General features: G+C 47.6%; 3 protein-coding genes across 4 annotated transcripts; all 3 read left to right on the top strand.

Annotated features, from left to right (window-relative positions):
- Positions 1-13244: 13244 nt before the first annotated feature.
- LOC120681515 lies at positions 13245-19149 on the top strand. 2 transcript variants are annotated; one of them, XM_039963030.1, is made up of 10 exons: positions 13254-13789; positions 14227-15350; positions 15444-15775; positions 16978-17207; positions 17280-17483; positions 17584-17676; positions 17742-17849; positions 17936-18242; positions 18637-18706; positions 18813-19149. In XM_039963030.1, exons 1-9 carry the CDS (start codon positions 13352-13354, stop codon positions 18657-18659), a joined length of 2859 nt encoding a protein of 952 aa, XP_039818964.1. In that variant the 5' UTR covers positions 13254-13351; the 3' UTR covers positions 18660-18706; positions 18813-19149. The 2 variants fall into 2 exon arrangements, with proteins under 2 accessions (XP_039818962.1, XP_039818964.1); XM_039963028.1 differs by having other exon boundaries at positions 13245-13789; positions 14227-15775.
- Positions 19150-22831: 3682 nt separating this feature from the next.
- Positions 22832-48480, top strand: LOC120680454 (protein FORGETTER 1-like). Its single transcript, XM_039961949.1, has 32 exons — positions 22832-23461; positions 24010-24075; positions 24205-24378; positions 24459-24589; positions 24705-24781; positions 25120-25301; positions 25408-25485; positions 26560-26692; positions 27160-27220; positions 27421-27502; positions 28028-28156; positions 28363-28506; positions 28626-28728; positions 29079-29207; positions 30660-30730; positions 31499-31668; positions 31742-31835; positions 32591-32688; positions 32785-32920; positions 33014-33120; positions 33760-33855; positions 33932-34019; positions 34104-34221; positions 34722-34833; positions 34901-35024; positions 35100-35177; positions 45199-45317; positions 46015-46068; positions 46209-46311; positions 46838-46966; positions 47797-47911; positions 48022-48480. Exons 1-32 carry the CDS (start codon positions 22886-22888, stop codon positions 48051-48053), a joined length of 3909 nt encoding a protein of 1302 aa, XP_039817883.1. The 5' UTR covers positions 22832-22885; the 3' UTR covers positions 48054-48480.
- A 4535-nt stretch (positions 48481-53015) lies between these two features.
- LOC120682338 (probable protein phosphatase 2C 44) lies at positions 53016-57014 on the top strand. The gene is made up of 5 exons (XM_039964182.1): positions 53016-53431; positions 55150-55401; positions 55508-55790; positions 55880-56034; positions 56322-57014. Exons 1-5 carry the CDS (start codon positions 53309-53311, stop codon positions 56460-56462), a joined length of 954 nt encoding a protein of 317 aa, XP_039820116.1. The 5' UTR covers positions 53016-53308; the 3' UTR covers positions 56463-57014.
- Positions 57015-65308: the final 8294 nt, after the last annotated feature.

Genomic DNA, 65308 nt, shown 5'->3' with positions numbered 1-65308 from the left:
GCGTCGCGCGTGGGGGTTGGTTTCTCCTCTCCTCTCCCCTGTCGTCTGCATCGCACCGACGGTTTCTCCGTGGCTACGTGCTGTACCGGCCACCAGTCAGTCCGCGAGGTGCGAGGTTCCAACGGAGACGGTGCGCCCACAACGGCATGGTTGACAGAGCTCGCCGGAGAAACGTCGCCGCCCACGATGCCGGCGAACTCGAGAACGCACACACAACTCACGCGAACTGGAACTGGATGAACACGAGGACACGGTCTCGTTGTGCTGCAATGCGGCAACGTTTTTCTGACACTTCATTCAACTTAAATAGGCGATTACAAAGGCCATGAGGCCGACTCTCTCGCGGCACGAACGAACTGCGCCATCCCACAGCCCTGAGACGTGCCCCGGTCTTCTCGCCATGGCGCCGTGTGCGCATGCCATCCCAAGCGCGGTCACCGTGATCCGAAGGACGCGCTCCCGTGCGGACGCAGCGCATGTCAGAGCTCCACTACGCGCGCGACCCGGACACCCAGATCACGCCCGGCAAACTAGCTAACTAACCAGTTAACTAACAGAAACAAGGTTTATTTCACAATTCTCCTCCTAAGCCTTGTTTCTCTACTGAACTTGAAGAAGGCCAATCTTCTCGCAGAGCTGCTGGAACTTCACCCTTGGCAAAGGCTTCGTCAGAATATCACTTCACCCTTGGCAAAGGCTTCGTCAGAATATCGCCAAGTTGTTCATCAGTCCGTATGAACTCCACTCCAATCTGCCCTGCCTGCACATACTCCCGGATGAGGTGAAACCTCGTGTCAATGTGTTTGCTCCGGTCATGATGCACGGGATTCTTGATCAATGAAATGGTGGATTTGTTATCCACCCGTAGCACTGGCCTCCCTACTGCTTCTCCTGTGACCTCAGCTAGGAGCCGTGCCAACCAAACAGTTTGACAGGCGGCTGTAGCAGCAGCAATATACTCAGCTTCACAGCTTGACAGAGCTACTACTTTTTGCTTCGTCGACTGCCAACAAATAGGACTGCTGCCAAGGAAAAAGACCAGTCCAGAAGTGCTCTTCCTGCTGTCCAAATCTCCAGCTAGATCACTGTCGCTGAAACCCCTGATCACAGCACATCCATCATTCTTCTTTGGGTAGAATATGCCCCAATCACATGTCCCTGCAATATACCTCAGTATATGTTTGACTGCAGCATAGTGATCTTCATGGGGCTCCTCCATAAACCTGCTCACATACCCAACAGAGAATGCTAAATCTGGCCGGGCATGTACAAGGTACCTCAGGCTGCCCACCAAGCTTCTGTAATCAGTGGAATTCACACTTGGAGCGCTGCTGTCCTTGCTCAGCTTCAATTTGGGATCCATTGGAACCAAACAAGGATTACAGTCCAGCATGCCTCCCTTCTCCAGATTCTTCCTAGCATAATTCCCCTGAGACAATGTAATCCCACTTTGCTCCTGCTTTACTTCAATTCCCAGATAATAAGACAACAAGCCAAGGTCACTCATCTTGAACACCTGTGCCATCTGGGCCTTGAACTCCTTGATGCAGCTACTGACAGTGCCTGTGATGATCAAATCATCCACATACACCCCCACAACCAGCCTCTCTGCACCTTCTCCCCGACATAGATGGCATGTTCAGAGGGACATCTTGTGAACCCCAACTCCTTCAGCTTCTCATCCAATTCCTGATTCCAAGCACGTGGAGCCTGGTGTAAATCATAGTCACAAAGTTCCTGGGTCGACCGGGTCGAGGAACGGGGTCGAGGGTCGAGGGTCGTCACTTTATAAAATTGTGGTACGAAGGGGGTATATCTCTATGGAACGATAAATTATTATGTGGAACGCGACCCTGATTCATCTGGGTCGATATCTTCGGGTCGATGCATCTTTAAAAGGACAAAAAGTCAAAAACTATATATATGTGCTGCTAATGAAGAAACTAATCTGCACAAGCATATAAGAAATGTATAAAAAGAGTACATTTAGACCATAGTACACGTACTCGGCTCATTATCTAACAAAAACCACACCAATCAATTGTCCTTAACCTTCTTATCCCAATTAAATCTGTTAGTAATGGGGCTATGACCCCTCTCAAACCGGGACGCGATCCAACCTTGAATGGGACACTGACCCTCTTCGACCTCGACCCTTGAATCGGAACGGCGTTCCCGGGTCGTGGGACGAGGCATCGCCCCCGAATCCTGTGATATAAAGCTTTGTGCAGTTTGAGTACCTTGTGTTCTTGCCCTTTCTGAGCAAAGCCTGGCGCTTGCTCCACGAACACTTCCTCCTGCAGATCACCGTTCAAGAACACCGTCTTGACGTCCATGTGGTGAACCTCCCCGCCCTCATGAGCAGCAAGGGCCAGGAGCAGCCGCACCGCCTCCATGCGCGCCACTGGTGCAAAGACTTCATCATAGTCGATGCCGTGGCGCTGTGCATATCCCTTGATGACGAGCCGCGCTTTGTGCCTCACCACCGCGCCGTGCTCGTCCCTCTTCACTTTGAACACCCACTTGAGCCCAATGGCGCGCCGGCCTTGAGGCAGCTCAGTGAGTGTCCATGTGCGGTTCTCTTCAATTGACCGCAGCTCCTCCTCCATCGCCCTGCGCTAGCACGCCTCCTTCTGCGCCTCAGCCAAGGACGCGGGCTCCTCCGCACTCACCGCCAACAGCCTGCCATCGCCAAGATCATGAACAGCAAAGCCCGGCGGTGATCCCGGCCCCACGAAGTCGTCCACAGCATGGAACCGTAGCGGCGCGTCCTCGTCGTGGTCGACGTCTAGCTCGTCGCCTTGAAGCTGCGAAGGCGTCACGAACTGAACTCCGGCCGGTGTCGCAGCCGGCGTGCTCGGACCAGCAGGTGTCGCGGCGGGAGGAGTCGATGTCGCGCAGGGGACGGTCGGTGTAGGCGTGCCCGAGCCACCCTGCCAAGTCGATGTCGCGGCAGAAGGCGTTCCTGGCGTCCCGTCCCCCTCACTTGGCGCCTCTAGATCAGCAGGCACGTACCCGGTGGAGAACTCGACGGTGAAGGTGTCGTCGACGTTCTCAGCCGCCGCGCCTGCTTCCTCGCCATGGGACCAATCCCACTGTGCCTCCTCGTTGAAGATCACGTCCCTGGTGATGTGGACGCGACGCGTAGCAGGATCGTAGGCCCTGTACGCCTTGGTACCCTGCTCGTAGCCGATGAAGATCGTCTTGCGCCCACGATCCTCCAGCTTCTTGAGGTGCGGAGCCGTGTTCCGCACATAGACGATGCACCCGAAGGTCTTCAGGTGGTGCACCGCCGGCTTCTTCCCGTACCAAGCCTCGAATGGAGTCATGCCCTCCACACTCTTCGTCGGGCACCGGTTCAGGACGTACACAGCGGTGTTCACCGCCTCGCCCCAAAACCAACCAGGCAAGCCTTTCGCCTTGAGCATTCTCCTTGCCGCTGCCACCACCGTGCCATTTCGGCGCTCCACAACTCTGTTTTGCTGAGGGCTGTAGGGGGCAGTGAGCTGCCGTCGAACCCCCTCAGCCGCACAGTGCTCAGCAAACTCAATCGAGGTGAATTCACCACCTCGATCAGTTCTGAGAGCTCCCAGCTTCAGCCCGGACTCTCCTTCCGCCCGCGCCTAGAACTCCTTGATCGCCGCCGCCGCTTGGTCCTTCGATGGCAGCACCGTCAGCCACATGATGCGGCTGCGGTCATCTACCAATAGAAGGAAGTACTTGCCGCCGTTGGGCGTCTCTGGCGTGATGGGTCCGCACAAGTCACCATGGACCAGCTCCAGAGCTTGCTGCGCCCGGTACTCCGCCTGCTCCGGGAACGAGGCGCACTTCTGCTTGCCGGCGAGACACGCCTCGCAGAGGCGGTCGTCGTGTTCGATCGCCGGCAGTCCCCGCATGAGCTCCTCCCGCGCCATCTTCCGCAGCGCAGCCATGTTCATGTGAGCCCGACATGTGGTTCGTGGCCCCCGTGTCGAGGTGCGCCAGGACCTTGTGCTCCAGGAGGTGGACGGCGGCCTGCAGTCCGGCTCCGGCTCCTCCGGATCCGGATCCCGCATCAGCAGCGATGGGGACCCCTCGCCTTGCCGCAATGACGAGGTCGGCGCTGCTGGTTGCCGCTGTAGGTGTACTCCGCGCCGGGGAGGTGCTCTGCCCTCCTCCCAGGGCGCCCGCAGGCGGTGGTGCGGTCGGCCGCCCATCCGGCGGCGCTTCCTCGATGGAGCAGAGGAGCGTTGACTTCACAAGCAGCAGGGAGGCTTCCTCTTCTTCCAGCGCGACATGGGCCTGCTCCTTCTTGGGCCGGGAAGGGCACTCACGGGCCCAGTGGCCGGTCTTCCCACAACGCCGGCACTCATCCTTACCGATGGGCTTGTTCGCCGGCCTGCCTGAGGAAGACGACCCAGCGCCGCCGTGCCCTCTGCCGCGCCCCCGTCTGGCTCCGCGACGCCCGGAGCTCCCGCTCGCGCCGCCGCTGCCGTGGTCCTCGGCCTCACGCTGCCTCCGAGGCGCGTTCCACTTCTCCTCCGTGAGGTATAGCTTGCCGTCGTGGTGCAGGGTCGACGGCGGCTCCTCGAACGCCTCCTCCGCTGCCTTGAGTCGCCCGGTCAGCTCCGCCACCGTGAGCGTGGACGTGTCGAGGAGTGTACGGATCGCGACCGCTATCTGCTTGAAGTGCGGCGGCACGCTTCGCAGCATCTTCTCCACGATCTTGCCTTGATCCACCACCTCGCCGAGGGTAGCGAGGGTCGCCACTATGCCGGTCAGCCGCAGCGCGTAGTCCTCCACCGTCTCGCTGTCTTTGTACGTGGCGAGCTCGAACTCGCGCAGCAGCTGCTGCGCAGTGTTCTTCCTGACCCGATCATCACCGACGCGCATCGTCTTGATGGCGTCCCACGCCGCCTTCGCCGTGTCCTTGTCGGAGATCTCCGTCGCCAGCTCCGGTAGCACCACCGTGCACATAGCGTCGAGGGCCATCATGTCGTCGTCCGGATCGACGTTGCCGCCCTCGATCGCCTGCTAGAGGTGCCGGGCCTTGAGCTTCACCTTCATGAGCTGTGCCCAGTCGGAGTAGTTCGTCTTGGTGAGGGTGGGGTAGCTAGTCCCGCCGCCCACCTCGCGAACAATCCACTGGAGCACGACATCGCCGTTCTTGGCTCCGCTCGCCCTCGGGCTGTCGTCCTTGCCTCCCTTCTTGCCGCCACCCTTCGTCGACGCCGGCGGAGTGCTCGACATCGCCCACTCGATCGCGCGGTGACGATTCCAACGACGATACCTCGCCGCGATCAATCCCCGGCCCGCAACCGGCTCTGATGCCACTTGACAGAGCTCGCCGGAGAAACGTCGCCGCCCGTGACGCCAGCGAACTCGAGAATGCACACACACAACTCACGCGAACGGGATGAACACGAGGACACGGTCTCGTTGTGCTGCAATGAGGCAGTATTTTTCTGACACTTGATTCAACTTAAATAGACGATTACAAAAGGCCATGAGGCCGACTCTCTCGCGGCACGTTTGTGAACGAACTGCGCCATCCCACAGCCCTGGGGCGTGCCCCGGTCTTCTCGCCACTCCGCCGTGTGCGCATGCCATCCCAAGCGCGGTCACCGTGATCCGAAGGACGCGCTCCCGTGCGGACGCAGCGCACGTCAGAGCTCCACTACGCGCGCGACCCGGACACCCAGATCACGCCCGGCAAACTAGCTAACTAACCAGTTAACTAACAGAAACAAGGTTTATTTCACAATGGCTCCACAGGATACACGGTGCCTGGGCCCTACCGCCAGAGTTGTTTTTGCTCCTCTGCCAAGGCGCCTGTAGCAATTTAGTCTCTAATTATAGTCTAATTAGACTCATTAGATTCGTCTCGCAATTTAAAAATAAACTATGCAATTCATTTTTCATTTCATCTAGATTTAATACTTTATACATGTAAGATTCTCTTTCGATAGGATAGATTTGGAATTTGGAATTTTGTAATTAAAGAAGGGCTCAGCTCGAGTGCGCCTCCTCGTCCCCGACGACCTGGTAATCGTCACCGTCTCCTGCAGGCTGCACATGGATCATCTCCTCCGTCCACGGAACCTAATGAATCCTGCGAACGCAAAGATCACGCGAGGTAGATATTTATAACCTTTTCACGTTTTTACCACGAATCTAACCAACCTGCAAAAGGAACTCAATAGTCGCTGTCGTGGAAACAATCTGAAAAACGTTGTACTGCAATTCAGCTAAGAAAGGGCGCAACGGCTGAGTGAGCGTGTCAAGCGAGCGTGGATGCGAACATCAGCAACTGTAGGAACAGTTGCCCTAAAAAAACAACTGTAGGAACAATCTTCAGGACGCGCCCCACCATTTGAAGAAGAGCCAGTGAAACAAAACACTCCTTTTTTTTTTTGCCTTCCATGCTCTTAAAGGTTTCCACTGCGAGGCTTGATTCGTAGCTGTTCCAAACAGTTCTTGTCTGCTGGATTTGAACGCACTTCTGCATAACCTCTATCAAGTTGGCCGACCCCGGTTGAGCTCTCCTGAGGTATCTCCCAGTCATGAGATGAATTTGAGCTTGCAAGTGGAAGTGGCCAACTAGCCTCTTGGAGAGTACATGTGGGTCTGTGGAAACTGATCAGCTTGCTGTGTACCATGATTCAAAGCAGGTTGCGTAGTTGCATCAACAGCATCCCATTCATTTGAGCCACCAGGGGGGAATTGGTATCGAGCAGGAGAACTAGGGTCAGACTCTGCTAAATTTCTTTCAATCTCTGGATCTTCAGATAGATTTTGATTCGGGGAAGCATCTTCTCAATAGGATCAATGTCAACTAGGTCGTGTGTTCTCTTTACCAAGCACTTACTACACCTGAGATGAGGCAATTCATTTGAAGAATTTCATAAAATCTTACTTTTCTTTTTCTTTTTTGATTTCCGCTACTCCATCTGGCGCTTACTTGCACCTTGTCTGCATGAACCAAATTATCGGGAATCTCACCAGCCTGCTGCTCGTCCATAGCTTATCCAGAGTGTTTGTCCGCTCCTGATCGATGATACTAGGGACAACCACATTTCCAACTTTCTGCTTGCTGCCCACTGTAACTTCGCCATCGGCAAACCTTGTCTGTATGAACTGAAGACTTTGAAGGCATTCCTTGTGCTTCCTCAGGCACCTTTCTTGCAGGATAAGAATAAGGGCCAGCTACAAACATATATCTCTTCTGGGCCTGGAAATAGTCTCATTGAGTGGCTCAGGCCGTGTTTAGATCCAAAATCCCAAAATCTAATTTTTTTTAAATTACCTACATGATGTACTAAATATAGTCGAACAATAAATCGCATTACACGAATGGACTGTAAATCGCGAGACGAATCTAATGAGCCTAATTAGAACGTTATTAGATACTAAATTGCTACAGTAAAGCTACAGTAAACATATGCTAATGATAGCTTAATTAGGCTCATTAGATTTGTCTCGTAGTTTACAGACGAGATCTATAATTAGTTTTGTGATTAGTCCATATTTAATACTTCAAATGTTGAAAGATTCCCTTCTAAAATCCCAAAATCCAAAATTCAAAATGAACTAAACACACGCTCAGCATGTGACTCATCTCTATGTGATGAAGGGTTAGTAGGTTCATTTTGTAGGCTTCCTATAATATATGAATATCTGTTCCAGTGTCAGCTAAGGATGAACTCTAAAGGAATGTCTTATATGCTGTCCAAGTGTCTGCTCCAAATGAATAGGCTTCTGAACATGCCTGGGTTAATTGATTTGAAGGCCCAGGATGCACATGCACCACTGCAGAGATGACATAGAGACAAAAACAAACCATGAGATACAGAACATACATGGATGTTCCTTTTAATCAGAAAACAAGTGTCACCATGACTCAACTCTTAACGGTCTTGACCAGCAAAATTACTTTTGCAATCATAACACTTCGAAGTCAGAAAACCTACAGTAATAAATGTCGATGATTATGGATGCATCGCAAAATCTTTGGAAAGTAATGAAAAGTGGCACTTGTATGGTGGATTCATGACCAGAGGTTAAGGGCCCTCGGGAAAAGGGGTTAAGGGCGGGGAGTGTCGACTCTTCTCTGCTCCTCCTCTGTTAAGGGGTTACTTTTTTTTTTTGAATAGCTCTTCTCTGCTACAAGTATGACGGAAAGGTGATTACCCTGATGGCTATTGCTAAGCTATTTCAGTCTGCAACTATGCAGCAGACTGCATAGCAACAAGCCTTTGGCTATTGAGTGGTATATTTTTTACCTGGTATTTAATATTAAATTTAATATATGCTGCTTATAGTAGTTGTCGGGTACCATGATTATGGGCACTCTAATCAGGGGACTAAATCGTCCTAAAAACGCAAAACACGACCCACGAAGGCCTGCAACCTCTTTCCAAATCCGGAGGAAAGGAAAGAACTCAAAGAAGCCAAATCCACGGCCCGTGTACCCAGTGCGGCCCCTTCGAGCCCCCTCGAACCCGCGGGGCAATTTCCGCCTCGCTCGAGGGACTCCCGCCGGGACCCTCGACAAGCGCCTCACGTTTCCGCTTCGCTCGAGGGTAGTGAGCCTACCATCAAGAGAGCGTACTGACTCCGCCTCGCTCGAGGCCACCCCTCGACGGAAGGGACAAACGGCCCTTCCGCTCGCCCGCCCGCCGTATGGAGGCATTAAATGCCAACCACTCCTCCGCAGCGCCTGGGTCAGACGACTTCAGGCCGCCTTTCCCCACAGTGGCTGTGACTGGAGTCCCGTCCGCTAGCTCCGGTCACTGCTCCGCCATTCCGGACGCTGCGGCACCACTGTGGGAACCTGCGATGCTGTGCAAGACGTGCTCGGCACTGCTCCAACCACTGTGCTGCCAACTCCCCGTACTTCCCTCGTGCTTTTCCTCCGCAGGAACCCTCGAACGGCGTGGGCGCGACCCTCGGGCGCGTCCGGACCTTGACCAGATCAAGACCCCCGCCTGTAGGACCCTCGGAGCGCCGCCACATCGAACGTGGGGAACGGTACTCTCCACAGGAACCACCACGCCGCCCGCTGGAGCTGCCAGGACGCCGCGCGATCTCCGCAAGACCAACGACGACACCCAGGACGACCGCCACGTCAGGCGCCATACCCCACAGTGTACTTTCTACGGTGTTCGACCATACCGCCACGTCAGGCGCCATACCCCACAGTGTACTTTCTACGGGGAAAAGACGACGACTTCTCCTTCCCCTGTACATGTACACCGCCCCTCCTTGTGTCTATAAAAGGGGGAAGCAGTCACTGTCCTCTCCATCGGATCAGGACTATTCTTCACACTCAGCGCAACTCACAAGAGTACACACGCTCTTCTAAGCCCCGATATTGGCACTCGCCTCAATCAACTCCTCCACTAGCAGAGACCTGGGAGCTTTCCTCCCTCTCTCGCCTCGCTTGTACCCCCTACTACAGGCACATCGGTGCAAGACAGTACAGTGCCCTCGCATACCCCTTTGCTGGACATACGGCCCCGCGGCCGGAACCAGGATAAACCGCACGCCGCTCTGGATCGAGCTCGAGCATGAAGGAGGGGCGCAGAGCAGCCGGCCGCCACCGCACGCTGCGCCTCCCGCCGCCACACTATGGCCTCCGCCACAGCGAGCGGGCCTCCACCGCCGCGTGCATGGACCGCGCCGGCGCTAGCACGGATCAGGCCGCCGCGGCCGTGGACGGAGGAAGGAGGAGGGAGAAGCGAGTAGGGAGGATGGAGACGAACGGCGGGCTCCAGGACCTCACTGGAGCCGTTGTCCCGCTGCGCGCCGCCGCGGCCCCGTGCGCACCGCGAGCCACCCGCCGCCACGCATGGCCTCCGTTGCAGTACGCGCGCCGGCACGGATCCGGCCGCCGCGGCCATCGACGGAGGAGGGAGGAGCGAGTAAAGAGGAGAGAGGCGGCCCGCAAGCTCGAGGACCTCGCTAGAGCCGCCGTCTTGCCGCACGCCGCTGCGGTCTGGCCAAGGAGGGAGGAGCAAGGAAAGAGGAGAGGAGGGAGGAGGGAGCGCCGGCTGAGGAGACAGAGGCCAAGGTCCTGCGCAGGGCTGCGCCTCGCCTGCGCTGGGGCCGTGGTGCCGAGGCTGCAACTCCACCGTGCTGCACCGACTTGCCCCCAGGCCGCCATGGAGCAGGAGGAGCAGCACGCCCCCGCAGGGCCGCCACACCCGCCACTGCGCTGGCCCGTCTCGCCGAGCAGCCACGAGCAGCATTGGCACGCAGTGCCGGCCGGCAACGACGGATTGTAGGGAAACAGAGACAGAGAGGGACAGCAGGACATGCTTAGCTTGCCAGCGGCGCCATGGATTTTCGCGTAACTGTGAGAAGCAGAATGGGAAATTGGAAAGCAAAGCTCTGGAGAACATGTAGCTGAAGTGCATGAGTGGACGGCTCTACCTCCCCAACTGCCTCCTCTCAAAACAAACACACCGTCTTGGATACCCGCCACGTCAGGGATCCACACTCTCCAATCCGTGTGCTCTTGTTGGCTGTCCAGTGTCCACACAATTCCCTCAGCCTACCCTCCATGCACTGTGTTCACAACGCCCCACCAGAAATGTTCACCAAAGATACAACAGGACCTATTTTTGCAAGCAAGTGCAGTTAGCATGTTTTTTCCTTCAAAAGAAATAAGAGTTAGACCAACATCGTAAATAATTTAGTGTTCAACTTAAAATTGACAGTCTCAATTTCTGGATTATATTTCATTTTAAGGTTTTCCAAGACAAATCATGTAATCAACATTGAGACACTTGCTACTATTAAATGAAGCGTTGTTTCATTTTTTTATACCTATCTCAGGAACGTTAACAAATAATAACGATAAATAAATGAGAGCGAATAGATTAACAGACAAGGTGCTACTAATTCAAGCATAGATACTACGAATTGACATATTCATCCCCCTACGTTGCAATTCTGAAAAAAAAAATCAAACTACGTACATTCTTATTCCACGTATTAAATAAACTTGCACCAACTAGAATACGTTCCAGTCGTTACTACTACAATAGCAACACTATACATATAATTCGATCAACCATCCTTCTATGACTTCTCATGCTACCTCCACAACAACGCATCATATTTTAATATAACCACTACTTCCTAAAAAAATAACACGTCTACTAATCGCAACATATTTTCGCAAATACATTAAGTATCGGGCTAATTGTGCTCCGACCTCCCTAATAAACTATCTAACCATTTCTTTCACCAAAAAAAATCAACAAATGTAATAGCTTCATTTCGATACCCAAAAAAATATATAAAGTTTCATACAATACAAATAAAAGTTAAAAATCAGGTCACGCGCGGCCTTTCTAGTGTGAAGGATAATTGAGTACTGCATTCTCATCTAATTTCATTTAGTTTAGACTTTAGAGGCTCATCTGATGTATCTTTCTGTAGCATGCCCCTGGATCTTCTGCAGCTAGAGAGGGAGGCCAGGAGGATCAGTCAAGACATCATCAGGTAATCCATGACATTCTAGAACAAGGAATACATAATAACATAAACAATGTTTTTGGTACCAATATTTCTGCATTGGTGATCAAATTTCACCACTAGTATTCTTGGTAGAAAAATAAGATCAGCTACAGAAATTAGAGTTGCCACGTGTTTATAGCTGCAGATCTGGTCATGGAAGAGAATGGGTGACTGTTCTGTCAACAAGTAAAAATGGATTATTCCTTAACTAAGACTCTCAAATCATAATTGCTCGACCTGCATTCCTGAATGCATAAACCGGGCTTTTCCCTTCAGCCTGTTCAATTGGCGCAGATATGAAGTGATCTATTCCCCCCCCCCCCCCCCCCCCCCCCCCCGCTTTGCAGGATGCGCCGACTGGGGACAACCACGAGGAGAACGATGAGGAAGTGGTGTCTACAAGCGTCTGAATTGCATCACGTCTGTTTGTGCGCCTTGTGCTCCAGAGAAATGCTGAAATGCACGGCTTTTCAGTTTTCACCCAGGTGTCAGGTGTGACTGTGGCTGGCGCCCGCTTCGACGCTTTGACCGTCAATGATATGGAGTGTCCCTGAGCCTGATTACTAAAAGTTTGGAAATTGTTACTTGTATTGTTTTGGACTTTGGAATGCAGTCGGCGTTTAAAAGTGTTGCATTTCAACAATGGTGAAACATTTCGTTGCTACGTGCAACAAATGTGGTAGTTTTTCTAAAAAGAAAAGAAATGTGCCGACATCTTTTGCAGCATTTCAGACACCGGTTGTAGCAAATCCTAGCATATGTTGCAATAAATTTTTAACCTTTAGTCCATTTTCAATGGATAAGCCGTACGACGTACTGTTGCCTTGCATAGGCATGGTGACTGGTGAGGATGGAAGGAGATGTATTCCCTACTGGGCAGGGATGCAAAGTTTATGCATGACATGTGTTGGGTATGCCTAGAGATGTTAGTTTAAGGGGGTGTTTTGGAATAGAGACTTAAAAAAAATCTCAGGGACTTTTCAGCGGTCAAAAAACATTTATAAATAGATTTTATTTAATACTATAAAATAGTAAGATTCTTTTTGATGTGATAGAGACTTTTGAAAAAAATTGGAATCTAAACAGGGCCTAAGTCGGCCTATAATTCATTATTTTTTTGCGAGTGGCCTATAATTCATTATGTTAAATTGTTTCGCAGAAAAATCATTATGTTAAACGAGCTACATATAACAATAATAAATGGATAAAAATATTATTGAGTTATTGCAAGACAAAAAACAAAAAAAAAAACTTTCAAGTATTCGCTTGCTTGCGGTATTGTTTCGCAGAAAAATCATTATGTTAAACGAGCTACATATAACAATAATAAATGGATAAAAATATTATTGAGTTATTGCAAGACAAAAAAACAAAAAAAAACTTTCAAGTATTCGCTTGCTTGCGGTAGACCGTCACTTAGGCCTGTTTGGTTTTGAGCATCGCAAGTAGCACAAAAATTTTGACTAATAATTAGGGGTATTAAATGAAGGCAATTTGTAAAACTAACTCCACAGTCCTGCGCTATTTCGCGAGACGAATCTAATGAGGCTCTTGACCGTATGATTAGAGGGTGGTTACTGTAGCATTACTGTAGTCAATCATCGATTAATTATCGTCATTAGATTCGTCTCAAAAAGTTATACATATCTGTGAAAATTTTTTGTAAATAAACTTCGTTTAATACTCCATGCATTGAAGAGCTCTTGACTCTCCGCTGCCAAAACCGTCGCTACTGAAATCTGAAATCCCCAAGCGCGACGCTTCTCTGTTTCAGCAGGTCAATCCCCCACTTCCGCCTAGCGCCGCAGGAACGAATACTCCCCAGTCTCCTTGTCGAGAGAAGGCAATGGCGCCACCGCCGCCCGCCGCGGGGGCGGCGGCGGCGGCGGACGCGGAGCCTCTGGAGGTGCGGTGCGCGGGGTGCGGCGAGACGCTGGAGGTGGACCAGGGCCTGACGGAGTTCATCTGCCCGGACTGCGCCACGCCGCAGTCGCTGCCCCCCGAGCTCATGCCGCCGCCGCCGCCCCGGCGGAAGGCGCTCCCGCTGCCCCGCGGCGCCGCGGACGTGCGGGGAGCACGGCTCCCCTGCGGCGTGTGCGGCGCGCTCCTCAGCGTGCCCGTCGGGCTGTCGCGCTGCGCCTGCCCACTCTGCGGCGCCGAGCTCGCCGTCGACACCGCGCGGCTCAGGCACTACCTCCTGTCCTCCGCCGCCGCGGCGGACGCCGTCCCCGTGGTGCCGCTCGGCGCCTCCTCCTCGGCCCCACCCATCCTCCAACCCCGAGAGGTATGGTGCCGTTGCTGCGTTCTTCTAGGTTCTGGGCTCGGTGGTGCTATTTTGTTTTATTTGGCCTACCTCTTTGCTTCAATGGTAGGTAAGTCTTTTATGTTCGTGAAGTTAAGAAGTTTGAAACTTCATTCTTTGGGTTGGATAAGTTGTAGAACTTTGGTGGTCGCAAAATAGAATGAGCCTCTGTGTAGTCGGTGTACCATTGTTTTTAAGAGAGCTTTACAATTTAACAAAGTTAAGATACGACACTTCAAGGTTGAGGGGTGGTGCAGTAGTGGGTTTTGTGGCGACTTAATGTAATAATCTAGGAAACTCCTCAATACCTTTGGCTGCTTCTTTTGCACTTTCAGGTGCAGCAAGAGCATACAAAGTTTGCAAATTGTGCAAGACTAATCCCCCTAGAACCTAACCTGTAGCTAACTTGTATTGAACAGGCACAGACAGAGCGTCCTAATCGGCTTATTGCAGAGCAGGCAGTCTCAGAGCATCCTGATTACACAGTTGATCGAGAGGTGATACATGGGGTTAACCAGGATACCGCAAGGTATAAGGAGCAGAGAAACATAGGCAGCCCCAGAATTGTTAGTGCAGAAAATAGACATGGAGAGCCTCTAAATGAGGTCAGGCATCAACCTCAAGATCTTCCTTCTAGCCATGCTGTTCGTACAAAGCAGACATATCAAGAAAATCCAGATCGAGTTACTGAGGCACTGCAAAATTCTGCTAATTCCGCACTATTTAGGGAATCGGGATGTATTTCACATATTAATAATACTACAATAACAGATATTAATGGCATAGCTGGGAGCTCAGTTTGCCCCAAAACTGTAAATCTTGAAAGGAGAAACATGCTGACTCCCAAACAGATCACACAGAAGCCACAAAAACAATTTTCTTGCTATGTGACATCTCTGGAGCATGCTCGGTCAGAATCTGCAAATAGGGCAATTCATGTTCAGGAAAAGCAACAACAGCCTGCAAATGAAACAAACCACAGGGAAAATGCATGCACTAGTCTGGCCAATGAAACTATTGCAGACAACAACTCGAGGAGAACAAGGCAATTGATTGGCCTCAATGCTAAAGATGCAGATAAGAGACGGAGGCAGACACCAATTAATTCTACACAACAGATGTGGAAAGAACGATCTGATGCTGTGACCTGCAGGGAACTGGATAATCAAGTAACTCATCTAGAAAGCAAACAGCCAGGGCATCACAGAGTTCACATAAGGAAAAGGAAGGGTCTGCTTTCTGCAAATTCAGGTCTTCAGCTTAGGCGTAGCAAACGTTTGGCGAAAGATCCTTCTGCCGCCATAGATAAACAACCTGTTATGGACGCCCAACTAATACATAGGCAAACTGTTGGGTGTCAAGCTGCTTCTCCAAATGGCCTCATGCCAATTGCCACTACATATGACGGACAGACAGAAAGTGAGCCTGATGAGCAGTGGACCACATCTCCAGTACAATATTTGTCTGATCCGCCAGATACTGATAGAATCATCAACAATTTATGTACTAGTTCATTCCCTTCACATGAGATTCGTCAAACAAGGTGTAATGACCTGGAGAACCTTCATTCAACTCCAATACCTTCTTCAAATCCTGACATGTCTGATCCTCAGCATTTTTCTTCAAACCCTGACAGGTCTGATCCTGAGCATTTTTCTTCAAACCCTGACATGTCTGATCCTGAAGATTTTTCTTCAAACCCTGACATGTCTGATCCCGAGTATTTTCCTTCAATTCCCGACATGTCTGATCCTGAGCATTTTCCTTCAAATCCCGACATGTCTGATCCTGAGCAGTTTGCTCGTACCTATATTCCTATGGATGTTAGAAGGGCCCTTGCAAAGCTATCATCCAAGTCATTGATTCACCATATGATGTCCCAGCCAATTTCTGGTGAGTCATACTCATACATGCATGACTCAATGGATTCTAAAGGACAGGATGTACAGATAGCATCTCAGAATAAAGGTATTTTTACTTTTACCATCCGTAATGTGCATGGCATGGAATAAGACATAAACAAAGGGTGCAAATGACCCGATGGTGGAGCTTTTTTATAGGGTGATCACAGTTACTCCCTCAGAGGATTAAAGGGCTTTGTAGTTTATTTGTCCATGCTGTTCGCTAGTGTTTTGATCTGTTGGAAGGTAGAGAAAATGTTTTTAAAAAAAAACTTAAACATACACGTGTTAGTTGTTATTATAAATTGATCACTGTGTTGGTGTATATTGAGCCCATGTATAGAGGCCCTTGTATAGGAACTATATATCCCACCCTTCTAGGGTTTGGAGGAATACAAGCCATTATTCTCTCCTATTCTCTTCACACTGTCATGTTCTCCATATAAATTATGGAAGTTCCACCAAAGAACTAAGTTGCACATTAATATTAAGAGTAGTTGTGCAATTTTGGATTTTAATAGACAAATCATACTACTACTCTACTAGGAGAAAAGTGACGTCTTGGGGACTGAATGGTTATTTTGTTTGATGAATTCCTCTTATTGGTCAACTGATTGAGGGTGGAAGTACAACTCTGTGTTTAACATCTGGACTGGTGGGTCCAGTGAGATAAACAGCTAGTAGACATTTTTAGAAAATTGAATTTATGGAAGTGATAGAAGACTTGCATCAAATACATTTGTGTTCTTTCATTGCAACTGCAATGAGCGCATGGGTGTCAATTTTTTTGGTAGTTTCTGACACTAACCAGGATCTATATATTTGAGACAATACAACAATACATTTTTTATTCTAAATGCCTTGCACCCTTACAGACCAGTACAGCATGGCTAGCTGCTAGAGGTTGCACCCTAGAGACTATGTCTTCCCCAAATTTGTTTCGTGTGAACAAGATTTTGTTAACTTGGACTGGCCTAACATAGCAAGTCGAATTCAAAACATGAGTGTTTGTACTGGGTTTTCCCAGTCCAACATAGGAGGCATGAGGTTTGATGATCCGATGGTATAATGCAGACTGACTTGGCCTCAGTTCCCTTTTGTTGTTTGGCTTAACAATTAGCCTTGAGTCCGGGCATTTCTTTATCTCATTATCACAACCAGTTACGGTAATTTGGGCAATCCACGAGCAATGTTGATTCAGTTTGTGTGTGATTCCTGATAAATAAGTGCACAGCTTGATCAGATTCCTGATTCCCCCCTTCCAAATAGGTAGACGTCCTCGTGGTTCAACGCTATGTCTAAAGTTGTGGACCATGCCTAAGGGCATGCGCATACCAGTTTCATTAAACGCTTCAGGTTTGCCTATTGGAAAAGAAGCAGCCACATTGTCTTCCTTTCTGGGCACATTAGCACGGGATGGAATATTGGCACCTCTTTCACATCTTTGTTGGAAAAGTGTTCCTGAGAAAAACAAGGATGTGATGCGTCATATTGTCAAGGTATGCACTAATACGGTTTCTGTTTTTAGCGTCTGTGTTTTGTTCTCTTACACAATTTGTTTATTGCTGTAGCTCAAATTTGACATTGCTCCAGTTGGTGAGTTATGGATTGTAAAAAATTTAGGAAAGAAGTGGAAGAGCTGGAAATCTATATTAAAACAAAAGCATTTTAATGCTCATGAAACGGAAGAGGAGCGCCTTGCTGATCGGAATCCTCGTGTTCTTGAAGAACAGTGGCGATTCTTAGTTGAATATTGGAGTACTGAAAAAGCGCAGGTAGTACATACTGTTTTCTTTCCTGTGCATAGCTTGTGCTACCATTCTGATTTTGCGATTCGTGGTGCTTGCTGGATGATTAGCTTATTTCTCTGATCAGGCAGCAAGTGCTCGAAATAAGGCTTGTCAGGCAAATGTAACCACTTATCATAGCTCAGGAACGAAGAGCTTTGCACGTAGAATTGAAGAGGAGGTAATTAAGTTTGTTCCTTTGCTTTACTATTAGTGATGCATTAATTGTGTTATTGTGTGCAACAGAGGCAAAAACGGCTTAATAATGATGAGCCTACAGTTGAGGATTTGTTCATATCGACTCACATTCCCAAGGATGGGAAGCCAATGATGAAGGCGGCAGCTGATACCATTGTGAGACACGAGAAACTAAATTCATACTAAAAGCTTTTTCTTTATGTGGCGTGCATGGAAGAGCTGAGATTTCATTTTACATATAGGAGCGATTCCGTCAACAATGCCAAAAGCAAACAGAAGGGTCGGGGAGTGACTTCGGACTGGAGTCCCGCCCAACCAGGCGACGTAGGAAGCCAGGCTTGAAGGCATCTTTGAGGGAAGCCATGGAGGCTAAAAGAAAGGCTGAAGACGAAGCAGCTTCACTGAGGAAGAAGTTTATTGCTATGGAAGAAAGGCAGAAAAAGGTGCATGCCGGTAAAGCTGACATGAAGGGCGCAGATGCTCCCGTGAACTCCCTGGAGGAGCGAGCAGGTGAACCGTCATCACTCGGCACCTTCAGGTTTTCAACAGGTAATATCCGACCGTAATTCTGTCCTGCACCTTGTGGAAAATATCCATCCATTATCTTTGCTTCTTGTTGGAATATAAGTGAATTGCCCATCTTTCCCCGTCAGCTTAAGCTTTCGGGTTGAAATGGTCGGTGCATGCAACTCAATATGGTATCAAAGCAGAGGTCTCGAGTTCGAATCCTAGTTAGCGCAATTAAATAAAATAATTGTTGCTCGCTCCTATTCCACGCCTGAGGCCCGAGGGAGCCTCCACGTGAGGGGGAGTGTTGGAATACATCTCCCCGTCAGTTTAAGCTTTTGGGTTGAATTGGTCGGTGCAGCTCAATACTTCTGACACTGATTCTGATTCAGTCAGTCCATGTCATCATCAACATAAATTCATAATCCATATGCAGGTCCAAAATACCCAAGGCTCTGATAAAGTTTCAAAGGCATATCTCCCTCTCCGTCGACTATATCCCACAGGTAATTACCTGCTGTAATTCTGACCTGCGCCTTTCAGAGAATATCCATCCATTGTCTTTGTTTCTGCTACTGATTCAAACATTCCATGTCGTCGTCATCCGTTCAGGTCAAACATAACCCAGGATCCGATGAAGTTTTGAAGCCATATAACGATCTACTGTATAATCCTTCAGCCTAATGCTGGATCCCAAGGATCTTTCCATGGTACCACTGGCAATACCTGCACGAAGTAAAAAAAAAACACGGGGTTTAGCTCAGTGTTATACTATTCTTGTGTAATGTTGGCTCGCGAAACCTTGAGTTCAGTCGGAAGTCGAGAATACGTTTGACTGCATTTATCCATGGGATTGTGGGAGAATGCCTTTTAAAGTACTTGATCACTGGTAAAATCAAAAGTGTATGTAATAAGTAGTAATAAGAGCATATGCGCTTATAAGTTACAATGTACTGAATATCTAGGAGTAATCGGGAACGGGAATCAGTTTAACTTATAAAATGTAGAGTAATAAGTAAAAAAAACAGTAACAAGTTTTATAAAACGCAAGCCTGAACTGTGGGGCTTTCTTTTGTAGTTTCTACAAGCTAGATAATCGTTACAAGTTTAAAACCCATAGGCCATATTGCAGCCCATCAATTTCCCTCCGCGGATGCCATTCAATATTTTTATTTACTTTTAATTCAACAATCTGTGAACGCTACGTCCACACTTCGAATAGGATAATTCAACGTTATTCATGGGTTAGATATTTATATATAACTTGTTCTCATATCTCAGATTTCTCCATACTTCAATATTTTCTGACAACTGCTTTGATAATTTCGGAACCTTGATTCAACATTTCAATAGGCCAATTCAATATTTTACGTGTGTCAAATATTTATTGATGGGTTGGAAGATGAGGTATTTATTTATATTAGACTAGCTAATATGCCTGTACGTTGCTACGAAAAGTCATATAAATATACTAATTAGTATAGTACGTATCGATAGAGAATTTTAGTTTTTTCTATTTCACTCGCCAAATGCTAATACAGAAGAACTCTACGAGAGAACTCAATTCTTTATTCAACTTAATATAATACGGACTCGACTTTTGTACTATTTACGTGGCTACCCTATCATAATTCATAATATAACTTATAGGTACTCATGGATGTTGTGGTGTTGCCATGTGGCAATTTCCACTCTTATTTAAAACATTGTAACTCCTAAATTTTCTCTTAGCCTTATCCAACCATACAAGTATCTTTTGTTCTAGAGGATTTTATCTTGCCATAAATCATCAAAACACTTTTCTTTTATGGTTTCCAATTCTTCTATAATCTTCTTAAATATACATTATTATTTTCAATAATGTTATTGCATTATTTCATGATAATGTCTCACAGTAAGGGTTATGGACACATGGTACATTTTGCCTGCCACTAAAATGTTATGTTGGGGACGCCACCTTCGGGCCTTCGACCGCATGCCAAAGGGTTGAAGACGAAGACCAGCAAGGATGGGTGGAGATCAGCGGACGCTCGATGACGAATGCAGAATTTAGGTCTCTCCGTTTGGCAACCGAAGGTTCGGAAGACCGAAGACCATGGCAAAGACAGAAGCACGTCCCTCGGACCTTCGGCCGTGTGCGTCTTCGGTGGAGGACCAAAGGGTTGGAGGAAAAGTAGCATTGTAAAGTTGAGCTGAGTTGTAAAGCCTGAGCCCGGATGTGAAATTGCCGATTGTTCCTACAATTTTTGTGAATATACCTGTTGAGAGATAAAAATGTGTAATTGTAGAAAATGACAGTTGAACAAACGACTATAAATACCCAAGTGTCCATTGATGGGACATTGAATACAGAGGTAAGGGATTTCCTGTATGAACGACTGGCGGCCTATCGGTGTTCCGTATCACCGACGAGTAAATTTGTATGCGCGTCACGAGTTTGGATGGTAATGTAAGGATGTGACACATAAAGTATACTGGTTCGGGCAGAATATCCCTACGTCCAATTCGAGCTCTCGTGCTCTTGCACTCGGTTCGCAGTAGGGGTTACAAACAGACGAGAGATGAAACATGGCTCCCAAGTCTCTGTGTGAGTGAGTGTGCGATTGTGGTTGATCGATTGGATCTTGGTTCGGCCCCCTCCTCAGGGGCACCCCTCTTCCCTTTTATAGTCCCAGGGAGAAAGGGGGTCGGATACATAAAGGATAAGGGGCAAAAATGAAGGAATTGAGGGGGTCGGATGTCATCCGACCACATTTTCCTTATCTACTTGTCGTGGCGGGTCTCGCAGTCCTTGCTTATGGTGACGGCGATCGTTCGTCTCCATTCCCGGCCCTGTGTAGGTCATGGCGGATGGGAATGGGCATGGCACACTGTGGTTGACGTTGCTGTTTGCAGGGGATGGCCGTACGGTCTTGTACTTCGTCCGGACGATCATCACGTTCCAAGTGCTGATTTCCGGGGGAGTGGTCCTGTCGTGTCGCCACCCATCCCGTTTCGTAACTGGGCATGGGCGAACTCTCACAGTCACGTACGTGGGTCTCCCTTTGACCCGGTGGCTGTCTTCCGTACTATGGAGCTAGTGGTCGCCACGTGGCGATGTGGGTCCCATCTTGCGAGGGTCGAGCGAGGCGGAGCCCTCCCGCGAGGGTCGGGTGAGGCGAAGCCTTTCTGCTAGGATTGGATGAGGCGGAGCCCTCCTGCGAGGGTCGCGCGAGGCAGAGCCCTATTGTGAGCGGGCCGTAAGCCATACCCGGGCGTCTGGACCATCCCCGGGCCGTCAGGACTTGGGCTGGCGCTCGTCGAACTATGCCAGCTGCACGGCTAATCCTTCGGAGGTTTTAGCTCTGATGGGCGGTTAGGGGTACATGTTACTTTTACCCCATCACAACCCTTGTTAGCCCCTATTCACCTGTTGCGCTGTCCGAAGCTATTATAGTGTTCGTCCGTTCCAAGGCACTCTACACCAACATGTCACTTATTTGTAAGTGCAAGGAGTGTTTATCGTAGAAAATGCTAATGTACTCCTCAAAACAAAAAAAAAGGAGATTTCAAGTTTTAATTTTTCATTTTATTCAGCTAGTTGTGACTAGTGCTGATTTGATGTTAGAGAAAAACAATACCGGTTAGTTGACAGGACATGCCAGCAGAATAGAGTATGTTGGAAGGAGTTTAAAATCTCCACGAGATCTTCCCCCCTCAGTGAGACAGTGACCGTCTGACAGTCGTTCCTCCTCTAAAATATTTTAAAGAAAATCTTGATATTTAGAAGTATTTAATAAATCTATTTACAAAACTTTTTGCACGGATGGTTTATCAATCACGAGATGAATCTAATGAGCCTAATTAATTCATGATTAGTGGATGGTTACTATAGCATCATTGTTGCAAATTATGGATTAAATAGATTCATTAGATTCATCTCACGATTTATAACTTATCTATGTAATAATTTTTATAAATAAATTTTATTTAATACTTCTAAATAACAAGATTTCTAGGGATGGAAATGGTAAGTAAACAGAAAAATAGATATCCAAATCCGTTTGCATACGTATCCGACCGTTTTCATCTTTAAAGATTTTTTTAGATATAATAGGATGTAAAATTTTTGGAGTGGGCCTCAAAATCGTCAAGGAAAAAAATAGATAACCAAAATATTCGAATTCATTTCCATAATCTGATCCGTTTTCATCTTTGAAAATTTCTTTCGACATGGGCTGTGTTTAGATACAACAAAAACCCCCACAAAAACATCACTTTCCATCACATCTCCATCACATCTCCATCACATCGAAATATTAAATGTAGCAAATGACCCATGCATGGAGTACTAAATGTAGGTAAATAAAAAAACTAATTGCATAGTTTTGATGTACATTGCGAGACGAATCTTTTGAGCCTAGTTAGATCATAGTAGGATAATATCTATCACAAACAAACGAAAAGTGCTACAGTGTGTTGCAGTGTTTTCCCTGGCGCTACAGTGAATTTCAAGGAACTAAACACACCCATGATAGGATGTAAAATTTTCGGGGTGGGCGTCGAAATCTTCAAACACTGGCCCAAACCATCCCACTGGCTGTGCCGTTTCGGTTTCTCCCCTGCTCTTCCCGAGCGAGCAAGGAGACCGAGACCAGACACCCCCACTCCCCTGCCCCGAAACCCTCGCCGAGCGGTCGCCGCCGATGGCCGGCGGCTCGTCCCCATCCCCGGCCACCGCGCCCGTACAGGTGCGCTGCGCCGGCTGCCGCGACGTCCTCGCGGTCGGCTCCGGCATGACCGAGTTCATCTGCCCCAAGTGCCGCATGGCGCAGCGCCTCCCGCCGCAGCTCATGCCCAAGTCCACCTCGTCCTCGTCCTCGTCGCCTCCGCCCAAATCTCCCGCGAAGCCTTCTCTCCCTCCTCCTACGCAGCCCCGGAGGGGCGCGCCGCCGGCTCAGGGGGTGGACCCCACGAAGATCCAGCTCCCGTGCGCGCACTGCCAGGCCGTCCTCAACGTGCCCCACGGCCTCGCCCGCTTCCGCTGCCCGCAGTGCGGCGTCGACCTCGCCGTGGACCATGCCAAGCTCCAGAACTTCCTTGCCTCCTCCAACAGCGCCCCGCCATCGGGCCTCACCCCAGCCTCGGGGCCAACGACGCAGGCCCCTCCGATGCCCTTCGTCCCAATATTGCCGCCTGGCGTGGCGCAGCCGCTGCAACTGGTGGCTGGCGCAACGATTCCTATAGTGCTGCCAGCTGAGGTGCCTGAGGAGATCAATGAGGTATGTTACTGTGTCAGTGTCAGTACCTTGTGAAGCAATCGACAGTACAGTCAAAATTGGTCGGGATATGGAGTGGCATTATGCTTCTCTATATGATACATCAATTCTACACTGAGTCAGAGTTCCATTGATATTCAACTTGCACAGAATTTTATTTTCTATCCACTTGTAGGGACAGACATAGGCAGCAGATATCTGAATTGTGCACTGCTTCTTTCCTTCAGCATGATGGTGCTCCATTTGTTGGGGCATGTACTTTCATTTGTGGTAGTTGAATTGGCTAATTAGTAATCACTTCCATTTTCTTTTGAATAATTGGGTAAGTTAGCATGATTCATATTACATAGCCATCATATTCTCTCTATGTAGCTTTACATGTTTGGTTCATATGTTGTTGCAAATCTGTACAATTTCAGTGGAATTTTATCATAAACGTTCAGTTTGTTTTCTATGTTTTTATTATATTATTGCCTCAGATCCCAATGGTTGCTTCATATGTTTTACTAAGAGGCTTGCAGCCTTGAACTTACTGGGACTTTATCAAACAGGTTGCTATTGACGTCGAGCGCGAAGAAGATGAAGGTGGCACAGTTGGAGAAACTTTCACTGACTACGTAAGTACTCTTTCCATTGACTTTTATCCTGAGTACGAACTTAAGATTTACTTTCTAATGCTTATAGATATGAGCATTAATCTTTTATCCAATTGATTGTGAATTTGCTATGCCTACACTTATTTCCAGAGGCCTCCGAAGCTATCACTTGGTCTGCCTCATCCAGATCCAGTTGTAGAAACTTCTTCTTTATCAGCTGTACAACCTCCTGAACCGACTTACAACTTGAATATCATGGCTGAATTGGATGAGACGAAGGCGTTGTCTTGTTTGCAGATTGAAACAATAGTTTATGCTTGTCAGGTTGGTTATCATCCTATGATTATTCTATGAAGTTTTTATATGTCACACCACTTGTAAATATTTGTGTTGTTGTATGACAGCGGCACCTTCATCATCTCCCTACTGGTGATAGAGCAGGTTTTTTCATTGGTGATGGGGCTGGTGTTGGTAAGGGTCGAACAATTGCTGGATTGATCTGGGAAAATTGGCAGCAGGGAAGACATAAGGCAGTGTATGGCTTGGCAAAAATCACATTCATCAGTTAGTTCTGATGAATTTCCAACAACTTCTTATAGTTATGCCTATTTCTTCATTGCTTGATTTTAACTATTGGTTGATATTTCCAGGTGGGTGTCTGTTGGTTCTGACCTGAAGTATGATGCTCGAAGAGATTTAGATGATGTTGGTGCAAAGTGTGTCCAAGGTGTGAGGCCTTTTCACCTTTGCAATGTGATTTATATTGCACCTTCAACAGAAAGTGGTTTCCATAGAATATTTAGAAATGCTTGAATTAGTGTGAACACAGTGACCAGGAAACAAAGTTATTGGATAACGAAAGCCTGAATCAGCAGTGTTGTCCTAAGACGCTCCTTTTTTAAATATTATTTCTGGGAGTTGGGAAGTCCTTGAAGATTTTGCACCATCAAAGGATGGACGCAACATATTCAATTATGAGAAGAACTTGCCTTCTAGCTATAGCAGATTGATTTATCTACATTTATGGTTGATATTGGCAACTGATATTGTACATGTATTATGCAGTGCACCCTTTAAATAAGTTACCGTACTCGAAGCTAGATTCGAAGGCCATTGGGATTAAGAATGGGGTAATCTTTGTAACTTATAGCAGCTTAATAGCATCGTCTGAGAGAGGCCGCTCCCGTTTGCAGCAATTGGTTCAATGGTGTGGCCATGAGTTTGATGGTCTCTTAGTGTTTGATGAGGTTATGTATTCAATTTCAGTTATAATCATTTGGTGTAGTATGCATTTTATAGCTAGACCTGCTTACCTAAATAATGTGTTGTATACTGAAACAATGCCTCTTGCAGTGCCACAAGGCCAAAAATCTGATTCCTGATGCAGGGAGCCAGCCGACACGCACTGGTAAAGCAGTTCTTGAGATCCAGGTGTGTGATTTATAGCGTGACATACCAGATAAACTATGCTTAATACAGATAAATAATATTGAGTGAATTATTCTTATTAGAAAATGTACTCTTAAATAGGGTTACATTCAAGGAGATGCCATGACTGATTCTTTCTGTCGTATTCCAGAGACTAAAACTGTTGTCATTATAAATGCTCCTGTCTTCGTAATCTGTCACTGCATGTAAAGTTTGGGGGTTCCCCAGTATGAGAAAATACATTTTTGATACAACCGTTAGGTGCACCAATGCAGATATGTTTAGTAAGATTTTTCAGAACTAGACAAGTTTTTTTTATTAGTTGTCCTTGTATTTTTAGAACTTGGGTTAACATTTAACTGAATCATAAGATACATGCAACGCTGATGATGTAATCAGCATTGCAAATTTCTGTGCTCTGTACAAAGCTTGACATTATAAAACAGGCGTACCACGCTATTGTTTCAATACTTTGGGCATTAATTTTCAATGGTCCTGGATGTGCATCTCACCAACATATAAGTAAAAATACCATAAATGTGGATGTAGTAATAGTCAAGGTAACTGGTAACAAGCCATTTGTTTAAAGGGTGTTCTATAGGATAAGATCCATCGATGGACCTTTTCTTTTGGGTTTCACGGATGAGTGGCCGCACACCAACTTTTGGCACAGAAAATGAAATAGTTGATCCAACTTCAACTTTGGACCTTCTACTCTTTCTTGTCAGCGAGTTAAGGAAAACCTAGATTCTCAGTTTCACACCTTAAGCTTCCTTTTACATGGACCAATGTAGATTTAATAGCTGTTGAAGTATAAGTGAATTGCCCACCTCTTCCCATCAGCTTAAGCTTTTGGGTTGAATTGGTTGGTGCATGATGCAACTCAAATAATAGCTATTCAAAATTCAAGCCTCATCTCATTACAAGAAATGTAACAATTTATAATTTCTTCTTCTCCTTCATTTGCCTGCTGTAAAAAAAAGTTTCATTGAACTAATCTATGAAAGATCATATGATATATTTGTAAGTTCAACGCACTTGCTTGGACTATTATTGTAACATGACCAAGCATCACAGGAAAAGTTACCTGAGGCTCGGGTTGTTTACTGCTCAGCAACTGGTGCATCAGAACCTCGAAATTTGGGCTATATGGTTCGACTTGGACTTTGGGGTGAAGGAACATCGTTTCATAATTTTCCGCAATTTTTAGGTTTGCCGCTTCATCCTTTTTAAGTGAACCCTTCCTTTTGTTTGAATTTCTTTTATCATGTTAGCTTGCACTAAATAATTGATGCATCCATGCTGGCAGAAAACATACTGGTGGTGCTAAGAACCAATAATGGACACTAAATTATGACCACATTAGACTTGTATATGAATTTCAACATTTACAGCATGGCAGTGTGATAAGTAAAGGATGGCTCTGTTTGGACGAGCATACCCTGTATGTCTCACTAAAACATATCATACGAACAACTGTAGGGACAACTTTGCTTTACTGCTGCTCTTGGTAGCTCAACTACATTGATAGTTAACCTAAATTATCATCTAAGAAGTGGGGTGTAGCAAAGTTTTACTACTTTAAGAATCACATGTCTTGAATTAGCATTTTATGTCCTGTGAACTCCAGTATTAACATACCAAATGTGGTTGCTCACATTTATGGAAGCTTTTCAGGTGCTCTTGAGAAAGGTGGGGTGGGAGCCCTTGAACTTGTTGCCATGGACATGAAAGCTAGGTAGCATTTCTTCCGCCAAATTTCAGTTGCTATGTTTGTGAAGATTCCATATGTAATGGGTACCAAGTACCATGTCCCAATCATGCTTTTAAATGGGAACCGATTAATTTTCATCCAGCCTTTTCTGTCTTAAGTAGTGGATGGTGCATTTGATTTATCATTGCGGCTTATTGAGTGCTGCTTTCATTAAATTGTTGCAGGGGTATGTATGTATGCCGTACTCTAAGTTATAAGGGGGCTGATTTTGATATCGTGGGGGCTTCGCTTGAGGAAAGAATGACGGTAAAACGATACAACATTGACAAGCTTTCTGCATTTGAACTATTACTTTTTTTTTATCATGTTCTCTTCCAATTGTTCTTTGCTTTACGACTTTATCGACTTTGCCCTTTCTTTTTTTACCACATCAATGTTTTCTTCTGTTCTATGAGTGATTTTTCGTAAAAGGCAACCAGTCAAAGCTCTTCCTATTAATTTTATTTACAGCAAATTTTATAAAAAAAAATGTCTATGTACAGAAGTTAAGAGCTGGGGAAAAAAGTTTTTTTTTATGTTTACATATAGTGTGCCTACCCATTGGAAGACACCAAATTCCTCCTGTGCAAATGCATGATAACATAGTTTTTATTCTATTCATTATTTATTTTTGTCGTAGCCTATCCCACCTTGCTTGGGATTAAAAGGCTTTGTTGTTGTTTTTAGTTACATCCATATGCAACTTTAGCTTATTTAGCTTTCCTAAGCTGTGGATACATATATAGTTCCTGATACAGTTTCATCTTTTTTATAATTTCATTTGTAATGCAGAACATGTACAGAAAGGCGACTGAATTTTGGGCTGAATTGCGCCTTGAGCTCCTATCAGCAAGTGAATTCTTTGCTGAAGAGAAAGGCAATTCAAATCAAATATGGCGGTTGTATTGGGCCAGCCATCAGGTATTGCTTCCTTGTGTTTTCAATACTAGCTTTTATGCAATTTATTGCCTTTGCAAAGTTTCCAAACACTATATGCCCCCTATTTTGGCAGAGCTAAAATTAGGAAATAATTGTAATAATGGTGAACTGAGTCTGGTAGAATTGCCTAACATGCTTAAATACTCACTATTTGTTATGCTTCATAACTGATGGGCTATGTTTTACAGCGTTTCTTCAGGCACATGTGCATGTCAGCAAAGGTACCTGCTGTTGTGAGATTAGCTAAGGAGGCCTTGGCAGAGAACAAATGTGTGGTGATTGGTCTTCAGAGCACTGGAGAAGCTCGAACCGAGGAAGCTGTCACCAAATATGTCTGTTCACATTTTATTCAAAATTATTCTTTCTGTCCTTCTGTAGCAAGCACAGATCCTTGGAAACTAGATTAATGCTCCAATAATCTAAAGGCTTAAATATTTGAAATTTGAATCAGGGAGTTGAAATGGAAGATTTTGTCTCTGGTCCTCGGGAGCTTCTCTTAAAGCTTGTAGAAGAAAACTATCCTTTGCCTCCAAAACCTGATTCTTTTCAGCAAGGTTTGTTGTGATTGTTTCAGCATGTTAATCGTACCCAGTTTTTACCATCCTTTGGTCCAATTTGGTTGGAAATACTGTGTAATACTTGAAATGCTGGTACACCCAAGTTTATGATTAATGGACTTTTCTTCTGTTGTATCATATATTCCACTTCCATAATAGCAAAGCTATGCTCCGGGGTTTGGTCCTTTCTCATCTAGCCAATAGGGCTTAACATCTGGGGAAAAGGGTATTTATATTTTCATGGTGCCTAGTTATTAATATTAAATTTCTGCATGTTGGTTTCTTAATTCTTGTGATATTTCCTGCTGCCTGCTCTGTTATGATTTTATTTATGTAAAATCTTTTAGGTGAAGAAAAAGTCACAGAGATCCAGCGTAAGCGCCATTCTGCACCGGATGTATCATTTAAAGGGCGAGTAAGGAAAATAGCAAAAGTGGTAGATGTGAGTGATGACGACACCGATGATTATTCTCCATGTAAGTTTCCTGGCAATGACATGGTTTTAAGTTCATGTTTTTATCCATGTAGCAAGCATGTTGCTTTCACGGTGTATCATCTTATTCTTAGAGTAGATATATTGAAAAGAATGTAGTAACTAGTAACTAGAAGAAAATATCCCAAAGAAAGAGAAAGTAGCAAGTAGATGAATTGATAGGTATGACAAATGATTTAAATGCAATAAAAAATGAACTAAAAGATAAATAATGAGGTAAAATGGTATGGAAAGATAATTGAGGCGAAAAGTTAAGAACTTTGTATGGTTAAAAAAGAACAGAAATTATCATGTATGCCGGTGCAGTATGGTTTGATTTCAGGTAGGCTTTGGGTGCACTGTAGGTCCATTACAGAACAGTCAAGATGCATGTTTGAAAATGAGTTCGAAAAAAGAAATATGACTTTATGGGATCATGGGAAGGTCCCTGGTAGGCTTAGGGGCATTTGAATATTCCATGCCATACTTAGTATGATTCAAATTAGGAATGCCAAATATAATTGTGCAGTGCTCTATTTGAAACTTGACATGCAATAAATGAGTCCCTAAGAAAAATTGACACTTCTCTCAATGTACCTACTGCACGCCATACACCATATGACCGAAACAGTTGCTGTGGCATGCTATATACTTGTTGATCAGCCATTTTGAGTTGTCATTGCCAAATGTTCCTATGTAGCATGATATATATAAGGGCAGCTCCAGTCCTTGTTCGACTCTTGCGATCCACGGCAGTCGAACAATAGTTTGGTTGATGGTTTGTTACCTCTAGCTTGACTCCACAGAGGTATATACTTGTTGATCAGCCACTTTAAGTGGCCATGACCAAATGTTCCTATGTAGCATGATACATATAAGGGCAGCTCCAGTCCTTGTTCGGCTCGTACGGTCTACGGCAGTCGAACAAGAGTATGGTTCGTTACCTCTAGCATATGCATCGAGTTGTGGGACCCAACATAGCCTTTTGTCCCAAGCGAGTTGGGGTAGGCTAGAGATGAAACCCAAAAGATACAAAGGTCACGGTTCAGGCACGTTGATAGGTTAGTTGTGGGACCCACAGCCACTAATAAAATTTGCTGACTCCACGCATACGGCCTGTCTCGGATGACCAGGGAATATATTTTATTATATGTGAGCAGATGGATGTAACAGCCATGCTCTCTCTGCTATATTTAATCGGTCACGGTTCGGCGCGTCTGCAGCAGATTTACATAAAGAATTACATAGAGAACATGTAATTGGTGTTAAAAAGAACAACCATTCTAAATATATTGTGCTGTTCTTTTTATTTAAAATACCATATTGGCATCTTGTAGACCATATGAATGTCCTAAATGACTTAGGTTCCAGATCAGAGGGAGTTCTACTGTTGCATGGATGCTTTTGATTAACAAATAACAACGTTAATATGGCTAATATCTATGAAATGTTTCAGCTGAATCAGATCATGAATCAACAGAATCTGATGAGGAGTTCCACATGTGTCAAATCTGCAATACAGAGGAGGTAACTTTTCTTCCCTTCTATTAGTTCTATAGTATATTATGCTAAACACAGAGTTATTTGCATTTATTCTATGTCACATTCTTTTCCCTCCATTGAGGGTGATATATCTTTTTTATGTGCTCAATGACCTTGCATGTATTCACAATTGTTGTTTTTCATATTTGTTCGTACTATTTATTCTTGTGCACTATGCATAGTGCCTTCTCTGTAGTTATGTGGGGGGAACAGTATGTTCGGCGTGCAAAAAAAGTGGCATGTTAAGCCACGTGTATCTTAGGCTATTTGGCAGGTTAGTTTGTCAATTAGATTTAATTGATATCGGTTAGCAGATTTGGATAGTAGATCGGTTTGTTAGGATTTGGGTTGTTTGGCTTGTACGTGAGGCAACCAAGCTGGGTATATATCCGGCAGTGTAATCCCGTAAAAGGCAGGCAATGAAAGTATCTTCCTCCTCTCTCTAATCTATCCAAGCGTGGAGCAGGAGGGACTTGATCCCTCTCCTCTATCGTCATCTACCCTGCTAGGCCCTAGCCATTACATCACTCCTTTTTCATATTACCATGACCTAGGCCGTATTAGAAATATCTGTGGCCGAGGCTTGATAATAATGCCGAAAACTAGCTGTGGTTGTAGAATGCTAGCAGAGCAATATAGTGCCTCTTAAGTCTTAACTTAAGGTTAAAAGCTCTCTGAAAATTTAATGCCATTTCTATTTTCAACTTTATTTCCTGAAATTCTCTTTATATGTAATAATATCTGATCTAACAGGAAGAGAGCCTGTTGCTTCATTGTTCTGGTTGTTCTCGACATGTTCACCCAAGTTGTCTAATGCCACCTTGGACTGGGATGATGACTGATGATTGGACATGCTACACATGCAAGGTAGTAGAAGATGAGGAAATAGAGCAAGATGCCAATGTAGCTGATTTTTCAAAGAGGTACAAATGAGATCCTTACTAGTTTATGCTCATATGGCCCCTAGTTTGTGCTGATTGCGTTGTGACTTGTCAGGTATGACGCTGCAGTAGAGAAGAAGTTGAAGATTTTGGATATAATACGTTCCTTGGATCTTCCTAATAATCCTCTGGATGATATCATTGATCAGGTAGTTTTGTTTATTCATGTTAATAAAGCTGAACATTACATCCATGCTGTTTCTCGATTTTCTGTTATTTTATGGGCATTTTGTTCACATATAGCATAAAAAGGATAGGAATAGAACAGATTTAGGATCAATTACTGGTGCACGCAAGTGCAACGTGCAGAGGAAGAACAGGGAGAGAGAAATGATCTCTAACCCTAAATTTTGGCTCTGTATACTACGTTATGAATAGCACTTGTATTCAATATGAAGGCTCTAGGCCCGAATATATACATGTACATTAGGAAATGTGCACAAAACCCCTTATACAATGGGAAAACTACAAAGGGTACATATACACCTAACAACTTCAACCTTAAATAACCTATCCCAAAACTAAAGGAAATAGATAACAAATCAATACAATCTAATCTCTTAGATCACAAAACAACCATAATGACTTGCGGGAATACCCGCTCATGAACAGTACTGCAGGCCCTAATGCAGAACATGTGTTGCTCCCTTCTTCCCATCTTATGAGCTCTAATGGGCTGTGTATGACATGAGCAGTGTTTATATATCTTAACTCAGATCTCAGTATGGAGCCCTAGTACCTGCTAAAATAATTGTGCTTCATGTGTTCATCATCTAGTATCCTTTTGTGTTCTGTTGTTTCACTTCATGTGTTGCCGTAGAGCTTAAAGCAACGATGAGCCAGACAATTATGCACATAAGATCTCAATTCTTGTCTAATTAAGATGTTTCCGTATTTTTTTTAGCTGGGAGGGCCTGACAATGTCGCAGAAATAACAGGACGTCGTGGCATGCTAATAAGAGCTTCAGATGGAAAAGGCGTGGTTTATCAGGCGCGGAACGCGTGAGATAGCTTATGCTATTACGTTTTATATTCTGGCTCAACGAATCCGATTATATTTCCTCATTGCCTGTAGTTATATTTGCTTGTTGCTTGTAGGAAAGAAGTTTCAATGGAGATGATTAATATGCACGAAAAACAGCAATTTATGGATGGTAAAAAACTAATTGCAATTATATCTGAAGCAGGATCAGCTGGCGTTTCTCTTCATGCTGATAGAAGGGCCAAAAATCAGGTCTTATGTTGCTCTATTTTAGCCATTTGTTGCAACTATGCCATATGCTAATATGTCAGAATAATGCTCAAACTGCTTAAATTAATTTCGCAGAGGAGAAGAGTACACATAACGCTTGAACTCCCTTGGAGCGCAGACCGTGCTATACAGCAGTTTGGGAGAACCCATCGTTCTAATCAAACTTCTGCACCTCAATATAGGTGTGATAATTATTTACATGAACATTCTGTCTTTATTGTCTGTCTGGATTTTGATAGTGCACTGTTGGTTGCTGTATGTCACTCCTGAATGAGGGCTGTGGTTTTTTCCTTGCAAATGAAGATTGAATGATGTAGACCCAGATCAGAGTTTTTTTAGTCATTCAAAGAAACACCTGTAAGGGTAGCTAGAAGTTAAAACATTTATTGACTTGCAAACATATTAATGTAGGTGCAGAACTTCTTTTTAGTGCTGATAACTACTGACGGCTGCCAGCGAACCTGGAACAACTAATGTCTTCTTAATGCACTCTGTTTTTCATATCCTGCCTTTAAGAATGCATACAGGCTTGTTCTATCAAGATTGTTTTGATATAAAATCAGCAAATTTATACGAGCAATCCTATTGATGTTTCTATTTGCAAAGGACCTTCAATTTGTGCATCAGTCAAATGTTGATATAATCAAGTGGTGTTTTTTAAATTGGCGAAAACAATGTATTTTCCCTAAAATGAATTGGTTGCCCATGTCTCCAGTCTCGGTTCTTGGCAAGTTGACATGTTTACTATGTTCACATTTCAAACTGTTTTGCATCATGCATAGATTGGTTATATATCTGAAAAAATTGGAGCTCAACTGTAGGCTCCTTTTTACAAATCTTGGCGGTGAAAAGAGGTTTGCATCAATTGTGGCAAAAAGGCTGGAGTCTCTTGGTGCTTTGACACAAGGAGATCGCAGGTTTTTTTTACCGATTTCTAAGTTACAATAACACGTCAGTCAAAACATTTCTAAGGCTAGATTTCTACTTTGGCAGGGCTGGACCTTCTTTGAGTGCTTTTAACTATGATAGTAATTATGGGAAAAAGGCGTTAACCATGATGTATAGGGGAATAATGGAACAGGTTTATACTACTACAATTAATTTTATGAACTATTTCCTTTTTTTGTCCATACAACATTCTAAGAGTTGGTTTTAAGGTGACCAGGATTCTTTTCCAGTTGTTCCTCCGGGATGTTCTGATGATGAAGCTAGCATCCAAGCATTCATCGATGAAGCAAAAGCTGCTCTAATATCAGTTGGAATTATCAGGGATGCTGTCGTATGTAAGTTAATAAATAATCATTTTAACTTAAGTTTTATGCTTGTTTTGGTATATTGGTAGCATATAACACCTTCGTTTATGATCACATTGCTTCATGATGGATGTGCTTAACTGCTCACATAACCACAGTACGAATGCTTACTATCTACTATTGTTTGGAATTATCAGGGATGCTGTCGTATGTAAGTTAATAAATAATCATTTTAACTTAAGTTTTATGCTTGTTTTGGTATATTGGTAGCATATAACACCTTCGTTTATGATCACATTGCTTCATGATGGATGTACTTAACTGCTCACATAACCACAGTACGAATGCTTACTATCTACTATTGTTGTCTACTTGTTTTGGCATTATTAAAATGAAGATAAAGGTTTTCCCTTTGATTGTTGTTTAGAAGCTTGTAATAGTTGTTACTTTACCATTGGTATTTACATGTAATATATTCTACATATAGTTCGGTAACAAATAGTTTGGCTCACAAAATGATTTTTCATCAGGCAATGGAAAAGATGGAGGGAAGCTTTCTGGTCGGATTGCAGATTCAGATATGCATGATGTTGCTCGCTTTCTTAACCGTCTTTTGGGATTGGCTCCAAACATTCAGAATAGGTGAGGTGCACAATCAAGTTACCTTTAGAGAGTTAGTTTGACTATTCTAACACAATCTTTGGAACAGGTTGTTTGATCTTTTTACAAGTGTACTTGACGTTGTTCTTCACAATGCACGGATAGAAGGGCAACTAGATTCTGGAATTGTTGATATCAAAGCTAAGAGTATTGAAATGAAAGAATCACCCAAGGTATTGTTTTGGTGTGATGTTGTTTGCTTTGGAAGCTCGATTTTCATTAACCATCAATGCATGTTTGCCATGCAGACTGTTCATACTGATAGCTTATCTGGTGCTTTGACCGTACTATTTACTTTCACCATCGATCGGGGAATTACGTGGGAGGTAAGTAGATAGTGGCTTTGTTTGGTTTGTGCTATGCTAGGGAATAGTAACATTTTGATCGCTAATTACTGTTGGAGTATATTGAGCCCATGTGTATAGAGGCCCATCTAGAGGCCCATGTGTAGGTATTATATATACCCACCCTTCTAGGGTTGGAGGAATACAGAAATTATTACCTCCTTCATGGTATCAATAGCCTAGGGTTAGGGTTCCTCGCCTTCCTCTCTCCCTCTGCCCGCTGCCGCCGCCGCCGCCGGCCATGGCCGGCCGGCCGCCGGCCCCCTACCTTCCCCTCTCCTCCTTCCCTCCTCTCCCTCCCTCCTCTGCTCCGGGCGCAGGGGCCACTGCGCCGGGCGCGCTGGGCGCCGCCGCCGCCTGGCCACTCTCCTCTGCTGCTGCCGCGCCGGGAGCTCTGGGAGGCCCGCGCCCGCCGTACGCCGCGGTTGCGATGACTGCAGCCGCCGGCGCGGGTACTCCAGGTCCAGGCGCAGCCGCGGGCGGCCCTGCAGCCGCCGGCGCGGGTCCTCCCGCCCCGATCCGCCCTGCTGCTGGTCCTCCCGCCCCGATCCGCCCTGCTGCTGGTCCTCCCGCCCCGATCCGCCCTGCTGCTGACGCCTTGGCCGGCCCGGCGGGCCCTGGCGCCGCTGCAGCTGCGGGAGGGGACGCCGCCGCCGCACAGGCCGGACCTGCGGCCGCTGCAGCCCAGATCCGCCCTCCTGGCGTCGCCCAGACCACCGCCGCCGCCGCCCAGGACGTCCCTGGCGCGGGCGTGGGCGCGGGAGGGCCTCCAGACGCCCCTCAGGCCGTTCTGCTGCCTCTGGTGTCCGCGGCTGACGCCGCCGCTGCCGCTGCTGCCGCCGTCGCCGCCCATCGCGCCGCGATTGCTGCTGGCAAGCAGCCCGCGGCCGCCGCCGATCCCACGTGGCTCGAGCTCGGGATGCCTCCCATGGATGTGCCGCTCTCCGCCGCCGCCTTCCGTGGTCAGTAGGCTGACACCGCTCTCGCTGCGGCCCTCCTCGCCGCCAAGTCGGAGGCTTCGGCGGCCCAGGAGCGGGTCCGCGTGGCTGCCCTCGCCTGAGAGCGCGAGCGCGCCACGGCCGACACCCTCGCTCTCCGGGTCGCCGAGGCGGAGCGCTTCCTCCGCGTCTCCTCCGGCCAGCCCGTCGACCCCGAGCACGGCACCTCCTCCTCCCACCAGGCCCTGCCCGCTGGATCTGGAGCCCGGTACGACCCGACCGACCCCATGGTCGCCCAGCTCCACCTCCAGGCCGCCGGCGTCCAGAACATCAGGGCCCTGGTCTCCGTCCTCCTCGACCCCGCGTCCTCCTCCTACGGCCGCTGGCGGGACCAGGTCCTCCTCACCCTCCGCCGCTATGCCCTCGACGACCACGTCCTCGTCGACTCGCCGATCGAGACGCGGGACGTGGCGTGGGTGCGCCTCGACAGCGTCGCCTTGTCCTGGATCTATGGGACCATCTCCCTGGATCTTCAGGACCTCGTCAGGACCTACGGCGGCACTGCGCGGCAGGCCTGGGTGGCGCTCGAGGGGCAGTTTCTCGGCAACGCCGAGTACCGCGCCCTCCAGCTCGACGCCACCTTCCGCACCTTCGCGCAGGGGGACCTCTCCGTCGGCGAGTACTGCCGGCGGATGAAGAGCATGGCCGATGCTCTTCACGACCTCGGGGATCCAGTTTCCGATCGGGTCTTGGTGCTCAATGTCCTGCGGGGCCTGAGCAGCACCTACGACCACCTGAAGGGCTGGATCGCTTGCCAGAGGCCCTTCCCCACCTTCCTGCAGGTCCGGGACGACCTCGCGCTCGAGGAGATCACCAGGGGTCTCGCGCCCGGATCGTCCTCGCCCACCCCCTCCGCACTCGTTGCTGCTACACCGACCTCTTCCGCTGCTCCCGCCACCTCCCTGCTCGGTGCTGCTCCCACCGGGCAGACCGGGGGAGGGGGGGGGGGGCGTGGCCGTCGCCGGCGAGGGCCTCGGGGTGGTGGTGGTACTGGTGGCCCTGCTTCTGGGGGTACTGGTACCGGTGGGGGCCGTCGGGGCGCGCCGACTCCGGCTCCCGCCCCTGCCCCTGCCTCTGGAGGTACGCCCTGGCCATCCTTCAACCACCCATGGTCAGGGCGCATCTCGATGTGGCCGTTCCAGGGTTCCGGCGCGGTGCCTCGTCCTCAGCTCCAGCCGGCGACCATGTTCACTGGCACGGCTCCTCTCTTCGCGCCGTCCTGGACTCCGCCCGCCCAGCCCAGCCAGCAGCCGATCTGGCCTGGGTGGTGGGACCAGGCCGCACTGGCGCAGTCCTTCAGCACCATGGGACTGACGCCGCCGGCCAGCACCGAGTGGATCGCCGACTCGGGTGCCTTGTTCCACACCACTCCAGATGCTGGTATTCTCTCTTCTGTCCGACCCCCACACCCTGCTTGTCCTTCTTCTATCATGGTTGGTGATGGGTCTTGCCTTCCTGTCACCGCCGTGGGTTCTGCCCTCGTCGACCTTCTCGGAGTTTCGATCCAGGCTCAACGTAGCCGGTGGCTAGTTGTGGCTGCGGGGGGGTATTTGCCCTTTCGTACTCTCATCTTGTCCAGTCTTGAACACCGCTGCGTCGGTTGTTCAGACTGTAGCATCACTGTAGCTAATTATCGAATAATTACCGTCATTAGATTCATCGCGAAAAGTTCCACCCATCCCTAAAAAGGTTTTGCAAATAGACTTCATTTAGTACACCATGCATGCGAGATTTTCTTTTTGGGAAACGTGCGCGCTAGGAGGGAGGGAGAACCAAACGAGGCAAGTGTAGGAGTCATTATTGCTTTTCCTTGAGAACTCGGTCATCATTGTAGTTGTATTTGAGTATTAGGCATGTGGTTGTGTAGGAGGAATAGAATTGGTGTAATGTTGTGGATGTATTGCATTGAGACCTCGGCCGGTATATATGAGAGTAAGACTTGGGGGGGCAAGGCTCCCCGGGATACATATGGCAGTTTACGATACGTATATCTACAACTACCAAATATACTCTAATACTCCCCCGCAGTCACAGCGGGAGCACCGCAAACGGTGTGACTGGAGAAGAAGCCGAAAGCAGTTGCCACATGAAGCCGCGGGCGCACGAGGAGGCGCCATGGTGGTGGCATAATGGAGAAGACGTCAGAGAGACAGAGACAAAGATGGCGACGCGTCGAGGCAGTCGTAGAGGGAGCGATGCCGAAGTCGATGCAGTCAGGCCATCGGGCGACACATTCCCGGGTTTGCCAGGCTCGGGAATGCGCCGGGGACGATGGACACGCACCGATGTTGCCAATACCGGACGTGCAAGGGAGGATGCACAACCAAACGCCGTCGCCGGGGGGGACCAGCAGAGAAGGCCTCCATGGCGGTCGTAGGCACAGAAGAAGGCGAGGTAGAAGATGCCAACACCTGCTGTTGCTGGAGTAGACGAAGTAGTCGGGGACGAGATGGCGATGTGGTTGTGATAGACGAAGCGAGGAGGGGAACCTAGATTTTCCAGCACAAGGCTGAATGATCCGAATGACGCGGCGGCGGCGCTCGAAAGAGACGGCGAAGAACTCGTACAGCTTGACGAAGACCATGCGTGAAGCGCGCAGCGATGAGTCGACGATGAGGTCGTGGACGTGGTCGGCGGCGGTGTAGATGCAACGACGGAGGAGACCACATGTGGAACTGCTGCGTCTCGAAGAGACGACACAGCGGCAGCCCTCCATGCTCGGGGAAGATGCACGCATATTGAGAACACCCGTCCCAGATCCGTGTGTGTATGCTGATCGGCTGATCAGAACGAGGGTGCACACACTGTGTCGCAGAGGGGCCTGGCGGCGCTGCGGGTGTTGCACCGACGCACACCGCACGCCAGCCCGGGCGACACGGGTGTTGAAGAATGGCCGGTGACGATGTCGAAGAAGAGGCATGCGGTCGACGGGCGGCGGGCGACACAATCTCGATCAGTGATCGAGTAAAAAATCAGACATTACCAAAAAAAAAAAACTAATCAGCAGCATCTCGTGTGGACCTCCGGGTGCGCGTAGCACAGAACCCCCCTTCCCTCATCCTCTTCCCTTATCTGCCCACCACGGTGAAACACACCACATTGCGAGAGAAAAGGAAGGAACAGAGGAGCGGTGGATGGTGGAGAACTTAGGAGAGCTGGCGCCGCGGGTCCTGGCCGGCGACGGCAGGTAATCCTCCGGAGCAAGTCCCAGCCGGCAGTGGCAGAGCCGCACCGGGTGGCGTGAGTCCCTGCGCCGGCGACGGAGGAGTCCGCTGGGAGGGCGGCGTAATCTCGGCCGGCGGCAGCGCGGGTCCAGGCGGCGTCGGGGGACCGCCTCCAGCGACTCCAGCCTGCGCCCCCCCTCGACCGGTGAGCATGGGCACGAGGCGGCGGAGGTTGATGGCGGCCGGATCTGGCCGCCTCCATGGCGGCTCGGATCTTGGCGTGGCCGGGCCCGACCGCCACCACGGCGGCACGGGACGTGGCGAGATCCATCTTTCTCCACGCGAAGAACACTGGCGGTGACGACGACTAACGAGTGCGAAGGAGTGTAGAGAAACACCGCACACCCTAATCGGGGGGGGGTGACCATTATATAGCCTAATAGGCTAGGGTTACAATGTACAAGGCCAATGGGCCGCATGCCCAATATGGGCTGTCACAATTACATTCTAACACCCTCCCTCAGTCTAAGCGGGAGTGTCACGAACACAAAGACTGGACCTAAAGTCAGTGAACAACTGTACAGGTAACCCTTTGGTCATAATGTCCGCGAACTGATGAGACGATGGGACATGAAGCACCCGGACATGTCCCAAAGCAACCTTCTCACGGACGAAGTGAATATCTATCTCAATGTGCTTCGTGCGACGATGATGAACTGGGTTGGCGGTCATATAGACAGCACTGACGTTGTCGCAGTAGACGATCGTCACCGAAGAAATGGGTGCATGGAGCTCCTGGAGCAACTGACGAAGCCAACAAGTCTCAGCCACAGCGTGCGCAACAGCACGATACTCAGCCTCCGCACTCGAACGAGACCGTAGTCTGTCGTTTGGAGGACCAAGAGACTAAGTTGTCGCCGAAGACACAGTACCCAGAAGTAGAGCGCCGAGAGTCTGGACAACCCGCCCAATCGGCATCAGAGTAGGCAGTCAAGCTGGTGATGCTGCCTGTGACGATGTGAAGTCCGGTGGAGAGAGTGCCCTTGACATACCGCAGGACGCGCTTGAGCATCGCAAGATGAGGCTCTCGCGGGTCATGCATGAAGAGGCACACCTGCTGAACTGCATAGGCGAGGTCCGGACGAGTCAACGTGAGGTACTGTAGAGCTCCGGCGAGGCTGCGGTACTGAGTGGCATCTGCCACCGGGGTGCCGTTCGTAGCTGACAGCTTGGCATGAGTGTCTACAGGAGTCGCCGTAGAGTGACACTCAGCCATGCCGGCGCGCTGGACCAGATCCGCAGCATACTGATGCTGGGAGAGGAAGAGGCCGTCAGAGGAACGCGTGACAGAGATCCCGAGGAAGTGGTGAAGATCCCCGAGATCTGTCATGGCGAACTCGGAATGAAGAAGCTCGGTGATGCGACGAAGGAGCCTGGTCGACGAGGCTGTCAGAATGATGTCGTCGACGTAGAGCAGCAAGTAGGCGACGTCGGCGCCCTCTTTGTAAACAAAGAGGGACGTGTCGGAGGTCGACGCAGTGAAGCCAGACCGCTGGACGGAAGCCGGAGAAGCGCTGGTGCCACGCCCGGGGCGCCTGTGCCACGCCGGGGGCGCCTGCTTGAGCCCATACAAGGACTTTTGCAGGAGAGACGTGGTCAGGAGCGGCTGGGTCGACGAAGCCGGGCGGCTGCTGACAGTAGACTGTCTCGTTCAGATGGCCGTGAAGAAAGGCGTTCTTCACGTCCAGCTGATGGATCGGCCAGGAGCGAGAAGCGGCGATGCTGAGGACGACCCGGATGGTGGCCGGTTTGACAACCGGGCTGAACGTCTCGTCGTAGTCGATGCCGTACCGCTGCGAAAAGCCACGAATGACCCACCTGGCCTTATGGCGAGCCAGGGAGCCGTTGGCACGATACTTGTGCTTGAAGACCCACTTGCCGGTGATGACGTTGGCATGAGGCAGGCGAGGAACGAGACGCCAGGTAGCCGTTGGCACGATACTTGTGCTTGAAGACCCACTTGCCGGTGATGACGTTGGCATGAGGCGGGCGAGGAACGAGACGCCGGGTGCCATTGTCAACGAGCGCCTTGTATTCTTCAGTCATCGCCGCGCGCCAATTCGCATCGGCGAGCGCGGCGCGGGTGTTGCCTGGCAACGGCGACGCCAGGCTGGAGGCTGCCGCAGTGAAGCCGTACCGCTGCATGGGCGGCGGCAAGGAGCCCGTCCGGGAACGAGTCTCCCGCGCAGGAGGCTCTGGAGACCGGGGCGCTGTCGCCTGCGGTGCTGGAGCCGAGAGCACCATTGCCGGCGGCTCCAGGGCCTGTGGAACCTCCGGCTGCGGCTATGGAGCCGGGGCTGGACGCGGACGACGGCTGTAGTGGAGACCGAACCGCTGTCGGGGCCCGGCGTCAGGAGCCGACAGCACAGGCGCAGCCTGCCGGGGCACCTGGGGCACCTGGTAGGCAGCACCATGCCACAGGATGGCCGGGTCCAGCCTGACAGGGTCGCCGGTATCGTCCGAGGTAGATGAAGCCGGCACGACCGAGGCCCGCGTGTGCCGAGCGTCTGAGGTAGACGGGGTAGGCGCGGGGAGTATGTCTTGTAAGAAAAAGTCAAACGAATCCGGTCGGGGCTTGGAAGCCGCAAACGGAAAGTGAGTCTCATCAAAAACAACGTGGCGAGAGATGATGATCTTGCGAGCGGAAAGATCAAGACACTGGTAGCCCTTCTGGGAAGGAGGGTAACTGAGGAAGACACACGCTGCTGAGCGAGGAGACAGTTTGTGGGGAGTCGTGGCACTGATGTTCGGATAGCACAGGCAACCAAAAACTCGAAGGAGTGAGTAATCTGGCATCTTGCGATAAAGAAGATAGGGAATACCGTTATGTATGGACGATGAAGGCCGCCGGTTGATAAGAAACACAGCGGTGGAAAGCGCTTCGACCCAGTAAGAGGGAGGCATGGCGGCATGAATCAGAAGCGTCCGAATAGCATTGTTCAGTGTGCGAAGCATCCGCTCAGCTTTGCCATTCTGGGCGGATGTGTAGGTGCACGAGGTGCGAAGAAGGATGCCGCGGCCAGCCAGGAAGGTAGCAGTGGCATTGTTAAGGAACTCCGTGCCATTATCTGCCTGAAAACAGCGCACAATATAGCTGAATTGTGTGTGAGCGTAAGCAATAAACTGAACAATATGCTCATGAACTTCAGATTTATGGCGCAGAGGAAACGTCCAACAATAATGTGTAAAATCATCAACTAACACAAGATAATATTTATAGCCAGAAATACTCAAAACTGGAGAGGTCCAGACATCACAATGGACTAGTTCAAATGGTGCTGAGGTACTAGATGCTGAACTAGCAAAAGGCAGCTTAGCGTGTTTGCCTAGCTGGCAGGCATGACAAATGCGGTGAGCTGCTTTATTACACTGAATAGCTGAAAGTTTATTTAGAGTCTGGATGACGACTGGTGCTGGATGACCAAGGCGGGAATGCCACAGCTCCGGGGAGACAACGGCGACATGGCAGCGAGGAGGCATGCGATGTGGAATGGTGTAGAGATCCCCATTGCTATTGCACCGAAGGAGGACCGTCTTGGTCTGGAGATCCTTAACAGAAAAACCAGAGGCGTCAAACTCAATGGAACAATTATTGTCGCGAGTAAGCTGTCGAACAAATAACAGGTTACGAGTAAGCTGAGGAGCGACAAGAACATTATCAAGATGAAAGGGACGATCAGCTATTTGTAAAAGAGATGTGCCACGACCGAAAATAGGAATGGATTGTCCATTACCGACCGTAATGGAGGACGGTGGTGACGGGAGACGGGAAAGAAGTATACCGTCGTTGGAGGACATGTGGGATGTCGCTCTGCTGTCCATTACCCAGGGAGAAGACTCCTGAACTGCCAGCTGGTTGAGGGCAGCGATCAGGCCGGCCGGGTTCCAGCCTGGAGGACCACCCGCGGCGGAGAACTGCGTTGGCGCAAAGGCAGTGTGTGCCTGCTGTGGAGGCGGTGCAGGTGGCGTCCACTGCTGCTGCTGAGGAGGCCACTGGCCGCCCGGGGGAGCCCACTGACCGGTCCAAGGATTGTAACAGACCCAAGGACCAGCCGGCGGGGGAGCCTGTCGTCCGCCGCCTTGCTGCTGGTTGCGCCGACCGCCGCCGTTGCCGCTGCTGCTGCCATCATTGCCACCGCGACCGCCCTTGCCCTTGCCCCCCTTGCCTTTGCCACCGCCCCCACTGTTGGAGGTAGTGGGGTTGGACCGGCAGGATGGCGATGTGCAGGAGGAGGCGGTGGAGGCGACGAGGGCTGAGGCCGAAGCCTCCTTGTGCTCGGTGCCGAGGCGGAGTTCCTTGACACGGAGCATGTTGGTGGCAGACTTGAAGTCGGGGAGCGGCGAGGTGTTCGCGATGATGTCGGCGGTGGTGGCGAAACGGGAGTTGAGGCCGCGCAGAAGGTTGAGCACGAGCTGCGCGGGGGAGATGTTGTGGCCGACCTCCCGGAGCGCATCAGCGGTGCGCTTCATCTGCTGGGCGTAGGCGTCGACGGAGAGGTCGCCCTGGGACAGGTTGTGGAACTCCTGCTCGAGGACGACGGCGCGGGACTCCTTGTTCGCCTGGAACAGCGCCTCGATGGAGACGTACAGCGCGCGGGCATCCTGATCGGGCTCCATGGCGAGGTCGAGGACAGGGCCTTCAACGGAGCCGTACATCCAGCCGCGAACGCAGGCGTCGGGCTGAGACCACGAGGGGTTTGCCGGGCGCGCGGCCGCCGTGCCGTCGATGTGGCCGAGCAGTCCGTACTTGCCGCAGAGGGCGGTGAAGAAGGCCTTCCACTTGGAGTAGTTGGGACGCGCAAGGCTGAGGTCGATCGGGGCGTGCTGCTTCACGTTGACGGAGGCGTAGGCGGCGAAGAAGGGTGGAGCAACGCCGTCCCCAAGGGCGCCGGTGGTTCCGGAGCCCAGGACGCCGGACGTGGCCGAGGAAGCCGTGGAGGACGTCATGGCGCAGTCAATCGGACGGGGGGAGGCGGCTTCCTGGCGGGGGCGGCGCGGCTTCCTGGTGGAGAGGCGGCGTGGCTCCCTGGCGGCCGGGAAGGGCGACGCTGCTACTGGACGGCGGCCGGACGGGAGTCAGGCGGCCAGGCGGTGCGGTGGCGTGCGACGAGGGGGGAGGGCGCACGGGCAGAGGAGAAGCGAGCGGAAGGAAGGGATCGGTAATTAGGGCTGATACCATGTAGAGAAACACCGCACACCCTAATCAGGGGGGTGACCTTCATTATATAGCCTAATAGGCTAGGGTTACAATGTACAAGGCCAATGGGCCGCATGCCCAATATGGGCTGTCACAATTACATTCTAACAAGGAGACCAGCTCGATCTGCTGCTACGACCCACGCGATGGTGGCGGCGGACCAATAGGAGCCACCGCATAAACAGGGGGTGCAGCCCCCGGCGGAGATCATGAGCAACCTCCCCGGGGGCGCGCTAGGAGGCCGTCGAGGGGGCGCGCTGGAGGCGCACCATGGAGGATGACCGGTGATGCGTGGAAAGCAGGGGCGAGACGAGAGGCAGCGGAAGGTTTAGGTCAGGATCTGAAACCCTAATCTCGTGATACCATGTAGGAGGAATAGAATTGGTGTAATATTGTGGATATATTGCATTGAGGCGGCCGGTATATATGAGAGTACAAGACTTGGAGGGGCAACTGGGCAAGGCTCCCCGGGATACATATGGCAGTTTACGATACACATATTTACAACTACCAAATATACTCTAATAGGTTGGACTGTTTTCTGTACATGCATAATTCTTTTTTTGAACATGTGATGTGTAAAGTCGGCAAAGGCGATGCTTGAGGAAAGGCAGAAAGATGGTGCTGGTTCATCAAATGATGGGTTTTATGAGTCCAGAAGGGAATGGATGGGGAGAAGACACTTCATTCTAGCTTTAGAAGGGTATGTTTTGGATGATGATTAATGCTTTGGTTTTTGGCTCTTTTATGTGCAATGCCATGGGCATACTGAACCCAAGTATATTCCATTAATAGTTTGATATCTCTTTTTGCTTAATCCCAAATGAGGTGCCAGCATCTATCTTAACCTCTAATAATCTACGCCTAACTAAATTTTGGATATATATGCATGTTAACTAACCCTAGGGTTGGCTGTTGCATCGGCTGCTCCTTGCTGTACACCCTCTTTGGCCATGCCATGCAATATGTTAGCATTGTTGAAAAAGGTCCACATACATCTAGGGAGAGAGCAGGAGAGTAAGAACCCAGAAGCAATAAATTCATCTTTTTTTTGTGGAATCTATCTTTATAATCCTGCAGTCCTGCTGTACTTCAGGAAGAAAATGGAAACCTTAATGTTTCTTTAGAATACTTTTATAAAAAAGGAAGAGACAAGTATAGAAGTTACTCCTGCATCTTTTGAGGAAAAACAAAAACAAAAGTTAAAATTTTCTGTTGGCAACCGAGGAAGGCTGGAATGAGGTTTGACTCTGTAGTGTATACGAAGTGAAAGAAACTTGCATGTATGAGAGACAGTGATTTGAATAATAAATATGAACAGAAAAATGAGGTTTATTGTAATGTGCTTGTTATTTGATCCAATGTTACAACTGAATCATTCTTAATTCTTTCTGAACCAGCTCAACTGAAGGAATGTACAAAATAATCCGGCCTGCTATTGGTGAAGCCTTAAGGTATTTGCAGCTCATCGTTTTTTTTTCTTGGCAAGGTTTAGTGTTAGCATTTGACACTTCATGTAGCCTAGCAGATTTCATATATAATGTAAAGGATGGAAGTTCCTAGTTTTTGTTACAACTCCATTTTACTTTTGCAGGGAGATGCCTTCAACTGAACTGAAAAGCAAGTACAGGAAGGTGTCATCAATAGACAAAGTTAGTAAAGGATGGCAGGAAGAGTATGATGCTTCATCGAAGCAGGTAATATCACAAAATCTGTTTCCCTTTTCTCTGAACATGACACTATGTATTGATGTTCTGTAAAACATCAGCTTTCTTATCAGTAGGTAAAATTGTGTAGCCTACACACGTCAGAGAGATGCAAGTTGGAAGGGTCTTGTACTTGTGTTATTAGTGTTTTGCTCTTAGAACTATTTAAGTTATGTTCAACCATCAATATTTTGTGAAGTGAAAAACTTTAAGCATGCTGACACAGCACAGGGCTGGAGTGCTTGGCATGTTTTTTGTGATTTTATTCCTTATGGAAGCAACATGTCGCTGTCTGGCCTCCAGAGGTTTTCAAGCCGCATAATGTGTCAGCATGCAAATCTCTCGAGGTGCTGGTTATGGTGAATAGCTATATGTTTGTGGACCCATTCTATATTGGTCCTTATGTTGAGTTTTGACACTTTTAAGTTTGACCAAATAGTTGATGAGCTTATTCTGTACCTTTTCTTTTATGCACATTTCTGATCCAGTGCTTGTTTTCCTCATTTCCTCATTTCAGTGTATGCATGGATCTAAATGTAAAATTGGGAGCTATTGTACCGTAGGTAGAAGGTTGCAAGAGGTTAATATATTGGGTGGCCTCATACTTCCAGTTTGGGGTACAATAGAGAAGGCTCTAGCCAAGCAGGTTTACTTCTATGCCTATTATTTGCAAGTTGTATTGTTGCTAGTTACTATGCTGAGTTAAATGATGTGATTCCTCTGGATTCAGCTGGTTGATCTGATTCGAAGACATGGCACCTTACCTATATTTTTGTATTGGCCCCCCTATAGTATATTATTTCCAACTAGATGTACAAACCACTTATAACAATGCACTCCTTAGAGTAAGGACACAATAAAGCCGTAAGGATTCCTATCGAAGGCACGGAGAAATAATGGTCTCCAAATAACTAAAGTAAGCAGGAAGTTGAGGGATAAACAGAAAAAAATTCAAGTGCAGTTTTGCTGCCATGGTGACAGCTACTCCCTCCATCCCAAATTATTAGTTGTTTTTGTTTTTCTAGATACATAGATTTTACTATACATCTAGACATAATATATATCTAGGTGCATAGATCTAATAATTTGGGACGAAGGGAGTAGGAGTGACAATTCTCCTGAGGGGGGTGGCATAATCTACATGGAGGATGGGGCTAGATTGGGCGTAGACAGCAAACAAAGAACTGTCATGGCTACTTTTTGTGTGTATGTAAGCTGATATTTTTATCAATCCATTGGAGTTTAAATTTTAGAACTATATGTTTGGGGGGAAAATGCATATAGTCAGTTGACATTCAGTCAACTGTCACTTTTTGATCTTGTTGACAGGGCATTCCTTTTGTTTAACCAAACATAGGCTAATCCTAGTAGACGAACACATCACAATATAACGAAGTTAGAGATTGACTTCTCCCACTGTCTGAGTGTTGCTTATATTGAGTTATTGTCCTATTCTTCGCTGCTGTAATCTAACAGGTTCGTCAGATTCACAAGAGAATACGTGTTGTCCGTTTAGTCACAACAAATGACAGTCCCCAACGAATTGTTGGACTGCTGATTCCAAATTCAGCAGTTCAATCGGTACTAACAGGTTTGTTTCTGATGTCCTGACATTCCTCTCATATGGTTTAATTTATTAACGTAACCTCCATTCCTCGTTTTTATCATGTACAAGCTCAATTTAAATGCTGTCTTGTGCAGGGTTGCAATGGGTCCAGGATATTGATGGTTGACATGGAAAGGCTTCAATTTTGTTTTTCTCACCCACACTCATTGCCGATTATTTTTCACCGTTCTGATGTCAGATGCAGCAGCCTTTAGTGCCTCTGAACATTTACTTTTGTTTCTAGGGTGCTAGCAAGCTAACTTATCTGAAGCGCCGAAATTCTTAGCTTACAGGTCAGCCAGGTATATACGGACAACTTTTGTATGTAAAATACGCGGTATGCCACCGCAGTTTGTTTCATTCTTTGCCTCCCCTTGTTCTCTACCAGGTCTATATGTTGTATATTGTTATGTAAAGCTACTAAAAATGCTCCGTTAAACCCAAAAAAGGCGCACTCACCAATATGGCAATATGGGGACAGCCATAGTGGAGTTGTTACCGATGTCAAACTAAACAGCACAAGAAAATTTGAGATATTATGGTTTAATTATGCACTGCACTCCCTCCGCCCCTAAAGAAATGCAAGTCTTGTTTTTCAATTAGTCAAATAATTTCAAGTTCGACTATATTTATATAAAAAATTAATAACATTTACGTCTCCAAATAGATTTAGTATGAAATATATTACATGATTCATCTAATAATATTTATTTCGTAATGTATAAGCTAATATTATTTTCATAAATTTGAAATTATTTAACTCAGGAATGGACGGAGTAGGGGCTAAACCCTGTGTCCGCTGACAACTGACAAGATGCCTCCATTGCATTTTGTCTGTTTGACGGCTGATGTGGAACTAATTTTCCATCATGCTTTTTTTTAGTAGAGCATGAAATGAAACATTTACTTGTTGAACACCGGCCGTGACTTTGGGGTGAATGTTTTCAGGTAGTAGTTAATGGTTGACGGTGTGTAGTTCCGATTGCAAAGTGGGGCACAACCGCACAGTATACGGTAATTGGCTATATGCTTACGAGACACAAGTCTTTGTGGAGTCGTTGATCTCTTGACCTCCTGGCTGACCCAGTTCACTTTGGAGCTGAAAGTAAAATTAGACTTCGAGTAGTTTAATACTTATGGAACATTGTGCTAGAAGCTTCTGAATTGTTCGTGACAAAAGGTTCCGGATATGGTTTGAAAGTTGCAGCCAATTGTGGCCTAGATTACTGGAAATCGCACGTCACGACGCTGCCCGCTGGTAACAAAGGGTGTGTTTAGATATCTCAAATTCCTCCCAATTTTCCAAACTTTCCATCACATCGAAATATTAAATATAGCAAATGATTCATGTATGGAGTACTAAATGTAGGTAAATAAAAAAACTAATTGCATAGTTTTGATGTACGTTGCGGGACGAATCTTTTGAGTCTAATTAGGTCATGGTAGGATAATATTTACCACAAACAAACGAAAAGTGATACGGAGTGTTACAGTTTTCTTTTCGTCGCTACAGTACTTTTTCCATGGGAACTAAACACAGCCAAAAGAAAGTAAAGGTCCTACTTTTTTTTTTGATCGAAAGTACCTGTATTAAGACTTAAGGAAAACATACATGGACGGTACAAATACAGATACATCCGGGATACAGGGGTGAGCTGTCCACCACACTTTGCGAAAAGGGCCACAACAAAAACAGAAATTGCAAACAGGTCCCTGGACCCTTTCCCCATCCAGCCGCGCCGTCGGACGAAGCCGCAGCCGCCGCTGCCGTCGCCATCGCCATCGCCAACGATCTCACGAAGCTCCATCGCCCACAGGCTTTATCGAGCCGCAGTAGATGCCCAACACGAAGGCCGGGACGAAGACACCATTGAAGGAACGTCGGCCGGGGACGCGCCCCAAGCTTCGCAGATCTCGAATCGACACCCGCCATCGACCGGAGTCGAAGGGAAGTCGAGGTCGACCCGCTCTCCCGCCGTCCACCGCACCCACAGCCACCTCCGCTCCCAAGCAAGAACGCGGCACGAGCACCGCCACCCCACCACAGCGGCAAAGCAGCAGCCGCCGCAAACTCCTAAGCAGGAGCCGGTGAAACCGGACCCCACCTCCACGGTCTCGTCGTCGACGACGGAGTGGAACGCCGACGAGGGAAGGAAGAGACCGAGAGGACTTATTCCATGGCGCCGCCGTCGCCTCCGCCTCAACGACGCCGCTAGGAGACACAAACCTAAACCTACTAGAACCTAACCTACCAGCCGGCAAAACTCCGGCGGTCTCCGCCACCTCACGACGCCCGACGGGCCATCGGAGGCGGAGGAGACCACCGGCTCCGCCGGCGGGGACGCGAGCCCTCCCTTTCGCCGCTCTCAACTGTAGTACCGAGAGGCTTCGAGAGGGGAAGAGAACTGATCGAGACTGGGGTAATGCCCAACCTAAGCTCGCCCATCATTATCCGCGATGTGTCATGGAGTGGCCAGTGCGACGACCTAGGTGATGTGCCAGGGCGGCGACCTCGACATGTTGGCGGCCAGCGGGTCCTCCCGGAGTCCCGGGCAAGCCGCAATCATACAACGCACTACTCGCGCCCCGATCCGGTGCTCGAACCCCGTGGTGGCGACGCCACCATCACCCGGGGGAAGCGGAAGCCGACGCGCGCGCCCAGCCGCACAAGCCGGGTGTATTTTTGCTCGGGGTTCGGGGGCCCTCCGCCCGCCCCGGTGATGCCAGTGTCCGTTCCTGCCTTTCTGGCTGCGTGCTCGCTCGCAGTTTTGTGCGGTTGGCAATGGCGTCGCCGAGCTCTGCCCCGAGGCTCGGCTGGTCCGTGACCGTGACCTCACGAGGTTTTGACTCGATTTAGGACTTGGGGGGCTGACGAAACGAAACTGCCCCACCACTCACCGGCACCAGACCATGGCCGCATGGGTTGGTGATGATGAACTGAGAAGAAACCAGGTCGCTGTTGCTGTTTGCGGCCTCGCCTGTTCCCGCCACAGACGATCCGGGAGGCGCCTGGCAGGTCAGCACGAGCGGGCAGACTGGACTCAGTCGCGCGCACCGTGCACAGGCGCGCCAGCGGCCGGCTCATGCGGCGCTCGCGCACGTGTCATGTGACTCCCCGCTCCGCGGCGCCGGGGGCCCACGGGCCTCGTGTCTGTGTCCCCGGGTTGCGGTTTGGTTTGGGCTGAAAATTTCAACTTTGATCGCTAATTTAGAATATTAAATAAAGTCTAATTATAAAACTACCTACAGGACTCCTGGTAAATTCATGATACCAATCTAATGAGATCTTTGACCGCATGATTAGAGGATGATTACTGTAGCACCACTGTAGCAAATCATGAATTAATTATTGCCATTAGATTCGTCTCGAAAAGTTACAACTATCCGTGAAAAGATTTCGCAAATAAACTTTGTTTAATACTCCATGCATGCATTTATCTTTTTTGAAAAATTGCATACATTCATCTTTTTTGAAAAAAATTTCATGCTCTCAACCAAACACGGCCCAGTGAACATGTGGGCCCCTGGCTACAGCCGACCAGGCAGGGAGGCCCGCCTGGCCTCTGACCGGCAGGCTACCATCCACCACATCCCGGAGACTCTGAGCAGGTCAACCAGCAACAGTTCCAACCGGCCGCTTATTTTGCTACACGCACCAAGGATAAGGGTGCCTTCCAAGTTCCAAATGCAAACACACACGTCAGTCGTGAGATGAGATAAGGACTTTTTTAATTGAATATGTAGGAGAGCTATACATCTTTGTATTAAAAAAAATAGAATTTCATACAACGCGAGCTGACTCACCACACAACTACTCACACAAACACATATATTACAGGTCTAAAACAACCAAAACGAACTAGCGCTGAGGTGTAATTTACGTAACAAACAAACAACCTAACATACAGTCGATCTAGCGATAAGCCTTCATGTCTAATCATATGGATGACTAGGTTGACACAAGTTGCAGTGCCTCTGAACATCCGAGCATTCCGCTCATTCCAGAGATGCAAGGTAATTAACGTGAAAAGGGTGTTGAACACTTTCCTCTTGGAGATAAGGGTTTTGTGGATGACTTGCTTTGCTGTCATGGAGTATGCTATATGCTTGTAGCTAGAACAGACCCTAGCTTGATTTTTCCTAGAAAAATGCATTTGGCTTGATGCAAATAATTTATTGATTTCTTAAACAAATTTGTTGCTTTCTTGGATTAGTTGGAAAAGACTATACTTTTTCCTGCCTTGTCTTCTTTCGGAAAGAGATTATTTGAACCCATGCTGTGGTCGAGCTGGTTTTTTATACAACCTCAGAAGCTGGGGAAATGATACATGAAAAACAAGCACGGCTATTGATTAGGCTGTTAAGTACGGGGTTAGAACATACGAAATGATAGACCATCATGCTGCTTTCGGTGTACAGCTGTGTGGACCTAGCATTATTCACTCCTGTGGAGAGCATGGGAAGCTTCTCGGAAGCTTCCATGCTCGCAAAAGAAAAAGATAACCAAGACGAAATGAGAAAAAACTAAAAGGCAACAAGGCAATCCACGATTTTCAAATGTTGTTTTCTACCTTTCTTTAAGATAAGAAGCGTTCTAGGATCTCTGAAGTCGTGTCCAATTGCCTAACTTGCCTTTTCTACTCTAGTAAAAACAACAAAGACCGAGTCGTCAGAGAGAGAGTACACATTTCGATGTTTTATGTCAACTATTTGTCGACATCCTATATTTTTATGATCAAGTAAATGTCATAAGTTATTCACATTAAGCACGAGCGATTCACTTATAAAATCCATTTGTTCATATCCTAGATCAAGTAACCGACCGAATGTCCGAATCTTAAGAAAAACTCGTGAACATACACGTCCAAACTGAACACTTTCCGAGTATGAATAAATTCTCTGAGTGCCGTTGAAAATTTAACTCATCCTCCCTTTTTTTTTGTCCACGATAAAAAACCGCCTGCATTTGCAGACTGCATAAATTGAACTCGGCTCCGTTTCTTCGGTTTTGCCGATTTCACCTCCCCACTCACTCTGCTGTGGGCCCCACTTTCCGCGGCTCCTCCACAATCATCACAAAACAGCAACCGCCCCCCTTTCTTCTCCCCTCCTCCTCCTCCTCTCTCTCTCTCTCCCCTTCACGCCACAGCCACACCACAAGTGTCCGGCGGCTCCGGCCTCAGAATCGGATCAAGGCAAGCAACCGGAGACGCGGCCGCCTCTGCCCGAGGCCTGCATAAAAAAGATCTCGCGCTCCCTCCGTCCCGTCGTCCTCGCGAGCAGCTTAATTTCGTCCGTCCCTCTCTCCCGGCGTCTCGTCTCGCGACTGCCTGTGGTGGGCGGCGGTTGATCGGCTTGGTCCGCGGCGAGCTCCCCCCTGACATGGTCGGCCGGATGGAGCGGCAGACCGCGTCTTCGTCGGCGTCCTGCTCGCCCTCCACCGCGGCCTCGTCCTCCTCGGCCTGCGGTGGCAAGAAGCGGTCTGATTTCCTCAGCATGTTCCGGGTACGTCTGAATCCACTCGCTCGATTGCTACCGCTCTCCTTTGTGTTTGATGATAAAGAGTTATTCCTGTGTGTTGTTACGTGCAAAACTTGTATCGTCCTGAGTCTGTTGGTGTCTGTGCTAGTCTTAATCCTCCAAGTTCCTTCTCTTCTTCTTTTTTTTGTCAAACGAAGCGTCCTCCACTCTTCTGTGGATAAAAATTCCTCCAAAATTTTATACCAAAACCATCCGATAACGCTCGATTAGTGCTCTGCACCCGACGTCACGACAGTTCGTGCGGGTCTTACGATTTTCCTACGAATTCACGGATTTAGGTACAATTACACTTGTGGTCGTTTATTGCTTTTTACAATTATTACATCTGTGGTCGTTTAGTGGATCGATTTAAACAGGGCCAACTTGTAAAATCGGAGTCACAAGATTTCAAGGTTTGGGGCCGCAACTTCCAAGCCAAGTCGGACTTTTGCAGCAAGGGCCTCCTTTTTGACTGGGTACGCATGCGGCACAGGCATGTCACGCCAGCCGTAAGCAACTTGCCCCTTTTGGAGCCTTGCTCTGCCAGTCCGCTTCTCCCAGTAGCCTGAGGCACAGCAACCCCTTTGCGCAATCCGTGAGGTCCTCCGTCCTCCTGCCTGTTCTTATCGAGCTCAGACTACATTACCAGGAGCAGTAGCAATTGTATCGTATCACAAAGAAAATCGGTTCATTAGTGTGTTTTCCTAGCAAGTGCCGAAGGAAACATCAGTGTTCGGTTTCTTGCCTTGGAAATGCAGCTGCCACTTGACTCAGATGAAATCCTGGGGATTTCATTTTATTGTGGCAAATGACGTGCAAGTGTCAGTAACCTGAGGTGATGGACACTTGTACGACATGTTTAATAAGAATCGTCACAGGTTGTCATGGACCAGGACCACCGATAAAGTAGCACCTGAAGTGCAGCAGATACCTCGAACTGGAGCAGGGAAGATATCCGCCCGTATGATCCTCAGGATGCGGCCATGTGCGTTGTCTATTAGGCTTTGGATAGTAAAAAAAGAAGAGTGTTACTCCTAGCCAGCTACCTGTCGCTGACCTGTTAAGCCAACTGTTGTTGCATTGCAGCCTTGGACCATACACCGCCAACTGTTGTTGCATTGCAGCCTTGGACCCTGCACCTGGACCTTAGTTGGGTGATATACTTATTAGTTTCCTCATGAATGATTACTAGTGCAGTTTCGGATTCCATAATTTATCTGCGTAGTATAGCTGTTCTTTTGCAACATTCCGACAGCTAGCTGTATTGGTAGGCAAGTTCCTTGTTTAAGCTACACCTTTGATTTGGTTGTAGAATGTTTGCTGTGCAGTACTAGTTTCATACATTGTAACTTTTCTTGTCATCACTGTGTATAGAACACTTAATGCCGGAACAAGTTTTCTATCAATGTGTGTAGAACACACCCATAGTCAGTTTTTGGACAATGTGTGTATAACACTTTCTGCCGGAACCAGTTTTCTGTCAATATGTGTAGAACATTTGCTCCCAGAATCATTTTTTTTTTGTCAATGTGTGTAGAACGCTTGCTGTGATAGTCTGTTTTTAATCATTGTGTGAAGAACACTTGCTGGTGGAATCAGTGTTTTTCGATGTGTGTAAAACACTTGTTGCGAGAATTAGGTTCTCAATAAGTTGATATACTGATATTATATTATACTGACATTACATTCTTTTGCATGGACAGAGTGCAGCCTGTCTTAATTCATCATCTGCTGATACTGGCAAGGGAAGGAGTAAACTCTCAAGCAACAAAATCACACATGGCTTCCACCTGGTCGAAGGCAAGTCTGGCCATGACATGGAAGACTACCATGTAGCAGAGTACAAGTATGAGAAGAACCATGAGCTAGGCCTCTTTGCCATTTTTGATGGCCATTTGGGAGATAAGGTGCCAAGTTACCTGAAAGCTAACCTTTTTAGCAACATAATAAAAGAGGTAAGTGTTACTATTGGTTTTCTATTTTGTGTGTGGACCACATGGGATCATCTCGTTACCATGCGTATATACCATACTTACTGTTTCCATATTCTGGTTGCTGCAGCCTGTCTTCTGGGATAGCCCTCAAGACGCAATAAAGAATGCATACCGCTCTACAAACAAATACATTCTAGAAAATGCTAAGCAACTTGGACCAGGTGGTTCTACAGCAGTTACTGCTATTGTAGTTGATGGCAAGGATATGTGGATAGCAAATGTAGGTGACTCTCGAGCTGTTGTGTGTGAAAGAGGTGCTGCTAATCAGCTCACTGTTGACCATGAGCCACATACAACTAATGAAAGACAGAGGATTGAGAAACAGGGTGGCTTTGTAACAACATTTCCTGGTACAGCCATTTCTTGTGTGTTATTATTTCATCGTTTTTGGAACTGAGAAGATACAATTTGCTTTATTCTATCTGTGGTTTCCTTGCAGGTGATGTTCCTCGGGTAAATGGCCAGCTTGCTGTTGCTAGGGCATTTGGTGACCAAAGCCTCAAGGCCCACTTGAGTTCAGAGCCTGATATTAGACATGTACCAATAAACTCAAGTATAAAGTTCGTCATACTTGCCAGTGATGGATTATGGAAGGTTTCTACTAGAATCTGCTTGCTAACTGTTCCCTTCACTAAATTCTCCTTTTTTTCCCATGCTTTATGCAAATGTCTGTACTTTGGCATGCTCTTATTTGGTCCTTCACTACCCTGCACCTGGATTGAAATGCACGGTTGCTTTTGACCGATTCTTGCATTATCAGAAACATATTTCCTACCTTATGAAGGTCTCATTTATGTTTGAGCCTTTGAGGCATTCTGTTCTTAAAAGTATTTTGACACCAGTTTCTAAACTATTACACTGTATACCCTTTCTGTATGCAGGTAATGAAGAACCAGGAAGCTGTTGATCTTGTGAAATCCATTAAGGACCCCCAGGCAGCAGCGAAGCGGCTGACGACGGAAGCACTTGCAAGAAAGAGCAAGGATGATATCTCTTGCATTGTCATCCGTTTCCGCTGTTGAATCTCACCTGCGCACTGCATTAATCTCCAACGATTGAGACAATCGTCTGTGACCGTCTTCCTCTGTCAAATTTCTGATAGCATCTGCTGTGCCTATTTGCCGAATTTCCAATAGCATCTGCTGTGCCTATTTGCCCAATTTCTGATAGCATTTGCTGTACCTATTTGCCGAATTTCTGATAGCATCTGCTGTACTACCTATCATAGTTGTGGACAAACCTGGAACTAATTAGGACATTGAAGACATGAGAGCTGGATGGCGAGTGTGTGCGCAGGGTGCTCATTCGTCTGTGAGTATATACACCAGCATACTCTAGTTGACCTGGACTTGCTGTCTGTCCGGACCTTAGTGCTTGTGTGCTTGTGATGGTAATGGACCAATGGTGGCAAAGGTTGTGTATAGGAACTTGCTGACTTAATTTGGTTATATTTAGTTTTTATGGCTCGCATTCATAGGGTAGGTGCCTCTGATCTCAATGAAACAGATTTAAGTTCAAAGTTTTGTCCTTGAGGTTTCTTACAGTGGTATTCAAAGTAAAGTATTGGCAGTTGGACATCTACTGTTGCCCTGAGTCCCCTGACGTTCAGCTGGCGCTCATGTTACTAGAACATTTGCGCGCCCAAACCTAGGGCAGCCGCCTGGAGCAGAAGGTCCTGTTTGGCCCACCGCCCCTTTCTTCTTCTTCTCATTTCTTCTTATTTATTTATTTATTTATTTATCCATCTTTTTTAGTACTTTCAATAATTCATCTATTGCATAAACGCATAAATTTCGACAATTTGAAATGCAACATGCATTATTTGGAAGCATTTTCAACAATTTCTGCATGTTACTCCCTCTGTTCCAAATTATAAGTCATTTCAAGAATTTTGGAGAGTCAAACCATCTCAAAGTTTGACCAAAATTATAGAGAGAAACACAAAGATTTATGACATCAAATAGGTATACTATGAAAATATAGCTAATAAAAAATCTAATGATATTTAATTGGTATCATAAATGTTATTATCTTGTTATATAATTTTGATCAAACTTGAAAAATTTTGACTCTCCAAGATTTTTGGAATGACTTATAATTTGGAACGGAGAGAGTATGTAATACCTCCACCCTTCAATTTAGCTACTGTGCGCCATCTTGATAAGGAATTCACTGAGTCTACCACCTTTTGACCCGATACCGCGTTACTAAAGGCATTCAATGACCAAGTAAAGTTTTTCATTGGTTGTAGCTAGTTTATGAAGACGGAGATTGGTCAATTTTTTTATGACCACAAAACATAATAATTTATCATAAATTGATGTTTGTGGTTGTAACACCCCTCAATTAGCCCTCAATTAGGAGTGTTAAACGAAGTTTGAAGATTCAAATTTGGTCAAAAATTATCAAGCCACTACAACACGTGTAGCTCTCTCCTCCCCATGCGTGGTCACCGTGGCCAAATTGGCCACGGCGCCGCTCGCGCACGCCACAACGCGTCGCACGAAGTTTCTCCCCTGCTCGCGCGAGAGCCGAGCCCCAGCCCTTTTCCCCTGCTGCCCAGAGCGAGCTGTCACACCCTGAAATTTTTGAATTTCAGGATGTGATTAAAATCAAAAATAAAACAACATTTTTCTCATAATTTTAAAATTTTCGCAACATTTATTTTCTTCGCAGGGAATTTTTTAGTGAAAAATAAATATTGATTTGTTGTTTTTCTAAAACTAAATAAAACTTTTTGTTTGTTTTGCACTCATGCTGCCCTTGCATTGTTTTATTATTTGTTGTTCAATTCGAATTTAAATTCTTTGAATTTGAATTCAAATTGATTTTTGTTTGAAGGCTTTTGCAAAAGAATAGAAAAAGAAAACCGGAAACCCTCTCTCCAGCCCAACTAGCCGCCCAGCCTGTTTCTTTTTCTCTTCCTCGCCGCCGGCCCATCTCTTCGTCCCGGCCCAACCCGACGCCGCCCCTCCCGCAGCCCACCGACAGGCGGGGCCCGCCTGTCGGGGTCGTCTCCCCCGCGACGAACGGCTCCCGCGGAGTCCGGCCGCCGCACGCCCCGCGCCGCCCAGCGGCTTGGCCCGCACGCCAAGGCAACCCCAGCCGCCCCTATTTAAGCGCCGCGACCTCCCTTGGACCCCCCCCTCTGACCCGCGCCGCTTTAATCCCGCGAAACCCTAGCTGCCGCCATTGGAGCCCGAGAACTCGGTGCCGCCGCCGATCCGCCGCTCCGCCGCTTCCTCGTTGAGTTTGACCCCCGCAGGAGCTTCGCATCGTGGTGAGGATGCTCGCCAACCCCTTTTCTCTCTGTTTTCCCCTTCGATCGCGCGCAGAAAGCTCATCGGAGCGAGCTCCGACCACCCGAGCCGCCTCTCGCCGCCGCGCCCCTATGCACGGTCTCCAAACCGCCTCCCAGGATCCATAGCTAAGTTCCCCGTCTCGCGCTCTCGCTCCCAGGCCAACCCGCGCTCGAATCCGTGCCCTGGAGGCCGTTTTTGGCCTCCGCCGGCGACCCCGCCGCCGCTCACCGCCGTGCGCCGCCGCCAGCCGTTGCCAGCGCCGCCGCCGCACCCCCCGATCCGCTCAGAGCCGTCGGATCTGAATCCGACGATCCAGATCGGATCTGACCCGAGGTCAACCCAACCAATACCGGTCAACTGTGGTATTTTTGCAAAAGAGCCCTCTACGTTTTCCGAAATCAACCCGCGGTCTCGCCCTATACAAAACTAATTAGGTTTTGGCCCAAATATTTACAGAAAAACCCCTGATCTTTAGGAAAATCATGCCCGCAGTCCAGAGCTCGAGTTTTTGCATGTTAGCCCCTGAAGACTAGGTTTAATTATGTTTAGGTCCCTGGTTTCTTCAAATCTAGCCCCTGAAAGTTCTGTTTCTTCGCAAATAAGCCCCTAGAGCCTTGTTTTAGCCATATCTTCCACGTTTTAACTCCGTTTTCCTCGATTCTCGCGCTCACGTGATCCTTGTGACGTGTGCGATAGCTTTATAACCTTTTCATCCTCTGTGAGCACACTTTGTTGCGTATTACAAAATCTTTTCCGCTAGTTCTTAACTCTATAGTTAATCGCGACTAGATCCCTGAAGCATCATTTATCCCATAGAATCGTCGTTTTAGTTCCGTTTTCCGCGTTTCTTGCGCTCCCATAACCATAGCAGTGAGCCCTATCCTTTAGTACATTCTTTTAAAGCCTTTCTTTTGTTATGGTGTAATGTTCTTAGTTGTATCTTCTTGTTTGCTTTGTATGTTTGCCCGAAGATTGTTCCGAGTAGAAGGATCGTTGTTCGAAGATTGAAGATCAAGATTTCCAAGTGAGCCAGAGCTGAAGAGCGGTAAGAGTAGCTTTTCGTTGAAGAAAGGCAAGTGACCCTAACCATCTTTCTATCTATGCTATATTTACAAGAGTACTTGATTTAATTGGAACATGGAGAACCACCCAAGAAAACCGTACAACCACAATACTAATGGGCTCTGGTCTTGGCTGAGTAATTAGATGAACTATATGTTGTGTTGGGGTTGTTCCGCTTGGTGGTTATGAGTTTGTGTTGTGGAGCGGGTGAAGGAAGCTGCGTCTTCTGAGGGACCGCACGGCAGGGACCAACACATACATATAGGAATTCTTTGTAAAGGCCTCGTAGCGTCCCTATGCAATCACACCTCGGAAGTGTGGTATTGTGCCTGATCAGCACATATGCGTGGTTGGGTTCAAAGTTCTTCGGAACTTTTACGCGAATTGTGGTGAAAGTGTACAACCTCTGCAGAGTTAAAACTAACCGGTTAGCCGTGCTCACGGTCAAGAGCGGCTTGGACCCTCACATGATTAATAAACTTAAAGATGGATTTAAATCATTTTTCTGGTTATTTCTTGTGGCCTTGCTGAGTACCAACCATAAGTGTACTCACCCTTGCTTACTGCTGCTCAGAAGGAGAAGGTGTATAAAGATTTCTGAAGTTGTTGCTGAGTTCTAGGCGTACGCAACCCCCAGTCGATTGCCTGTGAAGTTTGGAGTCTCCGTTTCCAGGATAAGCTGTAAACTCTGATAGTCTTTTATTTGTTGTATTTCTTTTTTTTTTCGTGATACTGTACTGATTATTCACTTATGATGTCTCTATATGTATGAAACTTGATCCTGGCATACATATAGTTATGCATTCGGTTTTGTCCTTAAAACCGGGTGTGACAGAAGTGGTATCAGAGCTGTATCGACTGTAGGACGTAAGCCTAGATAGTAATGGTCGCTTTCTAAGGCCTTTTATGTCACCAAAACAATTCCTACCTTATCCTTGACCTCTTTGGTGAATATTCTCACTCCTTAGCTTTTTCTTCTCTCAATCTGCTTTGATAACTCACCTTTCTCGTCTGACCCCTTCTCATTTGCACCTTATTATTTCGCAAATGTTAGACCCTCTATTCTGGACGATCTAATTTCCCCTTCTGGATCACTCCTTGATTTTAATCCTCCTTGATGTATGATTATACAATTTCTGTCCTTAAATTCCTTTTAACTTATCTTTCTTGAGCCTATTTTCTTGTAATTTGTTTACAATGTGCTCAGTTTGCACATTGTGCCTTTTCTTTCCAAAATAATAATAATAATAATAATAATAATAATAATAATAATAATAACAATACCGCTCTGGAATCATCCCTTGATTTTTGATTCCAAAGTATCTTTCCTGATTCAAGAAAATTAGATGATCCATACCACGTACCCTAAGCCTGTCCAAATTGTCTGAAGAATGGAGCTGCCAGTTCATCCATGCCATCAATACCGAAGCTAAAAGAGATAACCTGCTTAGGAATACCCCTTCTAACTCTATTAACAACGTTTAGCATTGTTCTTTGACTGTGTTGATTGGTGGAGTTCAGTGTTTGCATGATGATGCTTGACTTTATGGCCTTGTCTGATTCGCTCCTTTGTAATGATTGTTGGTGTATTGTGGGTCTTCTACCTACAATGACATCAGTTGCCTAGATGGGTTCTTCTTTTATACCTCCCCCTCCTTGTTATCATCTGTCTTTCTACCTAATCCTTTAATGGATGTCAAGAAGGAAGTTTATGGCAACACTCATCTACAATGATCGACAAATGAAAGAGGCTGAAGACAAGAAATGCTCTCTTTTCCTTTCTGTTACCTCCAGATGGCAAATCCCAACAGAAATCGAGAAGATAGAGCCAATAAATAAGACCTCAAAATTCAGCACAAACTCAAGGAGTACAATCAATGGTTCCAATCAGGGTCAACAACCAACAGCATGTTACAGAGCAAGCCTCCTCTCGTAGGAGCCACAACCCTGCTAGCAGTGATAATCAAGTCCCAACCGGTCTGCCAGCGTTTGATAAAGAGAAACTATTAGCTATGCAAGCTCGTGTCCTACAAGGAAGGTTGCAATCTACAACAACATCCTCGAATAACATGGAGATGACCAAGACAGAAGTCCCCACTGGACCAGTGAAAAGGCAAGTTGCTGAAGCATGGAACAATGAAAAGCGCAAGAGGAACTATGAAGCACCAAAGCCACTGATAGAGGAACAACATGAGATTAGTAAGACTTCAGAAAAGTGCCAATGTTGTGAGCATTATGGCCGTCGGTGTCTACAAGAAGATAGCTTAATGACAGCAGAAGCAAGGCAACGTTATCATTCAGATATCAATAGAAAGTTATCTATGCCCGTTCCAAACCTAGAAGGAGTTACTCAAGCAGAAGATAGAAATCCGACTATAAACCTCAAGGATTGGACTATCACTTTCAAAGAGTTTCAGCCTAAAAGAAGCAAGCAGTCCAAGAAACAAATTAGTAAAGCAAGCCAAGAAAAGTTGGAGTTACCGCAACCATTGGCAGATAGCCGTACTCAATCCAGTTTCAACCAACCACAGCCTAAAGCTGCTCAACCTCCGCATGACAACTCTATCAAGAAGAATCATGATGTGCAAAGAGTTATGGAGCAGAAAAATAGCCCAGATGGATGTCTTGCTATTTCATGTGAACAGGGTAATATTTCACAACAGTGTTGCAACTATAGCAAGTTAGGTCATCACACTAGAAGATGCCCAGCAAAGCGAGATATAGACAATACTCAGTGGTCATGCTACAATTGTGGTAAAGGAGGGCACTATGCCCATAGTTGTCCAACAAAGCATAAGAAGACCAGGTCCCATGATCTTGAGTTGTATTGCCTCAAGTGTGGAGAAGACGGACATCTTGCCAGTTGGTGTGAAAAAAAAATGATAATTAATGGCAGAATTACATGAAGACTTGAGAGGTGATACAAAACTCCAAGCCAGAAAGAAACAATCAAGCTCTATTCAAAATCACTTTATCAAGGTACGAAGGATGTTCTTCGAAAGATGTGCCAACGAAGGTGTGGAAAGAATGGAAGTTAAAGGAGGAGATAGACTGAGTACCCGTGAAGTGTTTTGTGTGAGTCACCAGGAATTAAGAAGTATACATTGTAAGAAGGAACAACTGAGAAGAAAGTTAATGTGTATCCGATGCTACCCGCCTAAACCCTTGTCTCTGGCTAGCCTTGTGAATCTCGGGGCGAGATTCCTTTTAAGGGGGGTAGTTCTGTCACACCCTGAAATTTTTGAATTTCAGGATGTGATTAAAATCAAAAATAAAACAACATTTTTCTCATAATTTTAAAATTTTCGCAACATTTATTTTCTTCGCAGGGAATTTTTTAGTGAAAAATAAATATTGATTTGTTGTTTTTCTAAAACTAAATAAAACTTTTTGTTTGTTTTGCACTCATGCTGCCCTTGCATTGTTTTATTATTTGTTGTTCAATTCGAATTTAAATTCTTTGAATTTGAATTCAAATTGATTTTTGTTTGAAGGCTTTTGCAAAAGAATAGAAAAAGAAAACCGGAAACCCTCTCTCCAGCCCAACTAGCCGCCCAGCCTGTTTCTTTTTCTCTTCCTCGCCGCCGGCCCATCTCTTCGTCCCAACCCAACCCGACGCCGCCCCTCCCGCAGCCCACCGACAGGCGGGGCCCGCCTGTCGGGGTCGTCTCCCCCGCGACGAACGGCTCCCGCGGAGTCCGGCCGCCGCACGCCCCGCGCCGCCCAGCGGCTTGGCCCGCACGCCAAGGCAACCCCAGCCGCCCCTATTTAAGCGCCGCGACCTCCCTTGGACCCCCCCCTCTGACCCGCGCCGCTTTAATCCCGCGAAACCCTAGCTGCCGCCATTGGAGCCCGAGAACTCGGTGCCGCCGCCGATCCGCCGCTCCGCCGCTTCCTCGTTGAGTTTGACCCCCGCAGGAGCTTCGCATCGTGGTGAGGATGCTCGCCAACCCCTTTTCTCTCTGTTTTCCCCTTCGATCGCGCGCAGAAAGCTCATCGGAGCGAGCTCCGACCACCCGAGCCGCCTCTCGCCGCCGCGCCCCTATGCACGGTCTCCAAACCGCCTCCCAGGATCCATAGCTAAGTTCCCCGTCTCGCGCTCTCGCTCCCAGGCCAACCCGCGCTCGAATCCGTGCCCTGGAGGCCGTTTTTGGCCTCCGCCGGCGACCCCGCCGCCGCTCACCGCCGTGCGCCGCCGCCAGCCGTTGCCAGCGCCGCCGCCGCACCCCCCGATCCGCTCAGAGCCGTCGGATCTGAATCCGACGATCCAGATCGGATCTGACCCGAGGTCAACCCAACCAATACCGGTCAACTGTGGTATTTTTGCAAAAGAGCCCTCTACGTTTTCCGAAATCAACCCGCGGTCTCGCCCTATACAAAACTAATTAGGTTTTGGCCCAAATATTTACAGAAAAACCCCTGATCTTTAGGAAAATCATGCCCGCAGTCCAGAGCTCGAGTTTTTGCATGTTAGCCCCTGAAGACTAGGTTTAATTATGTTTAGGTCCCTGGTTTCTTCAAATCTAGCCCCTGAAAGTTCTGTTTCTTCGCAAATAAGCCCCTAGAGCCTTGTTTTAGCCATATCTTCCACGTTTTAACTCCGTTTTCCTCGATTCTCGCGCTCACGTGATCCTTGTGACGTGTGCGATAGCTTTATAACCTTTTCATCCTCTGTGAGCACACTTTGTTGCGTATTACAAAATCTTTTCCGCTAGTTCTTAACTCTATAGTTAATCGCGACTAGATCCCTGAAGCATCATTTATCCCATAGAATCGTCGTTTTAGTTCCGTTTTCCGCGTTTCTTGCGCTCCCATAACCATAGCAGTGAGCCCTATCCTTTAGTACATTCTTTTAAAGCCTTTCTTTTGTTATGGTGTAATGTTCTTAGTTGTATCTTCTTGTTTGCTTTGTATGTTTGCCCGAAGATTGTTCCGAGTAGAAGGATCGTTGTTCGAAGATTGAAGATCAAGATTTCCAAGTGAGCCAGAGCTGAAGAGCGGTAAGAGTAGCTTTTCGTTGAAGAAAGGCAAGTGACCCTAACCATCTTTCTATCTATGCTATATTTACAAGAGTACTTGATTTAATTGGAACATGGAGAACCACCCAAGAAAACCGTACAACCACAATACTAATGGGCTCTGGTCTTGGCTGAGTAATTAGATGAACTATATGTTGTGTTGGGGTTGTTCCGCTTGGTGGTTATGAGTTTGTGTTGTGGAGCGGGTGAAGGAAGCTGCGTCTTCTGAGGGACCGCACGGCAGGGACCAACACATACATATAGGAATTCTTTGTAAAGGCCTCGTAGCGTCCCTATGCAATCACACCTCGGAAGTGTGGTATTGTGCCTGATCAGCACATATGCGTGGTTGGGTTCAAAGTTCTTCGGAACTTTTACGCGAATTGTGGTGAAAGTGTACAACCTCTGCAGAGTTAAAACTAACCGGTTAGCCGTGCTCACGGTCAAGAGCGGCTTGGACCCTCACATGATTAATAAACTTAAAGA

This window comes from Panicum virgatum, chromosome 7N (genome assembly GCF_016808335.1).
Source record: "Panicum virgatum strain AP13 chromosome 7N, P.virgatum_v5, whole genome shotgun sequence".
Lineage (NCBI taxonomy): Eukaryota > Viridiplantae > Streptophyta > Magnoliopsida > Poales > Poaceae > Panicum > Panicum virgatum.
Note: the sequence above shows the minus strand (reverse complement) of the source record. Positions and strands in the feature narration are given on the sequence as shown.

Bases quoted from the DNA above. Each gene is read 5' to 3' on its own strand.
- LOC120681515 (XM_039963028.1), top strand. From the start codon at position 13,352: ATGGCGCCACCGCCGCCCGCCGCGGGGGCGGCGGCGGCGGCGGACGCG. The intron at 15,776-16,977 runs GTATTTTTACTT...CCTTCCAAATAG, and splicing joins GATAGCATCTCAGAATAAAG to GTAGACGTCCTCGTGGTTCA. The intron at 18,243-18,636 runs GTAATATCCGAC...ATCCATATGCAG, and splicing joins CACCTTCAGGTTTTCAACAG to GTCCAAAATACCCAAGGCTC.
- LOC120680454 (XM_039961949.1), top strand. From the start codon at position 22,886: ATGGCCGGCGGCTCGTCCCCATCCCCGGCCACCGCGCCCGTACAGGTG. The intron at 24,590-24,704 runs GTATGGCTTGGC...TGATATTTCCAG, and splicing joins CAGGGAAGACATAAGGCAGT to GTGGGTGTCTGTTGGTTCTG. The intron at 35,178-45,198 runs GTAAGTAGATAG...TGATGTGTAAAG, and splicing joins ATCGGGGAATTACGTGGGAG to TCGGCAAAGGCGATGCTTGA.
- LOC120682338 (XM_039964182.1), top strand. From the start codon at position 53,309: ATGGTCGGCCGGATGGAGCGGCAGACCGCGTCTTCGTCGGCGTCCTGC. The intron at 53,432-55,149 runs GTACGTCTGAAT...TTGCATGGACAG, and splicing joins ATTTCCTCAGCATGTTCCGG to AGTGCAGCCTGTCTTAATTC. The intron at 55,791-55,879 runs GTACAGCCATTT...GTTTCCTTGCAG, and splicing joins CTTTGTAACAACATTTCCTG to GTGATGTTCCTCGGGTAAAT.